The sequence below is a fragment of the Quercus lobata genome, chromosome 4 (genome assembly GCF_001633185.2).
Source record: "Quercus lobata isolate SW786 chromosome 4, ValleyOak3.0 Primary Assembly, whole genome shotgun sequence".
NCBI classification, from domain to species: domain Eukaryota; kingdom Viridiplantae; phylum Streptophyta; class Magnoliopsida; order Fagales; family Fagaceae; genus Quercus; species Quercus lobata.
Genome location: NC_044907.1, coordinates 69905991 through 69978079, shown reverse-complemented (window position 1 = coordinate 69978079; position 72089 = coordinate 69905991). Strand labels below are relative to the sequence as shown.

At 36.1% G+C, this 72089-nt stretch overlaps 2 protein-coding genes and 1 non-coding gene across 3 annotated transcripts; all 3 read left to right on the top strand.

Moving 5' to 3' along the window:
- The first annotated feature begins 11384 nt into the window (after nt 1–11384).
- Nucleotides 11385–12085, top strand: LOC115987513. The gene has a single exon (XM_031111082.1). It carries the CDS (start codon nt 11470–11472, stop codon nt 11971–11973), a length of 504 nt encoding a protein of 167 aa, XP_030966942.1. The 5' UTR covers nt 11385–11469; the 3' UTR covers nt 11974–12085.
- Nucleotides 12086–24279: 12194 nt separating this feature from the next.
- On the top strand, nt 24280–24351 carry TRNAW-CCA. Its single transcript has one exon. It is a non-coding gene; the product is annotated as a tRNA-Trp (tRNA).
- Nucleotides 24352–36168: 11817 nt separating this feature from the next.
- Nucleotides 36169–37269, top strand: LOC115985709 (disease resistance protein RPM1-like). The gene has a single exon (XM_031108622.1). It carries the CDS (start codon nt 36169–36171, stop codon nt 37267–37269), a length of 1101 nt encoding a protein of 366 aa, XP_030964482.1.
- Nucleotides 37270–72089: the final 34820 nt, after the last annotated feature.

The window sequence follows — 72089 nt, the reverse complement described above, 5'->3', positions numbered from 1 at the left end:
AAGTATCCAGTGCAGGAACATCCATCAGCACCGCAAAGTTTGCACCAGAGCTGACCACACTGAAGTTAATCATGTTCACCAATCTCTACCCACTGTCCAACACTACATTCATCAATCTTGGGAGAGCTCTATTCATTTGTGATCTTATTACAGGAGCCCCCATTGATATATGTGCTCACATCTACTACACCTTGAGGAAGACCGCGTGTAGAACTGCAGCTCGAGGAATTATTCCATTTTGCAGTCTCATCATAAAGCTCATTCTTCATGAAGGCATTATTCCTCCTGTAGATGGAAAAATGTTGACCTGTCAGCGTCCCATTTCCATGTTCACTCTTCAAGCTAGCAGAAGTCACTCCTCTAAATCACCAAGGAGTGTTCACATCTCTCCGGTTACTCCATCTGTCCCTGAATCAGAGACACCTGCACATACTACATCTACTTCGCGTGCTGTTCCTGAAGCTTCACCGGCTAGTATTTCGCAAGCACAGACTGCTCCTCATACTGATAGAGTCGACAGTGTACTTGAGCATATTCAGAAACGCATTGATGAGATTGTGGCACTTCTCTACTCCACAAAAAACCATGTCCAAATACGTCTTGAGACTATGGAGAATCAGCTAGATGCTATTCAACAAAAGTTGGACGAGAGCCTTTAGCTATTCGTGTCAAAAAGGGGGAGAGCATTCAGCAAGGGGGAGAAAGTTCAAAGGGAAGTGTGCATAGTGATAGAGGGAGTACTCACATACTTTTGTTTTAAGAGTACACATATACTTTTGTTTTAAGTCTTATCCTCTAAACTTATAGGTTTAGGTTTATGTTTGTTGAACTATTTAATGTTTTTATGGGTTTGATACACTGTGTTTTTGGTGTATAGTTTGTTTCTAACTCTTAACCTATAGACTCTTGGTCTAAACTTTAATATATTTTGATGATGTTATTCAGGAAGTTTTGTGTTTGTACCCATGTGTTTTTGTAAGCTTTTAGGGTTAATGTTTTATGCATAGTTTGTTGGCTTTATGGTTTGTACCTTACTTATTGCAGCCTTTATGCTATGTTGAAATCAGTACTTTAATCTAAATGTCTTGCATTTTGGTTTATGTACTGTCACTCTTGTGCCCTTGTAGGATTGTTCCTAGATACCTTGTGTATTATGCATTGGTTGAGTGTTGAACATACAAGTGTCTTGCCTTGTGCTTGTTAACTTGTATGTCCTTGTGTTCATTCCAAGTGTGAATGAGCACTGTGATCACTACCTTGTGGTGTTCACTTGGTTGATCAAGCCATGGTTTGTTTCTTAACTCCATCTTTGCTTGATCACATTTTGCCTGTTTCATATGCATTTTATGATTTTCTGCTTACAATGATCATGGTGTATTGTTGTGTTTCAGGAGTATTATGTTCATATGATTCAAGTGCTTCGCAGCTTCTAGAGTTAGGTGTGAGTGAGTTTTGTTCAACTGTTCCCAACACACATGTTAAGTCTAGAGTCTGTTTTAGGGTTTTGTCACAGAATAGCCAAAAGGGGAGATTGTAAGGTTGAATTTATTCAACCATCTAATTGGCTTTATTCCGTGCCAAATTTGCTTGTAATTCAACATTTAGTAACCCTGTATTTAGGTGGGTTTGATGTAAGGGTAGTGAGTGAGATAGAGTGAAGATTGCTCAAGAGTGTGCAAGAAAACAAAGACTCGCGGCTGGGACTCGCGGGTGACTCGCGGCTGCAAGCCGCCAGACGCAACACACGTGCCAAGCATGCTGGAAGATGAACAGTCATGCTAGCTGGAGCACTATAGGACAAAACAGGACAACTGGCCATACGGTTATCTCGCGACTGGATCTCGCAACTTGGTCAAGCCGCGAGGTCAAGCCGCAAGCCACCCCTATTTTGTAAAACCTGACGTTTCACATTCCTCTCCCACTCTAGTATAAATACCCCTTTTACCCACGATTGCGAGAGAGCTTCCAGAGAGAATTTTGAGAGAGAAACCCTAAAGAAAAATAAGATTGATTTACCCACAATCTATACCTTAGAGTCTCTTCAAATTCCTCAACTCTCTTCCTCTCCATTGTCAAATCCTTGAGAGACATTATACCAAACCTGGTTCTTACCATTATCACTATTGTGAGAGAGCTGTTTGGATTTCTGGGAAGCAGTTAGGAAGGAACCAATCTTCATTGATTGATGCTACGGTCTAGTAGCAGAATCCGGGAAGCTAGAAAAGAAAAAGGTTCGGCGCAACCTCGTTGGAGCAAGAAGCTTGGAGGGCTTAGGTGCACTGGGTAGATTAGGCTTGGAGGGTCTATTGCTGTCCATGTATCCCAACTGTATTTTCTAGTGGATTGTTTATCGCTTGGAGGGCGGCGGAGAGGTTTTACGCCGAGAGCTTCGGTTTCCTCTTCGATAACACATCGCGTGTTGTCTTTGTGTTTGCATATTCCTTCCTCTCTATCTTTATCTTTTTATTATCTGCTGTGGATTATGTTTTGTTTTGGCTTAGATAGTTTTTAACCAATTTCATATTATAGCATATGTTAAGTTTCCGCACACTAATTATTTGACATATTGCTTGAATTGATTAAGTTGTAATTTGGGGGTCTAAACGTTCAAAGATGTTTATACACGTTTTTGAACTTTCATATATAAAGGTCGACATATATAAGCCTCTTGAATAGGTGTTGAATATATGAGATAATTTATTGCCTATTTATATATAAGAGAAACATTCTATATATCCATCAATTAAAATAATTGTTTATTTAAGAATGTCCCTCATATTGTACAAATAAAAAAGAAGATTTAATGGATTAGTAGTATAGTGAAATTAAATGATTATTGAGTTATTTATTTATTTATTTATTTTATTGTTCTATATTTGTGAATATATGTGTCGTTGTAATATGTTGGTGATCTTACTTTGAAAGTAATAGAATCAGGAAAAAAAAATTTAAAGTAGAAGAAAACAAGATTTTAGTGGCTCGCTCAAGGGAGCTCACGACCTATTTGAGCGAGACCTTATTGTAACATGTGTAATGTTTAGGGAACCACTAAATAGCATGGTTTTTAAAACTGTATAGAACTGGTCGGTTGAACTAGTTCAATCGGGAATCAGATATGAAACCGGTCTAGTAAAAACAGTAAAACTGATGGTTCAATTGTGAAAATCACCAGTTCAACTAGTAAAAACCGAAACCGGACTAATTTTTAGTTCTTTGACCGTTTCGGATGTTAAAACCATGCTAAATAGAAAAAAGAATTGATTTATCGGCACTTAGTAGTGCTTAGTCAAGCGAGATCAAACAGATGACAGGCATGAACATGCAGGGACAAGAGAGCATGACTAAAGGCTCACTCGAAGACCGCTCAAGCAAGTTCATGAAGCTCACGCCGTCACGCGAGCAAGATAGTTACAAAATGTTATTTTTGCATTCCAAACAATGGATTCTGAGTCATTTGGGTTCTTAATAGCTAGCAACAACATTTTTGAGGGGTTGTATTAATCAAAGTGACCTTTTAAATGTGCCTTTTCATTTGCAACCCTTCATTAATTATAAATAGTAATCTGTACTCAATTAGTTATAGATTTTTGAGAGATTTTATTGCTTTTAAAAGCATAAAAAGTTTTGCCCCACCATAAGAGATAAATTTACAAGATTCTCCAAGATAGTTACGTGTAGAATCTAGACTTGGTTGTATCCCTGAGTTGATTTACTTGGAATCCATTAAACTCAATTGAGTAGGGGAAAATATCATCTTAAGAAAAACAATTGATTGTATCTTTAAGCCTACTTCAACTTTTTGGTTTTTCCATTAATTTCTCCTAAAATTCTCAACAAGCTTAAGAATATACTTATGAAGAATTGGAACTAATGATTTCAAGAGGCTTTCAATAAAATCTAAATCAAAATCCCACCTAAACACACCATGTGCACCAAAGCGTGCGTTGTGTGGTCATACATTTGGGTATCACATTATCAACCCCTCATTATTTAATTACTTGAGAGCCCACTTGTTTCCGGGTCTCATGTATGTTAGAGCATATCTTCTCAACACCCTACATAAACATGCGACACAGATGTTTATACTTTGTTTTTTTTTTTTTTTTTTTTTTCTTTATTTTTAAAGAGATGTTTATACTAATTGATATCATATATTCAATCAAGCCCCACTTTCATGATTCTCAGTATCATATTGTGTTCAAAAGACTTTTAACCAGCTCACTTTAAGAAACCTGCATTTAGTAAGATCTTTGATATATCTGATTTAATATTGTAAACTCAGATGGTCCAAAATTACTCTTCCTTTTTTAATCAGAGTTTTACTGATCTATGAGGACCGCACAAAAAGTGATAATTCTTTTCTATCCACTATACCCTATCCCTTGTAATGCTTTTTCACAAGATATCTTTCTTAATGTACATTGACAATGTATTATCACCACTCTTTCACATAAAAATCAAGGGTGTAGCCGTGTAGGTATTATGAATACATTATGAAAGTGACACGAATATTTCTAGTATAGGTATGATTTAATCCCAAGTCACTACAAAAATGTTGATTTTCTGAATTGGGTCGAAACCAATGAAAAACGTATGAAAAAAATCCACATAAAAGATTATTTTGAAATTCAATATGAACCTCAATGACCTTTGAAGCATACACCATCGAAAAAGAAATTTCTACGGTCTTCATGACCCTTAAAACAAATACTTTATCTTTATTGAGTATCTTTGAAGCTTGAAAAAGTTAAAAATTACCCTTAATAGATATCTCGAAAGGTCAAAAGATTTAAAAGTATAACCCTTGATAAATGATGTTATTTAAGGGTCTCCCAACCCTCAAAATAAGGGTTTTCTTTTATAAAAAAAAACAACAAACATACACAAATACTTTAAGGAACCACATATACTTCAGAGATCTCTTGCATATTGATCAAGGACTTTACAAGTTAAATCTTAATACCGTCTACCTTTTAAGTCCAAAAAAAAAAAAAAAAAACTTAATACCCACAGTTCTAATTTTTAAAAATCTAATGACGATAACTGAAATTAAATTAAGCCTTACCATATGAGAAATTATTTAGACAAAATATATTTTCAAGATAATTCATTTATTGATTCACACAAACCCCACAAATGATATGGGTTTTAATAAAAAAAATTCTTGCTTCTAAGATTCAAGGTTCAAATTATCATGAGTCATAGAGAATCTTTTATAATTCAATTAGTACCTCTCGGTATTTCTAATAGACACATTATGGGGGTCAAACCTCTCTCCCCATTATTGTAAGTATAAAAAAATAAAATAAAAACCTCATCATGAGAATGAGATTAATGAAGTTAGGCTATATTTACATAATAATAATAATAATAATAAAATCTCTTATTCAAATCTTATTAAAAAATTTAAGCAAAATTTAAGGGGGGGGAAAATCCTACATTTGCCAGGAGGGAATGGAATGAAAAGGAAATGAATGAAAATAATCTATATATGTATATATATATATATAAAACCGAAGCTTTTGAAACTTTCACAATTTTCCACGTAAGCACATTATTAAAAAAAAAAATAATAACAAATAATAAAACAAAAAAAAAAAAAAACCATAACCAAAGATAAAACAAAAAAAAAAATGAAAATGAAAACACCTGATTGCCTTCTCTTTCACTACCCGACTGCCTTCTCTTTCCCTTTCACGAATACTGGACCTTCCTCCCACCTTTCTACGAGCTCTTCTCTGCCTTTTCCTTAGCCCAATTCTCTGCCTCTTCCTTTCCACGGCAACACCCAACAGGCCGATTCTCTGCCATTTCTTTTCCACGGCAAGACCCTTCCTCCCACCGGACCTTCCTCCCACCTTTCTACGAGCTCTTCTCTGCCTTTTCCTTAGCCCGATTCTCTGCCTCTTCCTTTCCACGACAACACCCAACAGGCCGATTCTCTGCCATTTCTTTTCCATGGCAAGACCCAACGATCCGACCCAACAGACCGATCCTCTGCCTCTTCCTTTCCACGGCAAGACCCAACGATCCGACCCAATAGACCGATCCTCTGCCTCTCCCTTTCCACAGCAAGACCTAACAGCCCGATACCGATCCAACCCAACATACTGATCCTTTGCCTCTTCCTTTCCACGGCAAGCCCATGGCTACAAATGCCACCATACCTATATCCACTTCGCTCAGTTTCCACTCTTCCCCAGCCCATGGCCCAACGACTATGTCGGTCGGCAATGCAACCGACCCAGCCCGTCGAGACCGGCCCAAAGGTATTATCTTATAAACCTATAATATATATATATATATATATATATATTTCTGAATCCAAACTCTATATAGATTAGGACTCTATAACTATATATATATATAAACCTTTCACAATGCTTTTTTTTTTTTTTTTCACGGCTATTCAATTTCTAGGTATGCTTTTATTTTTTTCACGGCTACTCAATTTGTGTGGAAACTAAGCTATAGATTATTTTTTTACCCCAGCCTATTTTGTATTCTATAGTTGATTGAATTGTAGTTTTTGTGCACACACTTAGATAAACAATTTAACTTTTTTTTGAATTTTAGTTATATGTTTTTGTATGGAAACTGAGCTATTGGTCAACTTGAATTGTTTTTGTGTGGAAACTGAGTCACGGGTTTGAATTTGTTTAGTGGAAACTGAGCGAGGTGGAGTTATCTGCTTGCTTCCTGATAATCTTAGCGAAATTGTTGTGGAGTACGTTGAGGTTAGTTATTCATTACATTGTTCATACTGAATTTTTTTTTTTTTTTTTTTACATTGTGTTTAAATCTGCTTTTATGCTTGGAGTTTTAATATCATAGTATATTGTAGTGTTCTGTTCACAAATTTGGATTTTTTGAATCTATAATAGTCTCAAGTAGTACCAAATACCAATCCTTATATTTTTAATAAAAAAAAATCAAATAGTATCATTGTGTGTCAAGAGTTTTTTTTTTTTTTTTTTTTGTTGGGTGTATATATTTGTACATAATATTGATGTTTGTTGGCTGTACACATAGTACTTACATAGTAAATTAAAATGAGTATAATACAAATAAAATATATTCAAAATTGAACTAATTAAATCAATTTGCAAAAATGCAACATCACTTATACAACTGCAGAACCAACTTAGTCAGTGCATTAAGAGATTGGTACTCAAAATACTTAGAAAAGGGCCATAGTAAACTTGTGAGCACCTTTTCATAAGCTAAACAATAGTTCCCAAGTTGGGGCCAACATTCTCCTTTGTTAAATTATTTAGCTGCACAGAACATATTGTAATTGCAAACATTGAGATGAATGTTCAGTAAGTTTGCTATAACTATTAAAATTTATTTATAAGAAAGAATAAAAAGAACTAAAAAAACTATAAAAAAAACCATTCAGGAGACCCATGGGTTTCTCATGACAAGTGGAACCAACTCCTATTCTATACATTATTAGAAGCTACAGACTCATCATTTAAAATGGATTTAGAGGAACAAATGTGAGCAATCACATTGATAAGGTTTCTCATCCCATGACACATGGCCATTAGGATTTTCTACCATTATTTATGAAGGCTGCCATTTTCATTAGCATCCCTTTTCAGTTACAGACAGAACATAATGGAACAATTCAATGTCCATTGGAAATGCAAAAACACCTTCACCAAATGTAGTCAGTTCAACTTTAAGTGCTGACAACAGAAAGAAAATTAATGAAATGATTATACGAGAATGTTGTAACTACTTCTGGATGCGCTCCCTTTTAGTGGCTATTGGTCAATTTGAATTGTTTTTGTGTTTTTTGAATTTTAGTTATATGTTTTTGTGTGTGGAAACTGAGCTATTGGTCAATTTTGAATTGTTTTTGTGTGGAAACTGAAAGCGAAGCGTACAAAAAGCTGTGTGGTTTGAAATCATGTTAGCAAACGGGCAATTACTACTGGCAAGAAAGAATTCTTCATTATATATTTTTGAACTCAATGTAATCAAAGGATGGATTGTGTTTTGAGCATTCTGGCATGTGGGATTGCATATGTTGTTTTCTCCCTTTCTCTTCTCTCCTTTCTTCTTCTCTTTCTTGAGGTACTGTTTATGGATACTATTCATACAACCCCTAAACACTATAAATTCTCTCCTTTCCTTCTTCCATTCAACCCCAAATCAAGCACTTTCTTTATCTCTCAAAACCATAAAACCCACATACTTTCTTCTACAAAAAAAAAAACCATCAAATAACTCATCAAACCCCCTTTTAATTCTTAACACAATCTCATAATCCTTGCTTCAAAAATTCTAAACCCTAGATCAACAAATTCACCTAATCCTAAACCCACTACAAGCACACATGGACAAATTTAATTTGTCCTATGTCAACTAATCTGTTGGCTGTTTTTCCGATAAAATACCACGTATTCATTTCTTATAATGGCCTGAAGAAGCATGTCAATCAGATTTTCATTCCATTATTGCAAGGATTTCCACTTTCATCATGTTTATTTAGGGACAGAAAGTAAATTCCTCACAGAATCATTCTTTTAGGCACAATGAATTCAATTCTAAGTTTGAAATTGACCTATAGGAACTAGGCTGAAGGCTATTGCACATAGTAATGGAAGATACATAGGGAGAGACAAATATATACTTTAGGGATTGTGCTTCCCAGTTTTTTCCCCTCTTAAGTAAATGTTTGCTGGTACTTTAAGAGCACATTGATGATGCTAAATTTAAGCAAGTATCTTTTTTCATTTGTACTTTCCTTTCCAGCTTTTCCCCCTCTAAGTAAATGATTTTTGTTCCCGTTTATATGACAAATTTGAATTGGATTCGTTAAGAAATTGAGTCCTTTTACATTTGAATTGGATTCGTGTACTAATTATTGTCAATAGACCTGACCTCCTCATCTCTCTCTAGAAAAATTTTGCAATCAAACTAACTAGAAATAAATTTTCAATAGAACTAAAAAGCTCTTCGCATGTTATACGTCTTTTTTTTCTTTTTCTTTTTCTTTACATTGTGTTTAAATCTGCTTTTATGCTTGGAATTATTCATTCATGATACCTACCATGGATTGGCCAACTTGTAGGAAAATAAGCTTGCCTTGAGAGAAACTTTATTGAAATATGCACAAAACTTACACATTTATATATCTCTAGCATTCATTAATGCAATATTTCAATTAAGAGGGTGATTAAGGAAATTGTTTCAATAAGTTATCTGCTGAATCAGCAATAAACAAAAAAAAATTATTTCCCTGTGCACTTTTGTTTCAGCTTGAGCATAGTATATCTGCTGCATATTTTAGGAAGAATACTTAAAACAAACAAAATAGTTTATTTTTACTAAGATAAAAGAAAAAGAAAAATATATAGTACTTACACAGTAAATTAAGATCAGTATAATACAAATAAAATATATTCAAAATTGAACTAATTAAATCAATTTGCAAAAATGCAACATCACTTATACAACTGCAGAACCAACTTAGTCAGTGCATTAAGAGATTGGTACTCAAAATACTTAGAAAAGGGCCATAGTAAACTTGTGAGCACCTTTTCATAAGCTAATCAAATAGTATCATTGTGTGTCAAGAGTTTTTTTTTTTTTTTTTTGGCTGTATATATGTGTACATAATAATGATGTTTGTTGGCTGTACATATGTTTTTGTTATTGGCTTCTCACAAGAGTTTGATAGAATTCCTAAATAGTGTTCATATGGTTGTTGTTTTAAATCTGCTCTTATCATTGTGATGAAGAAGTTGCTGTATATATATTTGTCTTCTATTAATGAGTTTTATGGTTGCTGTTTATTATGGTCTTTATTTGTTTTTGTTTTGTTTTTATTATGGTTGCTGTTTATTTTTAACCCCAGCCTATTTTGTATTCTAGAGTTGATTGAATTGTAGTTTTTTGCAGACACTTAGATAATCAATTTGAATATACGTTTTTAAATAAAATGAATGCATTGAATATTTAGTGGAAGACATGAAATAAATGAAATTGAAAAATAAGAATGTGCTACCAGAGAATCGATGCTAAATTCCAATAGCTAATGTCACATCATTTGGAAAAAATTGGTAATTTTCCCGTGCATCGCACGAGTTAGCGACTAGTAATTTTATAATATTCTTCTCTTCCCTTGTTTGGGAGTTTAATGGAAAGAATGGAAAGTACATTATTTTATTTTGGAGTTTAAGTGGAAGGGAATGAAATAGGTAGGAATGAATATTCATTCTTCTTTATTTTGTTAAAACCTCAAATTTTCATTCCCCCCAAAATTGGAAGGAATTGGAGTGAATGAAATTAGATTTAATGATTTTTTTTTTTTTTACTAAAACTCTCAAAATACATTTATATATTCAACTCTTTATTTTAAAATAGATCAGGTGTAATAATAATATTATCATAAAATGATTTCATTTTTATTTTTTATTTTTATGTTACTCCCAAATAAGGTTACATATATTTCATTCATTTCCATTCCTTTATTTTAAAACATTCAAACAATATTATTTAATTCCATTTCATTCCTTTATTTTTTATTCTTTTTCCTTACTTAAATACATTCAATTTCATTCTATTCATTTTCATTCTTTTACGATTATTCATTTCCATTCCACTCCACTATTTTATAAACTCCCAAACGAAACCTCAAAAAGTGGAGGCAAATAGCACAGGCATTAATGAATATATGATGAACCTCCGTCTTTTATTCTGTCTTATATTAATGCATGGGAGATATTTAAGCTATGTATAAAATTGTTGCTATGTAAATACAACTATCATGTTGAATAATAGTATTTTCCCTTTATTAAGAACAATACCATATTCCCATTCTTGAAAAATAAAATAAAATTATGGGTTCTTTTTCTTCCTTGGATTCAACGGCTCAAAGTGATGTCCACTCTCTGGTATGATTAAGGTATCATAATTGGAATTGGGTCCTCACACGTGGCCATACTGGCAGCGACAAGTCACAAACTAACAATGGACTATCTCTTCTTGCTTTATTGATACTTTTTTTTTTAGCTAAACCCTTGCTTTATTGATGTTTCATTTGGTGGAGGATATATTGTCGGCACTCTTTGCCGTATCCTCTTTGGGTCAACAATCCCTTGCATTAATTCTGGATCTTGCTTACTTGTGAAGACGTAGTTGATAGCTAGAGTGGACAATTTGAGATTTTTATAATATTATTGCCAAGATGTCTTCAATCATGGAATTCCAAAATTGCTTGCGGTCCCATTATGTTTTTCTGTATCAAGTTGATATGATTTTATGCATATCATTCATATATTATTCCATTATTTGGTGCACATGTGTGCATAATTGGCTGGTCCATTTTGCCTATATAAAGGCCTACTTCCCTTGAGAAAAGTCATTGTGACTCATACATACACAAAGCTTTATACTTGCTATAAACTTTCATTTTCTTTAGCTTCTTTCTTCGCTCCAATTTTCTTCTTCCATATGGCTTCCCCAGTACCTGCTTGTGAATCCAACATAGTTGGTAGTGACATCCAAGAGATTCAAGTTTCAGAAGTTGATGGTGCAATCCTAATGTCCCTATTGGAAGAACCACAAGCCGAAGAGCGTGACGAGGATCGATTAAATAGCTTAATCAGGTCATTAGAAGCAGAGATCAAATCCAATGCAATGGACAGTCACGATTTTAGCATGGACCCTGATTTCCTTGCGGAAGATGGTCAAGTTTGCAGTGTAGGACAGGATGTCGGTCATGATTGCTTGGTCTCACACGATCAACACGGCTTTGGACGGATAGGTACGGTGCCAGAGACTTCATCACCCAGTGATGATATGAATTGGTACATGGACCTTTGTGAAAATGAGATGGAGGGTATTGCTGAAGTTGGACTCAGTGATTATTCTCATATGTATTATGGTGTTTCCTTAGAGGAACAAGGATACAGATCATTGTGGCAAGAAACATATGATACAGTTATGTTCAATTAGGCAGTGCTATGACATGTACATTTTGATTTTAAAGCTTTGGAAAGCACTTTCCTTTCTTTTTTTCCCAATCTATTCCAATTTAGCTATTGATGATGAAAATTTTCACACCCCATTTTCTCTTCTATTTTGATTTCTCTCTGCTTATGTGTTATAGAAGCAGAAAGGTCAAGTCAACAACTTAACTACAACTATGCTAAAACACCCATCTAATTCACATGAAAAACTCATCTGCTTGCTTTAATATAACCTTCTTTTATATAAGAATGGATCCCACTATGAGTCTTATGAGTCTCATATATGGAACCTACCATATACGAGAGAGACTACACCTAACAAACTAAATAATTTCTCATAATTCATCATTAGATTGCAACTTGTACAACTCACAAAATTCCAATGAACTAATGTTCATTGAACAAAGTGACAAGTTAACACATGGAGCTTGAGAACAACTAGGTAGCCATGGTCCGGGTTTGGGTCAAGTATATGCAAACCCGACCCGAAACTTTTATCTATGGATACCCTGATTCCATTACTTGTTAAGTACCGGTATCCGATTATCACCCAGATGTTTACCCATGAATAACCAGACCTAACCCAAACCCAATTTTTTTTTTTTTTATTCTTTAAGTTAAAAACATCATTTTCCATCCAAACCTTTTTAACTAAAATCCAATTTTTCTTAATATTTTTTTTAATGGATGTATGAAAATAAACATTTTTCACCATGGAATCAATGCTTAAAGCCATATCAAATGCATAATCCAGAATAAAAATAAAAATAATAATAATACTTACAACCTCTTCATTTTAAGTTGAAGACCCTATGACTATAATAGTTAGGGGGGGAAAAGCAAGTTCTAAAGACCATGTGGAATAGAAAAAATGAACAAATTTAAGATGCCTTATCCCAACTAATACATTATAACCACAGGTCTATATATAAAAATTGTTTAAAGGCAATAAATATACCTTATGCTCTGGTATGTAAATAATAATTGGTTACCAACTCAACTTTAACTTCACCGACACTAGTGGGAGAATAAAAGTCTTGACCAAAAGCCTGGAATTTGGAAATAGTCCTTTTTCACCTCATTTTTTTTTTCATTGTCTTGGTAATTAAAGTCTCAAATATATCTTTCTCAAACAGACTAATTAAAGTATCTACCAAACTGATTTAAACTTTCCATACAAGTGAAAGTCAAATTCATGTTATAATTGCAAACAAAAATTCAATTAAGCAAAAGACATTTATGTAATTAGTAGCTAGACATGGCAAACGGTTGGGTCGGGTCAAGTCAATCAGGTTGTGGATTGGGTCGGGTTAATCCGTATTTTTTACATAATTTTTTTTATAAAAAATAACATGTATTTGCCATTTGGAAAGTCATGCAATAAATTACTTGATGTAAAATGCATTACTTTGAATACATCACTTATATCAACAATGAACTCAGTTAAACTAATTAGTACTTATTCAATAGTTTTAAAATTATATAAATCCCAACATTGCTAACTAAAACAAAATAACACAAAGATAAGTAAAACAAATACACAAATTTTATTTCTACACAATATTAACATCCTAAAATATAAAACAAAATTACAAATGACTTATTGAATAACTCATTTGACAAAGATAAAATACATATAAGTAAAACAAATAATTAGTACTTATTCAATAGTTTTAAAATTATATAAATCCCAACATTGCTAACTAAAACAAAATAACACAAAGATAAGTAAAACAAATACACAAATTTTATTTCTACATAATATCAACATCCCAAAATATAAAACAAAATTACAAATGGCTTATTGAATAACTCATTTGACAAAGATAAAAACATATAAGTAAAACAAATAATTAGTACTTATTCAATAGTTTTAAAATTATACAAATCCCAACATTGCTAACTAAAACAAAATAACACAAAGATAAGTAAAACAAATACACAAATTTTATTTCTACACAATATCAACATCTCAAAATATAAAACAAAATTACAAATGACTCATTGAATAACTCATTTGACAAAGATAAAAAAAACATATAAGAAATTTACAATCTTAAAAATTAATTTTATAATTTATTATCAAATGTGGTTGGTACTCTATTTTAATTTGAGAATATACATTAAAGTTTGATTGTTTACTTATTTATACATGGTCTCTTTTATAAATATCATATCATTGTTAAGCAACACACACTGTAGGAAATATCATAATTTATTTTGAAAAGTCGTTTATTTTGAACATAAATTGTTAAAAAAATAGGTCTAAGCATTCATAATTTATGCTAATTTGATACTTTGACTTCATTATTTTCACACTTATGAATATTTTTCACACATGTCTACAATTTTAAATCTATGTTTTTAACTCTATTGTAACCAGATTATCTTGGCATGTACTTTGCCATTTGATATCTAAAAATCTTTATTCATTACAGAATGCTCAACTATTTATCTTTCAATTCATTTGCATGCAATTATGTAAATGTCTCAATTGTTTCCTTAAAACTCACAACAAACAATTAAACCAATATTGTCTTAATTTTATTATTTTTTTACTCAAAAAAAAAAGTCTTTAAAAATGGTTTGCGTCACGAGTCGGGTCGCGAGTCAGGTCACAAGTCAACCCATTTTTGCTTCGGGTCAAAAAAATCGGGTTCGGGTCGAGTATTTTTCGGGTTAGGTCAAGTCAGGTCAAAAAATTCTAATCCATTTTGCCATGTTTAGTAATTTTTTTTTTAGTAAACAGTAATATTTATTAGAATACACACGAAAATAGTAATACTAGTGTTTTAAACTAGGTTTATAATATATTACTTAATCATTATACAACTACAAAATGGCCTAACATTTGTAATTGTAGACTGGAGTTATAAATAGCGAATATTAGACATACACAACCAATGTGGGATAAATATGTCTAGTAAACAATAATACTTATTAAAACACTAATTTATGTCTTGCTATTAGTTAGACATAAATTTAAGGATTTTTTTGGTTAATTAATTTATTAGAAGGAGAAGAAGGTCCATTAAAATTTCCTATACCATTGACTCCATCTCTTTATACTGAATTATAGTTTTGGCAAGATAATAAATATTGACTTTATATATATATATATATATATATATATATATATATATATATATTCCCCTTTCAATCACTACATTTTTGTAGAAAATTTATGCATGTATAGAGGCTTAAAAAAAATATGTAATACAAATAATATTTAATGATGTTTTAAATGTTATTAATTTATTTATTTTCTTATTGATTTTTTTTAGGGTATTTTCTTATTGATTTGACTATCAAATCAAATGGATAGTAAATAGCCTATAACAATAACGTATAGTTTAATCATGGTAAAAAAAATTGTAATATAATTAGTAACCTATTAAAGGAATTTAAAAGTAATTGTTGATAACATTTTTTATGGAAATATTTTCTTTAATAAATATTTTGGTTTCGGTATAAGAGAGAGAAAAACAAGTTTTGGTTTTTATTTTTCAAAAAAAAAAAAAAAAAAAAACATAGGTCAAGTTGGGTAATACCCGTACTCGATCCAAAAAATTTGGGTAAATAAGGATGCCCGCACCCAATACTCGAATACCCTAATGGATTGGTTAATACCCATACTAAGTGGGTTGAGTCGGGTATCCATTCCTAAATGCACTACACCTTGAGTTCTAAGGATGTGGCAGGGCATGGAGAATGAACTTTAACCTATAAAAGGAATTGTAAAAACTAGAACTCATGGTTTCCATTTATAGAAAGAAAAAAAAAAAACTATCAAACCCTAAAATGTCAATACTCCCATTGACTTATCATCCATTTAACCATGGGAACATCATCAGCTGGTGCCAATTGTAAGAAGCAACAATTGTGGCTTCCCTTAAAGAAAAAAGTTATATGGTTTTGACCTAGTCCACAATTGGAAACTTTCATTGGAACAAAGGACCCCCTCAAGCACCAAGATGACTTACAAGAAACCTTTTACACTTTAAAAAGATTCCAAATGAAGTTGATCCCAAAAATGTGCTCTTTCAGAGTATTGTCAGGAACTTTTCTAAGATTAATGAGATCCTAGAGAGGAGTTAAAGCCAACATTAAAAAATCAAGGCCAACAGTGGCGACACCACGTTAGGCTCAGAGTGTTCCCAAGAACACCCTGGCCTAAAATATATATATATATATATATATATATAATAATTAAAATCTTTTTATTTGTTTACCCTTTAAAAAAAAAAAATTAGGAGCACCCTTCAATTAAAAAAAAAAAACCCAAAAAAAATTTTGAACTAAAATCTTTAAAAAAAAAAAAAAAATTGTAACAAACCAAGCGGCAAGCCCACGGATTCTCAAAAAAAAAAAAAGGACGACAAGCCCAACAGATTACAAAAGTAGCAAACTCATGGATTCTTAAAAAAAAAAAAAAAAAAAAAAAAAAGGAAAACCAAAACCCAATATACTAAAATCAGAAACCAACGAACAGCCAAACACTAATAGATGTTGAAGAAAGAAAGAAACCTAACCTAAAGAAAAAAAAAACCTAACCCAACGGATGGAGAAGGAGATCGCCAGATCGAGCCTCAAACTCGACTCGACTCAACGGAGAAGGAGATTGCCAGATCGAGTTACTCGAGCTCCAGAACAGGAACGACAGACGGCGCTGCCCCTCAGCCTCGACGTGCTACCCTCCCTCAACCTCAAGGTATTTCATTTTCATCTCTATCTCAGTGTCTTTGCTCTTTATCTGAAGAGTGAAGAATGAAAGTGAAACTTTTGCCTTTTGCTATGATTGTCTGTTTTTGCCTTTTGTTTTTGCTTAGCTTTATAAATTTTTATTAATATTTGCCCTATTTTAGGAGTTATCCATTGGTGTTGGTGTTGGTGTTGGTGAGATAAATTAATTGTCTTTTAGTGTTAGTGTTGGTGTTTGTTGGTGAGATACAATTAATTGGCTTTATCTAATTGGCTCTAGTCTTGTGATTGGGAGCCATGGGGCATTGGGGCTTGTCTGTTGAATTGGGGGGTGGATGGAGGCATGGGGCCGGGGTAAATGCACATGGGGATGAGGTGTGTGGCTCAATGGCTATGTGCTAGCATAGTACTGCAACACTAAAAGAAAATTATTTAATTAATAAACAATCATTTGTTAAATTATGTTACTATGTTAGGCTAAACAATAATTAATAATTTTAATTGGGGGAAGCAATTAATAAACAATAATTAATAATTTAATTAACAAATACATTATAAAAGACAAACAAATTAAATTATGTTAGGCTAAACAACAATTAATAATTTTATAATTAATGAAACAATAATATAACAAATTATAGTTTATAAAAGACAAACAAATTAATGAAACAACTAAACAACAATAATTAATAATTTTATTAATATTTCAAATGAATTTATAGTTTATTGTTTATTCTTTTGCTAGAATGATGAACAAATATTTGATAAGAAAACCACGTAGAAGGCAATTGTAAATTTTATGTATTTGCGTGTTTTTTTTTTATTGTTGTTGTTGTCAATATACAAAATTTTCTTTTTATTAGATTGTGTAATTTATACTTGTTGAGGAACACTCTTAAAAAAATTCTTGGAGTCGCCACTGAAGGCCAACCTCAATATGGAATCTCCTCGAATGACCAAAGAAGTTTAAAGTCTTACTGGACATGTTGCCAAACTGAATAAATTTTTCTCTCAAGCAACTAACAAGTGTATAACCATTTTTAAAGGTTTCTCATGACATTCTTAAGCAGAAAAATGAATGTGTAAAAGCATTTGAAGAACTCAAAATCCACCTCTCTTGTTTAATCAAACCTAGCCAAGTGAAGAACTACACCTCTACTTGGCTTAATTCCCATTTGCAATAAGCTTAGCCCTGATCCAAGAAGAGCAAGAGATACAAAATTTAGTGTACTTCACCAACAAAGCCTTCAGGTGAGTATAAGAGTGATATTGTGGCATTGAGAATCTCACCTTTCTGCTCATGAAAGAAAAGCAAAAGGTCCCAAAATACTTTTGTAAGGACACGATTCGTGGCGGACCGTAACAGTGTCGGGTTCGCACGTGAAAAGATCCTAACAATATCATTTGTAGAGCGTGGGTTTGGAAGGCTAGGCCTTGATCGACAGGCAGTGGGTTTTTTGTGGTGTTTATACAAGGTTAAGTTTTCCTTCACCCCTGGAGTCTTTCTCCTGGAGGTGGGCTGGGAGGCTTTGGTTTTTGGCCATTTTTCCCAGCCTCTCTGTTGGTGCACCTTCCTTTTTATTATATAGTCCATCTTGGCTGATCCTGACCCTCCACTTGTAGGTCAGGCAGGAGCTTATTTCTGTATCCATCCCATCAACCGTCCCGTCTAACTTTCTATTAGTTGCATGGATCGAAGTTTACACCGTCCAGACGTCTTTTCTCATTAATCAGCTCTGGGTTTTGGCAGGTGCATTTACTGAAGAGAGGACGCATTTTCCTTGGTCCAATTTCACACCCTGCTTCCCTATGGGCCCCATTCCGTTCACATCCCCTTGAGGGGGCTGTTTGGGGATTGCCTACACCATGGTGTTAGTCTTCCCATTGAAGCTCTGGAATGCCGAGGACAGGGTAAGTTCTCAGCCGTTCCCCTTGCTACCTCGACCACTGATCATTCGTCTTCGGCAAGATACCTCCTCGGCACGGGCCCTGGGCCCAGATAGAGTTTGGGCCGGATTGCAGACCTCTCAGACCCACAATAGCCCCTCAAAATCCTGCTATCCGTCCCCTCGGACGGATAGGAGGGTTTTGATGACATCAGGGATCTGCCAATGCCTATCAATCCTTGTCATCTATCGATTCCCGAGGTTTTTCACCTGCCCAAGGCACGTTCCTAGAGCCGTTGGAAGGCGAAACGTGGCCTCATTAAATATGGGCGGCTTGGTGCTTCCCACGTTCAACGGTGTGATGGAAATCGGACGGTGGTGATCTCCTGGCCTCTTTGGGCGGGAAAAAGGGCGTGCAGTTTACCCTAGAAAGTATAAAAGATTTTTTGGAGATAGATCCGTCTCTCCAGTTCTGTACTTAAGAGTTTTAGTGCGTGTATCCAGGGTTCATCTGAACTTCCGCCCAAATTCAAGTCTATCTCAAGCACATATAGTCCATCCGAAGCGTAATTCTCCTTTTATGTAAGTTCCCTACCTCCATTAACTCGCGTTTTTTCTTTTCTGAGTTTATTTCTCTTTGGCTCCCTTTCTTTTCCGTCGCGGGTTAGGTTTGTTTTAGTAAATGACAAAGGCGACTAAATTGAGATTGAGGAAGTTGGTCGATACTGAAGAGGCGATGAATAAGTTCATCGTTGATTATAGGATTCCCCCCAACGTGAGTCTGGAGCATTGTAAGATGGGGGAATGGCACATTAAGAGGGGAATGGGCGCGGTTGTAATTCCCGTCCTCGCCTTTGTAGAGGGAGGTATGAGAATCCCTATGGGACCAGTGACGAGGGGTTACCTCAGGCATTTCCGTTTAGCCCCTACCCAGTGCGCCGGCAACGTTCTTAGGATTTTGGGTTGCGTGGACGCTTTAAATGAGAAGATGGGTTTAAGACTGACCCACCATGATGTAAACTGGTGCTATAACCTCCAGAAATTGAAAGGAAAAACCTACTACATGAGGTCGAGGGACGATAGGGTTCGGTTGATCCAGTGCCTCCCTGATTCCAACAAAGGACTGAACAAGGATTTCCTTATCGTCTCTGGGGAGTGGCATGATGGCGATCCATGCCCCGTAGTAGAAGGAGAACCAGGTGGGGTATTAGGAATGGAAGAGGGATAACCTTTTAAACCATTCTAACCTAACATCTTTCGATAACTAACCATGCATATATGTTTGTTGTTTTTGTAGATGAACGCGCCTATATACGGCATTTTCATTTAGTCAATCGGGCAGACTTGGAGACCGTTTTACAAGCGGCGATTTTTGTGAATGACAATGATGGCCAAGTCTGTGCAGCTCACAAAATACTAGGATACCCTCCGGTTCAGAAGTCATTCGGGGACGCGAAGCACGTGATCAGTGCCCGCCGTCCTTGGCTTCCAAAAATTACCGTAGTAGAGAAGGGATTTTTAATCTCGCAGGAGCCAGCTGTCCCCAAGAACATCCCCCTGGTGGGCCCCTCTTCGTCTCATCAAGCAGCAGAGGACGAAGGTGAGCCAGATCATCTGGAGGAAGGGTTCGGGGTATTTGACTTAGTCTACTAATCCGAGGACCCTCCTGGTGACCTAGGTGACCCAGCCTTGTCCGAGGCGGAATTGTCGTTAATAGGCACCTCTTCTCAAGCCGAGATGGGAGTCAAGAGAATACCTTTAACCCCCCTTCTCCAACTCCTCGAGGACCAACCAGGGAAGGATACCCAGGAGGCACCTCTACCCAATGCTCCTCCTCCACCACCTCGGCCCCTTACAATCCAAACCAGGTCATCCACCACCAAGTCCCAGCCACAATCCACCCGCCCCGAACCTCCCACCTCCTCCCAACCAGCTTGGTCTCCTCGACACTGATTCCAAGAGAAAGAGGAGCCCCAAGGGCAAGGACATCGTGGACGAGGGAAAATCCCAACCTCCTAAGGAGAAGGATGAGACTTCGCGCACAAAACAACTGAAGATCGGACCCCAAGGCAAGGGCAAAGGACTCGCAGTTCAAACCTCTCAAGGCAAGGGAAAAGGAATTGATTCCCAATCCCTACCGAGCGCCTGACTTCCTGCCCCAATGCTTCACGGGGGTCCATTACTGGAAACGGCCTCTCTGAGGGACCTTGGAGACGGCGAGGGTGGATACATGGCGGATGCATTAGGGAGAACCATGTTACTCCCTAATGACATGGATGAGCTGAAGAGAATGAGGATGCAGGAGGTTTTTCTCAGTACTAAGAGATACTTGGGCATGGTAAGATTTCTTGAAACCTAACACTTTATTAACTCTTGTCACCGGTTTGTCACTCACTACACGTTCATCTTTCTTGACAGGCTCTCCAGGCAACCTATAGGATGGAGGAAGAAGTGCATGACAGGAGTAAGGCGGCCGAGAACGAACGCAAGAAGCGCATAACGGCCTCAAAGACTCTCGAAGCTTCTGAAAAGGAACTTGCCAAAGTCAAGGATGACTTAACAATGACTACCCGCGAGAGGGATAACGTCTCGGCGGGCCTTGCTAGTGCCCAAAAACAGGCCAAGGACCAAACCAAGCGCGCAATTGAAGCCGAGGACCAGCTGCGAATAGCCAGAGATCTGATCGAGGATTTAAATAAGCAGCTGGCCGCGGCTCTGCATGAGAAAGGAGTGGCAGAATATGCCCGTGATGAAGCCGTAAGGGCAAAGCAGGAGGCCGAGTTTGCCAGGAATGAGGCAGAGGCTGCCAAGAATACGGCCGAGGACGATGGTTACAACATGGGAGTAGCCGAAACCCAAGCCACCCTTAAGGCGCAGATTCCTGGAGTGTGCAGGTTTTATTGCTCCCAGGTCTGGGAAGAAGCATTGAAGCGAGCTGGGGTGGACGCTTCATCAGATTTGTGGAAGGCAGAGAGCGTATTCTACCCGGCGGCCATCCGCGAGACCACTTCCACCAGCTCTGCGACCACGGATGATCAACTCGAGGAAGAGGTCACCCCGTCGGAAAACTTACAAGCCAGTGGTTCCTCTAGCAAGGCGCCCAAAGAGGGAAAACTTCAGGATGTGATAGTGATATCGCAGCATGCGGATCCTGGGGCACCTACAGAGGTTACTGAGCCCAAGGTTGGCATTCAGGTGTCCAGTACAGAAGAACCAGCCACACTTGCACAGCCGCCACAGGCTATTCCCCTTGCTGTGGTCCCTCAGAGTACCAGTGCTGGCCCTGTTCAGCCTTCCCCAGAAGGAACCGTCATTCCGGGCATCGAAGCTGATCTTGTTCCCATCTCCCAAGATGTCACCGACAAAAAAGCAGAAAAGTAGAAGCCTTGGTTGGGCTTTTGTATTCGTTTCTATTTGAACGATTAACTTGTTTCTTTTCCTTTCACAAACTTCCTAATTTATTGATGGTTTACAAGCATTTGAACATGTATATATGAAATCTTGTTTTTCCTTTTTCCTTCTGATTACATCGTTAACCGCCCTCGTTGATGCGCACTATTTGCTTATGAACTCTGCGCTGATTCATTTTAACATGTACAAATAGCTATGCATGCAATACATTTATCATCATGTTCCCCAAACCCTAATTTACTTGCACCCACAGAGGCCTTAGATTCATTTCTAACCTTCGTCTTACGAAGATATAAGCACCATTTTCGACGTCACGCATAATAGCTAAATCTCGCTTAGTGCCTGTTTTTCTTCATCCAAGTAGTTGGTTTTCCCCATAGGCTTGAGTCCGTGGACCATGCAATGCCTTGGTTCTGTCCAAAACCTAGTTTTCCTCATCCAAGTAGTTGGTTTCCCCATAGGCTTGAGTCCGTGGACCATGCAATGCCCTGGTTCTGTCCAAAACCTAGTTTTCTTTGGCACTGGAACTTGGTTTTACGGGAGTTAGCTCCTCGGCCAAGCCCCTAGAATTATTCGCGCGATTAACGCTGACAAACGTAGCCCCTAATCAAGAAGCATAGCCCCTAACGGAACTTTACGCTGAAACTCTATAACCAATTGTTAGAAATAAAAAAGGAACTATTTCGACCTACCGCCTATGCCAACACACAAGCCTTTCCCACAGACGGCGCCAATTGTAAGGACACGATTCGTGGCGGGCCGTAACAGTGTCGGGTTCGCACGTGAAGAGACCCTAACAATATCATTTGTAGAGCGTGGGTTTGGAAGGCTAGGCCTTGATCGACAGGCGGTGGGTTTTTCGTGGTGTTCATACAAGGTTAAGTTTTCCTTCACCCCTGGAGTCTTTCTCCTGGAGGTGGGCTGGGAGGCTTTGGTTTTTGGCCATTTTTCCCAGCCTCTTTGTTGGTGCACCTTCCTTTTTATTATATAGTCCATCTTGGCTGATCCTGACCCTCCACTTGTAGGTCAGGCAGGAGCTTATTTCTGTATCCATCCCATCAACCGTCCCGTCTAACTTTCTATTAGTTGCATGGATCGAAGTTTACACCGTCCAGACGTCTTTTCTCATTAATCAGCTCTGGGTTTTGGCAGGTGCATTTACTGAAGAGGGGACGCATTTTCCTTGGTCCAATTTCACACCCGGCTTCCCTATGGGCCCCATTCCGTTCACATCCCCTTGAGGGGGCTGTTTGGGGATTGCCTACACCATGGTGTTGGTCTTCCCATTGAAGCTCTGGAATGCCGAGGACAGGGTAAGTTCTCAGCCGTTCCCCTTGTTACCTCGGCCACTGATCATTCGTCTTCGGCAAGATACCTCCTCGGCACGGGCCCTGGGCCCAGATAGAGTTTGGGCCGGATTGCAGACCTCTCAGACCCACAACTTTCAAGCCACTGATTGATCAACCAATCAAGATATCCCAATATAATCCAAACAAAGTTTGCCACCACAAGCAGTGGTCGATCGAGTTGAAAGAATTCGATCGATATTTAATATTGCCCTCGACCTACTCTCAACGGGAAAGCTTGGCCGATTTCGTGGCAAAGTTCATAGGTCATGTTGAAGCAAGACCGAGGAGGACAAAAGGCATCCCCGATAGGTATAAAATATCAATAGTGGGTAGTCAACATGGCCTAAGGACAAGCGAAGTATGTCCTCAAAATTGGGTTTATATATATATTTTTTTTCTCCATTGCCCTTTTGATTAGAAGGTGGAAAATCGAAGTAAATCATTCATGTTGATAGCATGTTGGTTATAATTGGGTACAAATACCCTTCTATGGGTAGTTTTACTACTTTCTTTCCTTTTTTTTTTTTTTTTTTTTTTTTTTTTTGTGTGTAACAAAATTGGGGTTCGCTAGGTTACGCTAGCTCTCGGGCAGGATGCTAAGGTTAAAGTCCTTAAGCCAACCCATGTGGATGCCCACCAACAGATTCCTATTGACAGTGAGACTCAAATCTAAGTGAGTTAGACGAAGTGTCTGAGTCTTACCAGCTAAGCCAAGCTCGTGTTGGCGTAGCTTTACTACTTAATTAGAGGTCACTAATTATTAAGAAAATAAAATGAGTTTCACTTACATTATTGAAAAGCAGCAAAAGTAATATAAGTTTATAAAAAGTTGGGAATTCTTTTATTGAAAGTGGCTCAATCAATTGCCTTAAAAAAAGGTGGTTTAATATCAGGCATCTAACATATGGTTAAATATAAAGCTAATAGGATATTAAATAAATGAATGGATCCGTGGCGCAATGGTAGCGCGTCTGACTCCAGATCAGAAGGTTGCGTGTTCGATTCACGTCGGGTTCAACTTTTTGGTTTTTTCCCACCTATTCGGAACAGATTTATAGTCCAAGTACTCTTGCGTCTAGACCCGACCCAAAACAAAACCAGGCCCAAATAGTTGCCAACCCAAAGGATTGATAGAAAGCTCTCACTGTCCCAAGCCCATTTAAACCAAAATTGGGCTAGTGTGTACGATGGGCAGGAAGTGACCAAGGACCCAAAAATCTTAGAACACTATTTGAGCTTCATAATCTCTCACACAAAACCCACTCACCCACTACAAGGCTTTGGCTATAAATTTTCAATGAGTTCATTCCAGGTCTCGCATACATGTTTATCTTTTGATAAACCTAAAGTATGTGAGAATTGGAGTCTCTCTTGCAGCCATAACGTGAGAATATCCATTTCTCACACTAAAATTCCTCTTATTAAAGTAACCGCTTCATTTTGATGTCTTATTAATTATATTTGCATGTCTAACTCCGTTGTCAAATAGTTAAAAAAAAAAAAAAAAAACACATTATTTAATCCACATGGATTTCTTTATTTGTATGTAATCCATGGGAATGATTTGTTTGGGGTTGCAATGTTGGTGTTTACACCGTTTGGCAAAATTTTAGACATTTTAATATATACTAGCCTCTGATCACACGCTCACGAGCGTGCTCAGAGGTTTTTTTATTTTATTTTATATGAAGGTTAATAATTTGAATCTATTATAATTTGAGATTACTACATTTTCTAATTACAAATAAAATGAGTTTCATTTTCTAATTACAAACAACCCATGTTCATCCAAAAACAAAACTAAATAGCAAAAAAAAAAAAAAAAAAAAAAACTAAACTAAATAGATATATGCACTTTTTTTTTATATAAGTAAATAGATATTTAACTCTTACTAAAACGTTGCCTACAAAATAGGATCACTCTCCTGAAGATTTTTAAATTGTTCTTCTATTATTATTATTATTTTTTTTTTTTTGGTAAAGGTTAATAATTTGCATCCATTATAATTTGAAATTACTAATTTTTTTAATCATAGAAATACCTAAGGTTGTGATGAGTGTTCTGCGTTTTGGATGAGGTTCAAATTGCTCTTCTGAAGTGCTTTTCTTTATTTTCATATTTCTTTATCATTATCTTTTTTTTCTTCTTCTTTTTATGCTATGTGTTTGTGGGTTAAAGCTTACTTATTACCTTCTATACTACTATTTAAAGGAGCTTCCTCTATTTGGAACGGAGTTTTTTGGTTCCAAAATGCCCTTACATCTCTAGGTTTAAGTAGAGACAAAATTAAAGGATAATCTGGTAAAAATACATGTCTAACTTGCACTAAAACATTGTCTACAAAATAGGAAAACTTTTCTACTAACTCACTTTTTCAAAGTAACTATACGTTTATTGGTTTTTTATTTAAATAGAAAAATAAATTAAACAACTCACGTTGCTATTGTTTTTTCCTTGAAAAAAACACCCCATGTTCATCCAAAAACAAAACTAAATAGCAAAAAAAAAAAAAAAAAAAAAAAAAAAAAAAAAAAACTAAACTAAATAGATATATGCATTTTTTTTCGGATAAGTAGATACATCTTTAACTCTCGCTAAAACGTTACCTACAAAATAGGACCACTCTCCTGATGATTTTCAAATTGCTCTTCTTTTTTTTTTTTTTTTTTTTTTTTTTTGGTAAAAGTTAATAATTTGCATCCATTATAATTTGAAATTACTACATTTTTTTAATCACAAAAATACCTAGGGGTGTGATGAGTGTTTTGCGTTTTGGATGAGGTTCAAATTGCTCTTCTAAAACGCTTTTCTTTATTTTCATATTTCTTTATCATTATCTTTTTTTCTTCTTCTTTTTATGATATGTGTTTGTGGGTTAAAGCTTACTCATTATCTTATAAAAATGGAATACTTATTGCTTTTCTTTGATTACAATATTACAGTACGTAGAACTTTGTTTTAAAAAAAATTCTTTGAATACAATATTACAGTACATAAAATTTTGTTTTTAAAAATAATAATAATAATAATTGTGCAATAATTCTCCAGGATGAAATTGAGAGAGGAAGAAAGGTAAAATACTGATTTGAATAAGATTATTATTATTTAACTCTTAAATATTATTAATTTTTTTCATATGGGAAAGACTCGGGATTGTGAATTTTTTTTTTAATTTATTTTATAAATTGGAACACTTTTATTGAGATTGCTGTCATTTTTATTTTATTTTATTAATGGACATCATCACACGCGCTTCACGTGCGATGAGGCTTTTTTTTAAGTGGTTGTAGCAAAAAAAAAAAAAAAATTGTGTTTTTTATTTTATATATATAATTTTTATTTTGAAAATCTAATTTATAAGTGGATAAATAAATTTGAAAATTAACCGAAGAGTGGTCTTATTTTGTAGACAACGTTTTAGTGGGATTTAAAAATGTATCTACTTATCAAAAAAAAAAAAAAAAGTGCATATATCTATTTAGTTTAGTTTTTTTTTTTTTTTTTGGCTATTTAGTTTTGTTTTTGGATGAACGTGGGGTGCTTTTTTTAAGAAAAAAACATGAGTTGTTAAACTTATTTTTCTATTTAAAAAAAACCAATAAACATATAGTTACTTTAAAGAAGTGAGTTAGTGGAAGAGTGTTCCTATTTTGTAGACAATGTTTTAGTGCAAGTTAGACATGTATTTTTACCAGATTATCCTTTAATTTTGTCTCTACTTAAACCTAGGGGTGTAGGGATATTTTGGAACCAAAAAAATCCGGTCCAAATAGAGGAAACCCCTTTAAATAGTAGTATAGAAGATAATGAGTAAGCTTTAACCCACAAACACATATCATAAAAAGAAGAAGAAAAACAGATAATGATAAAGAAATATGAAAATAAAGAAAAGCACTTCAGAAGAGCAATTTGAACCTCATCCAAAACGTAGAGCACTCATCACACCCCTAGATATTTTTGTGATTAAAAAATTTAGTAATTTCAAATTATAATGGATGCAAATTATTAACCTTTACACAAAAAAAAAAAAAAAAAAAAGCAATTTTAAAATCATCAGGAGAGTAGTCCTTTTTGTAGGTAACATTTTAGTGAGAGTTAAAGATGTATCTACTTATCAAAAAAAAAAAAAAAGTGCATATTTCTATTTAGTTTAGTTTTTTTTTCCTTTTTTTTTTGCTATTTAGTTTTGTTTTTGGATGAACATGGGGTTTTTTTTTAAAAAAAAAAAAAAAAAAAAAAAAAACCAACAGCGTGAGTTGTTTAACTTATTTTTCTATTTAAAAAAAAAAAAAACCAATAAACGTATACTTACTTTGAAGAAATGAGTTAGTGGAAAAGTATTCCTATTTTGTAGGCATTGTTTTAGTGCAAGTTAGACATGTATTTTTACTAGATTATCTTTTAGTTTTGTCCCTACTTAAACCTAGGGGTGTAGGGGTATTTTGGAACCAAAAAATCCGGTCCAAACAAAGGAAGCCTCTTTAAATAGTAATATAGAAGGTAATGAGTAAGCTTTAGCCCACAAACACATATCATAAAAAGAAGAAGAAAAAAAAGATAATGATAAAGAAATATGAAAATAAAGAAAAGCACTTCAAAAGAGCAATTTGAACCTCATCCAAAATGTAGAACACTCATCACAACCCTAGGTATTTCTATGATTAAAAATTTTAGTAATTTCAAATTATAATGGATGCAAATTATTAAACTTTACAAAAAAAAAAAAAAAAAATATATATATATATATATATATATATATATATATAGAAGAGCAATTTGAAAATCATCAAGAGAGTGATCCTATTTTATAGGCAACATTTTAGTGGGAGTTAAAGATGTATCTACTTATATAAAAAAAAAAGTGCATATATCTATTTAGTTTAGTTTAGTTTTTTTTTTTTTTTTTTTTTTTTTTTTTTTTTTTTTTTTGCTATTTAGTTTTGTTTTTGGATGAACATGGGGTGTTTTTTTTAAGGAAAACAACAGCAGCAACGTGAGTTGTTTAACTTATTTTTATATTTTTTAAAAAAACCAATAAATGTATAGTTATTTTGAAGAAGTGAGTTAGTGGAAGAGTGTTCCTATTTTGTAGGCAATGTTTTAGTGCAAGTTAGATATGTATTTTTACCAGATTATCCTTCAATTTTGTCTCTACTTAAACCTAGGCGTGTAGGGGCATTTTGGAACCAAAATAATCCGGTCCAAACAGAGGAAGCCCCTTTAAATAGTAGTATAGATTAACTAAATCATTTATATATTTTATTAATATACGGCTATATATGATTTATTTTGTTCTTTTCTTTTCTTTTTCTTCTATATACTGATTAAGTAAAACCTAATTTGATTACCATTTGAATTTTGAATTATTCATCTAATAGAATTTCTTTTATCATTAATTTATAAATTTTTTATTGACAGTTTATTGACATGGTCACATATAAATTTTTTTTCTTCTTATCAACTTTTCATTAACAGATTTTTTTAATAGTTAGTTAATGCATGACTATATATATGATATTTTCTTTAAAAGGAAAATTTGTAACATTGTCATATGATTATGGATTCAGATCTTTTAGAATTACAAGGATACTCTACCAAGTACCAAATAGATTTCTTTAAATCCTCACCTTTCATTTAAAATTAATAGTTTAAGATGTTGTCACCTCATCAATCCATTAACTTACTCTTTTAAAAACACAAAAAATATGGATTAAGCCTAAGTAAGCCGGAAACGTTAACGTTAGACAAACATTAGCATTTTTTAAATTAAAATGCTAATGTGGCATTTAAAAAATGCAAAATAAAATTTATTATTATTATTATATTAGCTATGTTAGCATTTATTGCGCAAACAGGGCACTCTGTTTGCCACATAGGGTTTTTTTGTTACGAGTCCAAATCTTCTGTCCCACTTTTCCTGCTGTACTCTATGCTCCATCAATAAAAGCTTGCCACATGTTCGCCTAACTAATTAAATACTACCATTATTGACTTATTAATACTACCATTATTAATTAATGGTAGTAATTAATTAATTAGGTTAACATGTGTTAAGTTTTTATTGGTGGAGTATAAGATGGAGAAGGAAAAGTGGGACGGAAGATTTGGACTCTTCTGTTAGTGGTTTGATGGCAAAGGCCAACACAGAAATGATTTTCTGTTTTTCAGGGACTGGGGTAGGCGCAAAACCAATTTTGGGACCAAAATAAGAATTGGCCCAAAATATAGGGACCAAAAGTATATTTTTGCCATTTTTTAATGGTAATTGAAAATCTTGGATATGTCATCTTTCGTTTGTTAAGAATATATAGGATGTCAATAGAATGAATTAATTGCTTTTTTGGTAGATGCTACACCCAATCTTACATCTGTGTAATTTCAAGCGGCAGCTGTAGTCTCATATCCTTTGCTTATGTTATATATGTGATTCCTTTACACACATTCTTTGTGGCATAAAATTGTTTTGACCATATAATATCAAATTGGATCTGATATAGAAATGAAAATATACTCTTAAAATTTGATTAAAATTTTGAAATATTTTTATAGTAAACTTAAGATTTAACTTCCACGATACATACATAAATGCCATATGTGGATACCTTAATTTATTTTCCCTTGTTTTGCATGCCAGACTCCAAAAATTTAAAAAATATAATTTTCTCATCTGAGGACCGTGGGAATATTTAGATCATTATGGTTCAACCTGTTCGGGCATCGAAGTACTTAAAGTGTCATTTCAAGTCAAATGACCAAAATGCCCATGAACAACCCAAGATTGACCGAATGTCAAAATTGGTCAAAACCATACAAAACAACATTTTTCATGATTCTACATCAAATCCAAGCTTATTGGAGCTTTTTATCAATTTTAACTAAGTTTGACCTAAAGTTAACCCCTAGAGGTAACCAAAAATCCAATTTTGATCCGATCGTCAAAACGGGATGAAACCAACGCCGTTGTGAAGAATATTAAATTCTCTTTCCAATGACTACTCATAGGTCAAAATTGGTGTTAAAACGTCTTATATAAAAAGTCACTAAATTATTCGTACATCGTACGGGCAACTTATTAGTTTATATAAAAGAAGGTGAGTAGAAGAATACTCAAAAGAAATGTATAGTTGTAAGCACCAAATTATCCAAGTCATGCTATATAATATCATAGGATAACATTTATCAATAAAATAAAATAACGAATTAAAACACAACCAAATTGCATCAGTCCAAAGTAAATTTCAACACAAAAATTTATCAGCTTTAAGTAGAGATGCAATAAAGAATTAAAAATCAAACAAAAGGAAAAAAAATAATATATATATATATATATATAGAGAGAGAGAGAGAGAGAGAGAGAGAGAGAGAGAGAGAGAGTATTCACCTTTTGTGTGGGAAAATATTTATAGTAAATAAAATTGGGAAAAGAAAAGTCAAAATAAAAAGAAGATGAAGAGATTGAAGAATTGTAACGCTAAGGTATAGTAATGGAGAGATAAAAAAGTAAAGTGAGGGGGAGATGTTGGAGGAAGTGTAATTATATGTAATAGAATAACATTATATAATTATATATATTATATAATGTCATAGGATAACATTTATCAATTAAAGAAAATAAAAGAAAAGAAAAAAAAACAAATCAAAACACAACCAAATTGCATCAGTCCAAAGTAAAGTTCAACACAAAAATTTATCAACTTTAAGTAGAGATGCGATAAAGAATTAAAAATCAAACAAAAGGAAAATATATATATATATATATATAGGGAGAGAGAGAGAGAGAGAGAGAGAGAGAGTATTCACCTTTTGTGTGGGAAAATTTTTATAGTAAATAAAATTGGGAGAAGAAAAGTCAGAATAAAAAGAAGATGAAGGGATTGAAGAGTTGTAACACTAAGGTATATAGTAATGGAGAGATAAAAAAGTAAAAGTGAGGGAGACATGTTGGAGGAAGTATAATTATACGATGTAAAATCAATAAAGAGAAAAATAGTTAAAGATGAGAAAAAGAGTGTCGGAAATAAATGGATGGTGTGGCTCAACAAAAAAGTAGCAACAATAAATGCTATATTTCATTTTTTAGATATATATATATATATATATATATAGAATAAAAAATAGATGTGTTACACAAAGCTAAAAATTAGTTTATTTCAAAAGAGCTAAAAGATAGTTTATTTATTATAAAAGAAAACTAGGATTAAAAAAACAAAAACCAAAAGTAAAATGTGTTGAAATAAAAAATGCAAGCTCGAAGAAGGTTCAGCAATGGCGGAAAGCATGCAGAGACGATGCAGAGAGAGAGAGAGAGAGAGAATGAACATTCTAGAGCTTTGAAAAAATGATTCCGTATATATAAATATCTGAATCTATTTCTTTATATATAACAGAAACAGAGTAACCAATTTGACCAACAATATTCAATCCCAAGTCAGCCAATACAAACATGACAAGTGGCATGTAGCTTCACACTCTATTTACAAACTACAATATAAAACTACTAAACTAAACTAATATCTACAAGATATTCTATGTTGTGACAGATAGCTACAAGACTCACAGATATCTACAAGACTCCACAAGACTCAAATATCTACAAGATATTTAATAAAATGATTTTTCAAAAATTCCCAAATCCACATTTATATAGAAACCTTTGATTTTTTTTTTTTTTTTTTTTTTTTTGATTGAGAATCAGAAACCTTTGAAATTGGTTTGGGATATTATAAGGCTTTAATTTATTCCTCTTATTCTATTAGTCAAGCATGTCAACAACATTATGCTCTATAGGAATTGCGCATTGGCTCATTCGAACAATTAACCACATCTAGGGTCGCTAGATGCGCAAGAAATGACTGGCAATTTCAATATTTCATTAAATAGTAATGAAAGTAGGAGAGATAAAAAAAAAAATGTTGGTGTGACTCCAATTTTTTTTTTTTTTTTTTTTGGGAAGTAGATAGTGGGGGAGGGGTAAGTGGTGTTTGAATTACAGACATGAAACTTCGTAAATGATGTTATTATCATTAAACTATCATTTAAATCCATTGGTCACTCTAAAATGTAAAAAAAATATTGTACACACCAAGTTTAATTTGTGGATCATTATTTGTTGCTTGCAAAAGAAATCATAGGTAACAAATTTTGTCAGCCTCTAGGAAAGCGATTGTGAAATATTACAAAATTTTCTTATTGTGAAAAATCAACAATGATTTAGAATTATGTTCATGCCTCATTTTTTTTTTTGGCAATGCAAATGTCTGAGAATGTAACTATTTATATGTTTTGTTTGATTTGGAATCTAATAAAGGAATTTTGAGAATATGACATGCCCATATTTGATTTATTTCTAAGAATCTTATCAGAATTATTTATTTTTTCTAAAATATCATTTGATATGTAAATACAATGCCAAGGGTGCTTTTTTAAATTATCCTCCAATTAAATTATGAGAAACAAAATACAAACTATAAATCATAGAAAATTCAATGAAACTATAATATAACATTTTTTAAATGACATGTAAAATACCAAAATAATTATTCAAATTGTTAATTTATAATTGGACAAATTTTAGCTACAAAATTAGTTATAACATTGGGCTACAACCTTACTTAATATCATTTTATTGGAGGTGAATTTTGACAAATCTACCATTGGATTACATCTTCTTCTTATATCCTCTATACTTGTAAAATTTCTAGAAAATCAATCAATCATCAATATATATATATATATATATATATATATATATATATAAAAGCAGAGACCTGATCATGCAGAAAAGTTTGAGGTTCTGCCATATGGCACACTCTATGAAAAGAATTGAAATACTCTTAGAGATAAGAACAAATTTAAAAATAGAGACTTTTTATTTTATTTGGTTCAATGTTTCAAGACTACTTTTTGTTATAGTTTTTATTCAATGTTTTAAGATTATTATTTGTTTCATTTGGTTCAAATTTTTAAGGATTTTCCTCTCTCTCACCTACAAAAAACTCTTTGCATTTTTATTCACCATTTTCACTTCTACTCCTTTATATACACATGTTCACAACCCTTCATGTCATCCCATCTCAAATACACTTAGACAAAAAACGATGTCATTTACCTTCAACCTTTCAATTACACCTATATAATTCCAACATTTTGGTATCATTTGATTCTAACCTGTATGAGTAGGCTATGACCAAGAAAGGGGGCTTGCATTTTTTATTTAGTGATGGTAGATTACGGTTTTGATATTGAAGTCGGACGCTGTAGATTTTGTAAAGGTTGTGATGCACTTTGAGTCTTTGGTTGTTTGAGATTTTGGTTTGGAAAAGTCATAAATGTATGAAGTTTGTTAATTTTTTTATTATTATTTTGTGTTAGAACTCATAATTTGTAGGTTTCTTTGTAGGTTTTTTACTACTATTTTGTGCGGTATGAGCCATAGTGATTAAAAAAAAAGTTGATGATAAATATAAAGTATTTTCCTCCTTTTCTTTTTAAAAGATATAGAAGCCTAACTAAAAACAATTAAATTTTGGTAAATGAATGTGTTTTTAGCCAATTTCTCTATGTTTAATTATGTTCTCTTTATGTTGGTACTTACAAATGATTTTCTTAATTTTATTGAGATAGTGAATTGGGTGTTTGCGATTGAGGTCTCCATATTTGGTTGTGAGAATAAAGTGGTTGAGGAAATGTTTAGGGGTTGCTTAAATTTATGAAATTTTAGAATATAAAATAATTTTATGCTTTAAATTCTTATTTATAGATTTCAAAATCATTTAAATAGTTTAACAAATAAAATCTACTTTTAACGGTAAATATAGTGTTATAGTTTTATAGTGTTATACAATTTTTTTTTTTAATAAAATGTGAATTAAGAAAATTAAGTTTCAAAGTATTCAACAATATTGTAGGCAAACATAAATATTATACAACAAAATAAGTATTATATGTAGGTCTCATTATACATAAAAATGATTTCAAATGAAATTGTAAAATAGTCCGCGTAACGCATAAGACATCATCTAGTTAAAAATTGTTTAAATTGCAAGTTTTTGTAGTTTAAAATTATGCATAAAATATAAGGTTATAGATCATATAGTAAATAATATCCAATTGACACAAAATTTGACTTGTATATTAAGAGCATAAAAAACATATAATTCAAAAGTTAGATTTTTAAAATATATAGTAATATTTATTTTATTAAGTAAGGTTATAGTTTAGGCTAACTACAACAAATTTTGTAGCTAAATTTTGTCATTTATAATTATAGTTTTTTTATAAAAAAAAAAAAAAAAATTATTTTTATTGGCTAATGGGTAGGAAGAGTGGGTAAAGTTATCAATTTATACAAAATGTAACTTTATCCATGCATGAGAATGTCGGTACTTACTTTTTTTAAAAGTAATCCACATTCTCACCCAAAAAAAAAAAAAAAGTATTGAGTGGCATATGATTCTGTGATTTGCAACCACGTGAGAATTTTTTAACGTTCGTAAGAAATTTTTTAAATCAATATCTTCTTTTCTTATATCAGACAGTCTAAGCATAGATGCTAATGCAACTTGCAATTTAAAACTTGCGAGAAGGTATTCTCTGTTCAAGTAATGCTTACAAGACCAAGTCCGAGACACGTAGCTCTTTGTTTGATTTGGAATTTTATTATAAGAAAATAATAATACCCGTCCTAGACAATTCCTACACGGCAAGATGACTTTGGCCCTGTGAATGTAACCTATAGCAAGAATCCTACAAGGCACATGTGTATTGCTGAAGACACATTACCATAGAATACAGACACTTGAGGAAAAACACAAATGGAGTAGTTGCCCTATGCATTAAACAATTCATGAACTAGTGGCAAATTACCAAACATACAGCTCGGTCAATATTCCATTTTGGAACTTGATCTGATCAACTGAACAGCTTCCAAACCTGCTCGTATTTTCAACCTTCCCCCCTCATTTTTGAGGTTGTATATTCAACCCATTCAAAAACATGAAAGTTTTCTTCCGTACTTTACACAAAAAAATACCACCCAGAACTTTTCAGCAGACCAGAAACAATCCCCCAATTCCAAGCCCAGCGTTTGCAGCTAGAAAAGATCTCAAGGTGCTGACAGTTGGTGTTGTTGAACTTCGAAGTACAAGATCTAAACTATAAGTCCGATCACAGTCAAAGATTCTTCAAAGAGAAAAACCAAACGGTTAAATTGTTAAAAAGAGACACGATATGGCAGAAACCGCGGTATTATTTCTCATAGACAAATTGATCCCATTACTGACCCAAGAAGCAACATTATTGCAAGGCATCCATGGAGAAGTAGCTGACATCAAAGATGAATTGGAGAGCATTCAGTCTTTCCTCAAGGATGCAGATGCAAGGGCAGCAGCTGAAGAAGAAATGAGCGAGGGTATCAAAACCTGGGTCAAACAAGTAAGAGAAGCAGCTTTTCACATAGAAGTTGCAATTGACCGATACTTGCTTCACATGGCACAACAATCTCATCAGCGTGGCTTCACTGGATTCCTCCATAAAATCATTCGCTTACCAACATCATTAAAACCCCGTCACAATATAGCCAGTGAAATTCATTGGTTCAAAGCATCAGTGCAGAAAATTAAGGAAAGAAGTGAAAAGTATAGCTTCAAATCAACTAGTCAAGGATCAAGCAGTGGTCAAGCAGTGGTGCACAGAACGTTAGGTGGAATGACCCTCGAAAGGATTCCCTTTATCTTGAGGATGCAGATGTTGTAGGCATTGAAGCTCCTAGAGATGAATTGATTAACTGGTTGGTAGAAGGACCGTCTGATCGTATTGTGGTTTCAGTGGTCGAAATGGGGGGACTAGGCAAGACTACTCTTGTAAAAAAAGTCTATGACCACCAAATAGTAAGAGGACACTTTGACTGCCATGCTTGGATCTTAGTCTCTCAATCTTACAACATAGAAGATCTACTAAAGAGCATAATAAAGCAATTTTGTGAGGCCAGAAGGGAGTTCCCATTGCCAGGAATTGACACAATGGACGAACAGTCATTGATCAATATATTAAGAGACTATTTACCGCAAAAGAGGTATGTGGTCGTATTTGATGATGTATGGAAAATAGACTTTTGGGATGATATAAAACATGCTTTACTTGATAATCATTTGGGTGGTAGAATTGCAATCACAACACGTAATTGGGAGGTTGCTAATTTTTGTAGAAAATCTTCACCTATTCATGTTTACGAGTTGCAACCATTGCCTCCCAATGAGGCATGGGAGCTTTTCTGCAAAAGGGGGTTCCAATTTGATTTTGGAGGACATTGTCCCCAAGTGTTGGAGAAATTGTCTCATGAGCTTGTGGAAAAGTGTGAAGGATTACCATTAGCAATTGTTGCAATAGGTGGTCTTTTGTCAACCAAAGACAAAACTATCTTGGAATGGCAAAACTTGCAAAATAGCCTTGGCATTGAGTTGCAAAGAAATCCACATCTTTCAGCTATCAACAAAATTCTATCCCTAAGTTTTGAAGACCTACCATACAACCTTAAGTCTTACTTCTTATATCTTGATATGTATCCAGAGGACTACTATATTAATTGCATAAAGTTGATTCGACAATGGATAGCTGAAGGCTTTGTGAAAGAAATTGAGGGTAAAACATTAGAAGAGGTTGGACGAGAATATTTGACTGAACTAATCCATAGAAGCTTGGTTCAAGTAACAAGGGTCGACTTTGATGGAAAAGTTAGACTATGCCGACTCCATGATCTCTTCCGTGAGATCGTCCTCCAAAAGATGAAGGGTTTGAGTTTTGTTCATGTTTTATCAAAACAAGAGTCCAAGTTTGAGGGACTAACTTGTCGTATGGCTGTAAATAGAGTTTCATATAGTGTATTGAAGCTATTTAAGGACACACACATTTTTTTCACTTTTATTATTCAATCTTGATGAATTGCCGAAGTCATTTATGCGTGATTTTTTTGCTAATTTCAAACTTTTGAAAGTAATGGATTTCGAAGATGCTCCATTGGATTTCATTCCAGAAGATGTGGGAAGCTTATTTCACTTAAGGTATTTAAGTTTGAGAAATACCAAAGTAAAATTGCTTCCAAAATCCATAGGAAAGTTGCAAAATCTAGAGACTCTAGATCTGAAGCAATCCCATGTTTATGAAATACCAGTTGAGATCAACAATCTTCGTAAGTTGCGACATTTCATAGCCTACAATCGTGACTTTAAAATAGATTTCAGTTTGACTCAAGAAAAAGGTGTAAAGTTACAAAAGGGTATTGGGTGCTTAACGGACTTGCAAAAATTGTATCATGTGGAGGCGAATCATGAAGGGGCAATTGATCTAATTACTGAGTTGGAAAGCTTGAGACAATTGAGGAAGCTAGGCAAGAAAAATCTTACAAGAGAAACCGGAAGGGCTTTGTGTGTCTCTATTGAAAAGATGAACCACCTTGAATCTCTAGATGTATCCTCAATAAGCAAAGACGAGATATTAGATTCGCAATCTATTTCATCTCCACCTCAATTTCTCCAACGCCTCTACATACAGGGGCGGTTGGACCAGTTACCTAACTGGATTCCAAAACTTCAACATCTAAGTAGATTACTAATTTGTTGGTCAAGGTTAAGTGATGATCCTACGAAAGCCTTCCAAAATCTGCCAAATTTATTTTAGCTCAGAATCTTTAATTAGTCATACAATGGAGAGCAATTGCAATTTGAGATAGGAGGGTTTCCAAAACTCAGATTATTATGGCTTAGGCACTTGGATAAGTTGAATTCATTATAAACAAAGGAGCATTGCCCATTCTTGAAAAGCTTTTGATTGGGCCCAGTCCGCAGTTGAAGGAAGTACCCTCTGGAATCAAACATGTAAGAAGCCTCAAAAGCATTGAATTTTGGGATATGCCCAAAGAATTTGAAGAAAGTTTGGATCCTGAGCAAGGATCATGTCATTGGATCATAGAGCATGTACCAATCGTTTATCTCTGTCACATGGTTGGCAAAGGATATTATGACTTTGACACTCGCATTCTCCATTCCAAGCACTTGGAGAGGTCAAGAGGGCTAACAATAAACCATATTGATAATCACAAAGACAATAATAGCAACATTATCAATGCTTCCGTTGAGCAAGGTTAGTGCAATTTTGCCAAAAATTTGCTTTAGAGTCGATAGCAGATTTTTTGTATTGGTATTTTCTTTTTGGGTGAACAGTGTGAAGGAATTGCGATGTTGATTTGTATTGTAAATGCAATTATTTTCCTTTTGTTATTATCATTTTTTTTTCTTGTCGTTAGTAGAAATATTTGATTCAAAACCGACCATTTTTATATTATTGTGGCATTCAAAAGAATCAAAACTTGCTTATTTTGTTAGAACCCATTTTCCTCTTACTTGTGTGTTTGTTTGTTTGTTTGTTTGTTTTTTTTTTTTTTTTTTTTTTTTTTTTTTTTTTTTTTTTTTTGGCTTATTTTGATATTTTTCTTAGATTGCAACCTGTGAAAATTACTTTGCTAGCATATTGGATGCGTGTTGGGAATAGTACTAGACAATAGTTGTACCATTTACAAAAGAAGTGAGAGATGCGAAGACAGTAAAAAAAAAGTAGCTCCAAAGATTGTACGAAGTTGCACTTTGACCCTTATTCAATGGAAATTAGGAGATCTGTTTGGACAAGATGTATATCACGAAACTCTGGGAGCCTGTGTATTAGTCACGCGATGAAGCTTGATTAGCCATTTGAAAATCTTGTCGAAACCGGGTCCAAATAGCGACAAGTCCATTACTAGCTGATGCGGAATATTTATATGATTAAGAGAGCCACAATTGAACTTGAAGACAGTTAACAAGTCAGAAGTACTTAAGTTAGGGACGTTGTGAGGGAAGAGCACTGTTTTCTTTTTCTAATTTGAGGAGCTTGGCAAGTGTGACATACAATTGGCTTCAATGCCTTGTGGCTTGCTTCCTTCTATAACGCCCTCTTTTGTGATTTTACTGCAATTTAAGCTTCTGGGTCTTCCAAATTTTGTTATTATGATGCTTGTAGTTGTATATGGTTTAGGATTGGGTTTATCTGTATAGTGAATATTGAATAGTGTATAGTGTATACTCATTGTAGGTTTCTTTTCGTTATAAATTCAAGTCCAGCTCAATCACTAGGCAAGTTAGGCAATCCCCTAAGTGGGGAGAGAGAGCTGTTGGTTCCACCCAGGGGCGGAGGGAAGGGGGGGCATATGCCCCCCCTGATGCTCCAAAAATTCTCAAGTAATATAGTACAATGTCTTATTTGCATACACAAAGACAATCAGCTTTTTTACATATATATTGTGCTTATACTATGTATTAGTTCATTGTAGGAAAACAATTTCACATTGGGGCACTGCAACTCTTTTTTAAAAAGTAATGGGTCTTCCCTTATAATAATATTATAATAAAATAGAACTACTTGTACAGCCTACTCCTCTACCACTATTTTGTTGAATAGAATTATGAAAATAATAAAATAAAATAAAATAAAAACCTACTTTCACTCACTAGTCATTATAGCACCTCAAAAAAGTTAAGGACCATAAAATTTTTCACAACTTTTTGTTACAATTTGCACGGTAGAGTGTGATTGTTGAAAAAAAAAATTGTGAGTTTATATGTTAGTATTTGTTAATTACTCATAGTCTGTCATATCAAAGTTTTGGCAAAAACATTGTGAAATAATTTATGGTCTAGAACTACTCATAGCACCTCTATTACGTATAACAATTTTTTCTTTCCACACCAACATTTTTCAGTCTCAAACCCAATTTTTTTTTTAGCAAACCCAAATTTTAATTGTATATGACAATTACATTTGCATATAGTTGTTAATTTATTTTATTATTAATGTCACTTAATACTTTTTCAAATTAATTTTACTTTCTTTTGATCTTCCCCCCAACCTAAAATCTTGGCTCCGCCACTGGTTCCACCTTCCATCCATAATGCACTCCTGCCCTCCCTGCTCTCTTCCTTCTTGCATTCTCTCTGTCTAGAAACAAACCAGACTAATTTTGGACTCGGTCTGTTAACAGAACCTTGAAAATGAAGGTGACATTGGAAAGCAGCTCCTCTGTTTTCCATGTGACAACCAAAATAAGCTCTTATAAACAAAATCCACTAGTGCGTACTGTCCCAGACATTTCTCATCAATAAACTAAAATCTTTTAGAGACTGGGGATGATTTGATATCGACGAGATGGTAGTGTTGAGAGGCAACAACTGAAGTTTGGTTCCTAGTTCTAGGTGACAGTGTTTTGCTGGTGATCACAATTACCAGCAAACAGTGAAGGCAAAATTTTGGTTACACTTGCTTTTTCTCAGATTGATTGGGTAGGTTTTGGAACACATTCCAAAGAAGGAAGTTCAATTAGATGGCTACGATTTTAACTTTTATTTTCATGTTGGTCAAATTTTAAACTATATTTTTCTTTGGTTAGTGCTGTTAAAAATTAAAATCTGCTTAGGGTCCTCATATCTGTTGAATGATTGCAGGACAATAATGCTCAGCTCAGATGCCACTGGAAGACTTGCACAGAAAAACCAATTGTTTTGTTGGTAAAATTAATCAGCAAAATGGGACATCTCAATTGGTTTTATGTTGTGCTAATTATGTCGTTGTTTCATAATCAATGGTAGCACTACTAGTCTAGATGGACAAGGTGCTGCTTTTATGTGTTTTACAATGTTTATAATTCACTAGAATTTGTTTCATATGCTGAATTATTCAAGAAAAATATTTGTGATCTGTATATCCAGTAACACGATAATGAAATGTTCAGGGTAAGTTGCTCAAATAAAATTTTGAATTTGTTTTATTTGATATTTCATTCATCACTATTCACCAATTGTGAAGAGGTAATTCAAATATTATTTTATGAAGTGATAAAAACGCACCAATCAGAACCATTGTCACAACACTTTGTAAGCTTTACTTAGTAAAACTTGTAATACCTTTAGTATTTTCTTTAAAAATAAAAAATAAAATTTGGCACATTATTCACATCAATTTAAAATAGAAATCTTTGACATTTGCTAATAAGTAGACTGTAAAGTACTCATTTTGAGATGAGCTTGGGATTTTATAAGGCTTTCATTTATTCACCTCCTTATCCTTCTATAAGTCAAAAGAGTCTAGAGCATTATGCTTGATAAGAATTGTGCTCTGGCTCATTCAAGCAATTCACCACATCTAGGGTATCTAGATGCGCCAAAAATGACTTTGGCAATTTCAATATATCATTAAACTGTCATGAAAATGAGAGGAAAAAAAAGTGTGGGTTTCACTTTAGGAGTGTTTTTTTTTTTTAGATGCCGATAGTGGAGTAGGGGAAGGAGAATGTTAAAACTACACATAGGAAACATCATAAAGGATGTCATTACCACTAGACTATCATTTGAATCTTGAGTTCACACCAAATTGAAAAAAATATCTCATACACCAAGTTTAATTTATGGACCATTATTTGTTGCAGTGAAATGTTACACCAATCGCAATGAAATGTTACAATTTTTTTTTTTTTTTTTTTAAATTTAGAAAAATCAACCATAATTTGGAAATATGTTCATGCCTCATTTTTCTCTGGGCCTCAAATGGCCCAAGTCTAAAGATCCAAATACGTAAACCAGCAAAGCTTTGATAAAATGGTCTAGGTCATGCACTCATTCTGCCAACAAGAAAAGCCTAATGTAGTAGAACCAAAGAAACGTCACGTGGGCCCATAATGGGTCCAACCCATAATGGGTCCAAACGTCACGTGGGCCCTAGAAAATGCAAATTTCATGGAAGGGAGAAGGTATTTGATATCAAATGATACCATATTAGCAATATCAAAATTCAATAAGTATAAAACACATTAGAAAAAAATAACTAACTCATTAATAAATTAAAGAAATGTGTTAGTAAGTAGTTGTATTTGCACATATATCTCTTGTTTATTGAATTTTGATATGGATAACGTGATATCATTTGATATAAAATACTTTTTCCATAGAAGGAGAGTAGTATCATTTGATATAAAATATTTTTTCCATGGAAGGAGAGTAACGTTTGAATAAGTGGATGTCACATTAGTGTAACCTGCTTTTTTATTATCTTATCAACCCTTTTCCCATCTCCTCCTACAGGAGAAATTATCTTGGCTTTGAATGCAATTTACCCATCAGGTTGAGTTTGAGAATGATTCCTTTATGCAAAATTCCAACTAAAGTTGTTTGTGGGCATTCTGAAAATTTCAAGTCCAAATGCTTGGTAATGGTTGATTTCGTTATAAAAAATTAAGGTATAATTCGTGCATATGTATGGTATAATTAAAAATAATCACAATTACAAATATAAAGGAGTTCAAATTATACTTAGGGTAAGAGTTATACATTTTTTAAGTCATAGATATATACATGAGTTTTACTAACTTTTTTTTTTTGGGATATACACTTGATTTTACTCTCTTTTTTTATTGGATTTTTTTTTTAAGATTATTTATATTGAACTTTTCGTCATTTGCACAACATTAACTCACCTAACTATATATATATATATATATATATATATAAAATGATTCATTTATGCAAAGTGATTTCATACTACCAACTCTTAGTAGTGGGACTAAGGCTTTTCAGTTTTCATGCCCTCATAAAAATGCAAATCATGGAGCTGGGTGTTTGATTTGTAGTGATTAGTAGGTATCAGCCAATGGCATGTCTTGATGCTTTGGTAACATTGCATCAACATACAAGAGCGGCTTTAATATACACACCTAATGAGTCTTAAACACATGAACTCATCCTTAGCCTAAAACTTATAAGAAAATGAGGTACTAGTTGAATTAGAGCACTCGTACAGTTTTTAAGTTCAATCATTTTCACTATACTATAATTCAAAATAAGGGATCCCATATTTTAAACTTAAGTAACTATTTAAAAAAAAAAAAAAAAAAATTCAACACTAAATTTTTATTGCCTCCATCCTTTCATTAATCTTTTTTTTTTTTTTTTTTTTTTTTTTTTTTTTTTTTTTGTCTATCTCGACTTTTTATAAATTCAAACTCTAGGTATTTGCTATAAACTCAAATATTAAATAATAAGATAAATAGAGAAAGAAAGTGTAATTCTAAATATTTTTTAAAAGCAATCAAATAAGTAAGGCAATATACTTTTTTTAGATAATTGTTATGCTTGTAATACTTTTACATTAATTTTCTTTATCGATTTATTTTGAGTAATCAACTTACACGGTTGAATTCAATTTAGTTAGATTAATCTCAATTGGTCATTATTAGTTTTTAATTAAGTATTTTTATTTTGTTATTTATATGTATTGAGTCCGAATCAAATTTTAGGTATAAAAATTAAATTATATTGGCGAATACATTATTATATTATTGTTTATTTATCTTTGTTATTTTCGATTAATATTTTTGAGATTTTTTTTTTTTTTAAATCTTGTCTTTTAATTTTACCCTTTTAAACTGAAATCGTAGCTTTGCACACTAAAATAGAGCATTGGCTAAATGATTCCATCGTCATTGCTACAATGACATGGATACATTCAAATGGTCTTGAGCTTGCCAGTATCTGCATATTCTTGAACTACGTTGAATGCTAAAATGAAGCCAATCATAGCAAATTGAAGCCAATCAAACCTCCTCTGATTCTGCACATCAGAACAAAAATAAGAGAGAATAATCAAGGTTTATGAACACATTGGTCCCCAATGCAGTGTTGACAACATGAACATGGATGATATAGCTAGATACTTTTCATACCATGTATGGCTTCCTTGTAGACTCCAAGGGGTGAGCCATGGACAGATAAAAGCATCTCACCAGGGTTAGGCGGCTTCAATGTTTTCGGAGTCATGAGTTATCAGTCATCCCAGAGACCTGTTGTGTTGACACTTTTGAGCCGAAAGGCCAAGAACCTCTCTTTTATTATTTGCAAGTCCAACAACACAACCAAATTTCAACCTGTCATTTAGGATTTCCAAAGCCATTGCGTTACACCTCAAACAAAAGCCCAAACTTCCTCAACAAAATTTAACTACAAAATTGGTTATAATCTAAGATTACAATCTTACTCAATATCTTTTTATTAGAGGTAAATTTTAACAAATCCACAATTAGATTACATCTTTTTTTTATATCCTTCATACTTGCAAAATTTCAAGAAAATTAAAAATCAACAACTATGTCATTGTTGATGCTCATTTTGGAAAAGCACAATGGCAGGAAGAAGCCCAACAATATGGGTAGAAAAGAGTTAGTAAATTGAGAGAAAAACTATTAAACCCGAATTACAGGAATGATGGATCAAGGGCCCCATGAAATGATAAACGGGTCTCAAAGGAAGCAAGTGGGCCTAAAGGAGCCCAGAGAAAAAAGTAGTAAACCCATGAGTAGTATGAAAGTAAGAATGTGTCGAGGCAAACCCCAGGTGATGAAGTAAATGAGTAAAGAGTTGATAGAAAGCCCATGAACTCCAAAGGTAAAGGATATGGTAATTGGACCAGAGAAGCCTAAAAGAGTTAGCAAAAGCTCATGGAAATGCAGAGTTGGAATGGGCTAAGGATGCCCAAGGAAAGAAAATGGGCCGAGGATGCCCAAGGAGGAAGTAAAGGGCCAAGGAAGCCCGTAAGTAAGGGAATGGATCAAGGAAGCCCAAGTAGCATGAATGCAGACCCAATGACACTGCTGGGTCACTGTAATCAAGTGAAAGAAGAGCATACAGCAGGCCCAAAAGAGGCCCAGCAAACACGGATCAAATAACATCATAACAGGAATAGCAAGATAGCATGGCAGGAATACTAGCAAGCCAACGGACGGAACAAAGAGTGGGCTAAAGAGAGGAAAGCCCACAATCAAGCAAGGTCAAGCCCTTGAAGGAAGCAAACCATAAAGAGGATCAAGAAGCCAATTCACACCACAAGAAGTCAAGAATGAGCAGCAAAACACATAGATGAGCCTCCAAGCCAAGGCAAACGCATGAGCAGCAGACAAGCTTTGGACACACACAGAAGGGGAGTACACACAAGGCTCAGGCACCACCAACCTGTACCCAACCAATACAGGAGTGGTGGGTCATGGGTCAGAGGTAAGAGATGCTATGGGCCAGCAGTAGGGAAAAGGAGGGAGCCTATTCTGGAGTTCCCGCTCAAACTCTTTTGGGGAAAATGTCCTGCTGGGATGACGTACCATCCAAAAGAGGGAAGGATGAGTTGAAACCACTAGGTGCATGCCACAAGAGATAGTAAGAGAGAATACCCATACTGTTGCGGATAGGAATGCCATGGCAAACAGGCAAACAAAATAGCTTTCTTTGTTTGGTAATGGGGAGTGGCACGGCCAGTACAGGTAAGTAGTAGCGGCTAGGCAACTGACAAATTAGTGGGTGATCTAGAAGGAAACTCACACCCAGACAAAAGTGGTTAAGGGGTAAAATGGTAAAAATTAGTCGTAGCAAGCAGTATATAAGGAACCTCCACCGTGCACAGTAGGGGGATCAAGACAACAACAATAATAACGAGAGATTCACAACAACAACAACAATCACCACTATAACACAAGAGTAAAAACTAGAAAGAAAAGAGGGGGAAAAGCAAAATAACAAAACGGAGAAGAAAGAAAGAGAAAGTGAGAAAAAAAAAACAGATAGAGAATAGAATGGCAGCTATGCACCAATAGACTAACCCCTCCCTCTAAAAGCCTATCATCTGTTAAGGATTAAAAATTTTCTGGGCATAAGCCATTTAGGCCCATTCTCTCAAAGTGGGTAATTTCTACAGCAAGATCTTCCTGAGAGGTTATTCACATTAAGGAAGTGGTTCCTTCCTTGGTCTTAGTTCTGTGATGCAACTGAGTACGACATACTAGCCATTCCTTCCTTGCTTTTATTGATTAAGTACCAATATTATTTCTCTTTTGCCTTTGCCATTTCATTTATAATGTATTTCTTGGTGTTGTTCCGTTTTCTTTCTTTATTTTGATTGAGAATCCTTTACTTATTCTATCTAATAGCAAGTATATTTCTTTATTGTTGTCATATTGCATTTGTCTGCCATAACTCTTTTGTAACAGCCTCATCTACCATGGGCATGTGACCAAAGTTTCAACAAAAGGGATTTAGTTTGTGTACAAGCCTATCTGAGGTGAGTTATAATTAGATCGGTCCTAACTTTCTTACCCAGAACCTTTGGACCCTAGTGTGGCAAGAGGCAGCCTAGCCCACAATCTCAGAAAGGCCCACCACAGTCATCAATAAATTGTTTAAATTGCAAGTTTTTATAATTTAAAATTATGCATAAAATATAATCTTATAGATCATATAGTAAATAATATCTGATTGTTACAAAATTTAACATATGTATTAAAAACGTAAAGAACATTCAATCCAATAGTTAGATTTTCAAATATATAGTAGTGTTAATGATATTGAGTAATACCACTACGTTGGGCCACACGTGCAAGCCAGTGCTGGCCTTGGTTAAAAAATGAGTTTTTTCTTTTCTTTTTTTAGAATATGAGTGATTAAGTTTAAATTTAGAGTTTATTTTTAACACAAATTAAATATTAATCATTTAATTATTGAAGTATTTAGAAATTTTAACTTCAAAAGACATATCAATAGCAAACATTTTACATTAGAAACTGATGTTCACATGTATGTATGTGCATTGAAAAGCAGTCTAAACTAATCCTTGCCTCGCCCTACCCCGTGGTACGAAGCTAAAATTTCACCTCATCCTCACCCCACGACCTTTGCAGGGCCAGGCAAGATTGCCATTGCGACTTACAAAGCCCTTACAAAGCCCATTCACTACCACCACGAGGGTGGCTTCACAACCTTTTAGCCTCCCACTAAATCTTCGGCCTAAACTTGACCAAAAACACCCTCCATTCGTCTGATCTTTCTCTCTCTCAAAACCCAAACCCACTCTTCGATCTACCACCTAGGAGGGTTCTATATAGCATGTGAAGGCTGGATTGATGCTATGGAGCCAAGGCGTTCACGAATCTACCAAGGACCATGGCCGCGGTGGTGCATAATATGACACGTGGTGGCGCATGGACTTGTAAGGGAGCACGTGAACAAACACCAGACAGTGGTTAAGGTGCTAGTTTTATGTGTGCTTGGTGTTTGGTTATGCATATAACAGAGAGTGCATATACAAAAATATGAAATATAAGTTTTCAGATTTTTTACCATTCTTTTTGAGATATTGTCTCTATCTCCACTGCTTGTTGCTTTTATGATTCCTTTGTGATATATCCTGCATCCTTTTTGTGGTTGCTCCAGTTGATGCTTATCAGCAAAGAAAATATAGCAAACAAGTTAGGATGCATGTTAACACAAAAAAGTAAACAAAAATAGACAAAGGAATAGCACCTCATGTCATGGTTTTGTGATTTGGTTCTCTGTAGATGCCATGGTAGCTCTGTGCTTACTATTTCTCCTTTCTCTCTTTTCTTTTGTCTCTATTGGAGTTTATTTTCTAGGATTTTGGGTCTATTTGAAATATTTGAAGAGGGTCTTTGGGGTGCTTTTTTGGTTTGGTGATGGAGGAGAAGGGAAGAAATGAGAAAGGAGTAGAGAGGATTTTCTCTCTGCCTGTAGGAATGAAAGATGGGAGGTTCTGAGAAAATGAGGTATGTCCTCTATATGAGGTAAGGAATGTGTATACATAGTACTGAAGGTGAAAGGGTGGGAGTGAGGCTAGGGGTGTGTGTTGGCAGATGATGACAAAATCTGTTATTGGGGAATTCTCTAGAATATTGTTACAAGTGGGTTCCATCAGATGCAATCATGCAACTACAACCATTTTTCATCAATCCAATTCCATCCCTTTTGGACACTCACCCAATTCTAGACCTTAAATTAAAATTAGACACACTTAAATAAAAATGCTAGAACAATTAGACAAATTCTTTAAGAGATAAACATCATGGACCATAAATGTTGAACTTTTGTGCCCAATCAAAAATAGTGACAAGCATATCCTGACAGATCTAAATAATTTCCTTAATCGAACTGTGGTTTTCAGCATGCACAAGATAAATTTTGGGTTCGTCAAAGCAATCCTAAAAACTCTTGTAACTCATCAGAAATGACCTCTAATGACCTTTAAGGGAAAACAATGGTTAGTTTAAGAAATAAAAGACATTTTTTTTATGGTAAACTCTAATCGGTGAATTTCATATTTCCATTAATTCAAAAAATTCAAACCTAGTTTTTGTCCTTAAATGTTCAAAATAAAGGGAATTTTACAACCATTAATGCAAGACTAAAATAAGTCTGTGAGAACATTAATTTAAAACTTGGGTTTCCAACAATATTTAAGGCTAGACAAAATACGGTATCAACACTTACATCTTCAGGAACTCATCTCTTTGGATCTAGTACCCCTCTTGGTAACTCTAACCCTAACTCTACCTCTCGTGGCACGCCTTTTCGAAGGGGATGAACTTGGGTGAGAAGAGATTTTCAATCTTGAGTCTTTATGTTCTTGTTTTTATATAATGGTTTTACGTCGTTTGTCATTATTTGATTTGTTCTTTGTTGACAAATTGTTTTTTTCTTTTTGTTAAATCTTTCAAACCCAAGAGAAATCATGTTCTTTGAACTTGATATATGTTTACAATCTTGTTCAGATTAGTTTCTCTTTGTTTCTCTCTTGACTATTTGCACTACTATGCTCTATCTTGATCTCTATGTATTTATTGTAATTTGTGTGTAGACACTTCTATGGCTACATGTTGTGGAAAAAAGATAATGTTCATGATGTTTATACTTTGCATGTGACATGTTTAGTTTTAACTTTGTCTACTAAGTAAAGTCTCTCATATGTGTATACACTACATTTCGTACCCCATAGGACTTTAGTCTCTGTTTTCCAATGATGTTAGAACTCAAAAGCTCAAGGTTGGTTTAGGGCTTGATCAAATAAAAATTTACTTGAGGAAAGTATTTATGGAAAATATAACTTATTTTTGGAAGCATAAAACTGTTTTTGGAAAAGAAGGGCCACGAAAACCCTATATTGTACACATGCATACATGCGTATGCATATGCATACCCAAGCTATGCGTATGCATGCTCAATGCATGTGCACGCATACACGCTCGACCAGAAACTATATAAGGAAAGCATTTTCTACATTAAACTTAGTTTGGAATGAATTCCACGTTGTTTGGGAGATGAAAAGGGTGGGAAAACATACAAGATTTGCTAGAAAATAGTGAATCAAAGAAGGAGTTTTTTACAAAACATCCTCAAGTCAAGTTTCATTTGATTGGGACCTTTTCTGGTCTTGATCTTCAAGTCCTAAAATTTATTAACTCATTTTGAACTTGTTGTGAAGAGATTAACTAAGGGAAATAGTCAAAATTGAAGCTTTAAAGAGTTCTAGTGTTGAGGTTGTAGACATTCGATTTTGCACCCATAAGTTAATCTTGGATGGCTAGAGTGACCATTCATATACCCAAAATTTGGAGTTACTTTACATGCATTAATTCATTTATTGCATAACATAAAAATGATCTTGAGAATCTAAAGGTCGCAACAGTATGCCAAATTCTCAAATCGGACTATCATATTGAAAGATATCATATGATCAAGTTTTCATGGTTTGCATGCATTTTGTTTGGGTGGAACTGATCACGCATGATTAATTTAAATTAATTCTGATTGGTTAAATAATTAAAATTAATTAAATAATTTTGTGATTGGTTGTTGGTTAGTGTTAAAAATAAGCCTGCTTGCATGGGAATAAAGTGTGATGACCAAATAACAAAGAAGTTATGGATAATCAAGTCTTTTTGGAATATTTATCTATAAGATAATTATCACTTTAAAGACTTGAATATCAGGAAAAAGAGATTCATTTTCAGAATATGAATCAAAAACGTGTCTAGGTTCAATTTTTGGCTCGAAAATCCTAAAAAAAAAAAGAGTTCAAATCGAACCAAAACTCAAACGTGGGCCTAGCACCGAAGAGGGCCTGTCAGCACTCTTGGATTGCCAATTGGCCCAAATGCTTAGCTCGGACCGGAAACATCTTGATTGAGATAAAGCCTATCTTTTTCAACTTTTTAGAGACAAGGACGCATTACAATTCATATCTGATCTCATTTAGCTCATTTTTTAAGCATCCCTACCTCTATAAATAGAGGAAAAAGATCAGAATTAAGGGCTCTTGTTTTCTAACTTCTTTGCTCTCCTTACATTAAAGATGTTCAGGAGGCTTTTGCTTCAAGAACTTATTTTTTGTAAGTAAAGTATTTTAGACCTCAAAGAAGTGAAAACTTCTTTGATTTCTAAAATATTCTTCTACTGAAGAGCACGCTCAGGTAAGAGGTATCTAGTTTCATTCTTCTATCTGTTTTTCTTTCCCATTAATTAATATGTTGTGATTGTTCATTGCATGAATTTGGTTAATATGTTTGATCTTTATTGTGCCTTGTTCTTAATTCATGTTTGCCATGCTTAGGTACTTAGTTGGAATTTTCTTTGACATGTTCTTTAGTTGATTGTATATTTTTTTTTTTCTTTGATTTCAAAATCTGCTAATGATCATTAAAACCTTTAAAAAAAAAAGGTCTGTATTTTCATTAAATACAAATCTGTATTTTTTTCTGGTCACAAAACTGATCTGTATTTTCATTAAATACAGATTTATATTATTTTCGGTGATAAAATTGGTTTGTATTTTCATTAAAATATAGATCTGTATTTTTTTGGTCACAAAATTGATCTGTATTTTTTTGGCCATAAAACTAGTCTGTATTTTCATTAAATACAAATATGTATTTTTTTTGTCACAAAACTTATCTGTATTTTCATTAAATACATATCTGAAAATTTTTCTGAAATTTTTTTTTTTTCTTTATAAAATTGTAGTTTTTGAAATTTCAAAGAAGGAATTAAGAGTTAGGTTAAAGTCTTTCTTTTCAATATATGATGCATGTATAATAAGTTTCTCTCATGAATATGAATCCTCCTTTAAGAAAATCTCATTTTTAATATTTTCAAAACAAATCTGATATTTTACAAACCAATTTTTTTTTTTTTTTTTAACTTTTCAAAATAGATCTGATTTTTCTTAACAAAATCTTTCTTTTTACCCTTTACAAAATAGATCTGATTTTTTTTAACAAGATCTTTCTTTTTACCCTCTACAAAAAACAGATATGATTTTCACAAATCAAATCTCATTTTTTAAACTTTTCGAAATAGATCTTATTTTTCTTTACAAAATCTCTCTCTCTCTTTTTTTTTGTTTTTTTTTGTTTCCTCTTATCCTTTGCAAAAACGGATCTGACTTTTACAAATCAAATCTCGTTTTTTTTTTTTAAACAGATTGATTTTTCTTTAGAAAGAGGACATATTCATAAACACAAATTTGTTTAAATTAATTTTGTCAAGTGTTTGTTACATGTGTGTCATAAAATATCATTCAACATCATACAATTGGGAATATAATGGTCATTAGAGTTTAGAAGACCAAACTCTGTTTGGGTTAAATGGATGCCTAACACCTTCTCATTCTGTAACCTAGCCCCCGAATTTCGGATTTTGGTTAGTAGATTAGTGTTTTGTCTTTATTTTGGTAGATTGTAACTAGGATCAAAGTTTTGTATTTTTTGCATAGATTGTAATTAGGACCAAAGCCTTGTAAGGTTATGCTACCAAAATTGTATTCTTCTTCTTCTTCTTCTTCTTCTTTTTATTTTTTATTTTTTATTTTTTTTATTTTTTTATCAATGTCATTTGAGGTATTTTGGACAGGTGATTGTATTTATCTTTTATCCTTTTTTTTTTTTGTATAAAAAAATAAGTGGTGACTGCACATAATTACCCAAAAGAGAGGTGCTTTAAAGTGCCCATATCTCTTTTCTGAGGGCACCCCCTTTCGTTGTCTCTCATAGAGGTAAAGGTTCTTTCTTTGACTCTTCACTTTCCTTCATTTTTATTGTTTATATATATATATATATGTTTCAATGCTTTGTAATTTTTGTTTAGTTTAGTTTTATTTAGTTTCTGTTTCTAAAGCATATTAGGTTGTTAGATTTATTGTTTTCTGAATTTTTATGTTCTGAGTTTCTGGGTTAGGGTTTCAAGTATGTATGCATACACATACTCGAAGTATGCATACACATACAATTGGGATACGCACGTATGCCTTATGTATACGCACGCATACTCTTGTCCAAAAACTCTAATTCAATCATATTTGTTTTTTCTTTGTTTTATTTACATGTTTTAGCCTCTATTTAAACTGGTTTTCATATCCCCAAGTCTTTGTTTTTCTGTTCTTGCTTTGTTTTGTTTGTTTTGATTTCTTTAGTGCTTATTAGGATTTTAGATTGCTTGAATATCATGAACATGCATTTAAATATGATCGTGCATTGATGCATAGGTGCTATGATGCAACAAGATAAGTCATGCATAATTCTATAAGCATGCATTTGATTTGGTTGATGGATATGATGTGGTTGTTGAACATGATATGCTTGGTTGAATCCCATGATCTTGAGGTTTAGATGTTATAACATGCTTTGCTTGGATCTATTTTGTGATGTTTCTACCTTTGATGGTATATGTTTAATATCATGAAAGATGAATGCTAGGATTAGGGATGATTATACCATGTTGTTTGCTTTAGATGCATGATAGAATGTTTGTAAGTTAGAAATACATGTTAAACATGCCTTTGACGAGATTAAAACTTAGAACACAATGAGTGGAAGTTGACCCAAAAGTCGAGTGGGGTTAGGTACCTAACACCTTCCCATCCCCATACCTAGACTCCGAACATTTGCTCTAGTAAAGATCAGTTCTTCCACGAAGGACAGTATATTTATAGTTCCTAGACCTAAACTAGGTGGCAACTCTATTTACACCCTCCGTCATGATCCACCCTAGGCCAGGGTTTAGTCTCCCAAAAATTTACCAAAAATTTATCAAAACCCATTAGATGCACTGCCGACGCCACTAGATTTGGTATTTTTCCTTCTCTCTCTCAATCTCTCTCTTTCATATATGTTCTCTAAGGAGTTTAGAGACTCTCAGTCTCTTTTATTCTCTTTTTAGAGAGTGAAGTTTAAGTAAATAGACTAGACAGGGTTAAGTCACTTTGTAGAGTAAATAAGGTAACTATAGTAGAAACTAGAATATTTAAATAAAGTTAATTAGTTACTAGATTGCTAATAGTAGGCTGAGCATTAGATTTTGATTGCCTTAATCTAATGGTTGCTGACTTGCTGAATATAATAATAAAGTTAACTGAGCATTTGTATTTAATTTAGCATCTTTATATTAAAGACAAGGTTAAGGCTGACTTTGCATTTTTTATTATCTTGTATTCTTTTTTACCTAACAACTATAATTAATCTAAGCAACAATAAATGTATTCTTTTCTTTTCTTTTTTTTCTTTTTGTTCATTTATAGATTGTTAATAATAAATGGATGTTATTTTGGATTTTCATGAATTTATTTTATTCACACACTTAGGTCCTGCCTCAATCAAAATCCTGACTTCGTCCTTGGTTGAGATCCTCTATTTATAGAGTGATTTACAACCCCAAAAAATAAAAATAAAAATAAAAAATCTTATATCATCTAATTAACTACCAACTAACTCATATATAACAACTCGCAACCCTCATTATGCATGTGACAGTTGCAGAAAGCTAAAGCTTTTAAACAAATAACTCAATTGCCTTGAAACGAAAGGTGATAGATCAGTTCCCAAACGTTATATCGTTTTATATCACTATGGAGGGGATTCTCCTCCTTGTCTTCCTGTTGCTAAGAAAATGGGGATTTTCCTCCTTGTCTTTAACAGTAGAAGTTGTTTGTCCCTTCTACACGAAGGAGTGTTTTGTTTTGGGATTGTCCTTTTGTCTCTCTAGGGATATCAAGAGTATCCATGGAGCTAGTGGGGTGTTTTTGTTGTGGGGTCGGGGAAACACTTTTCTTTTTGTGAGGAGCCTACTACTCATTCGCCGTCGACTAATATGGACGAAATCACTGATACCTGGGTATTATGAGCGAAATCAGTATTGCCCAACAGGGAGGAAGACGGCGGAGACTGAGAACGTAGGGAGGAGCATAGTAAGATCGATGGAGGAAGGTCGTGCTGACGTGGTGCACATGAACGTTACTTCAGTTACAACTCCTGAAGTAACGCCCTCATTAATGCTGCCCTCAGCCACACAGCTGGATTGGGCTTCAATGCCTGCAATAATTGAGGATTTAGTGCTGCCAAAAGTCCATGCCAATTAGCAATAAGTCCAATTTAATTAATTCACCTTCTATTTCGGAGGAGGTATTACAGTAGGATACGTTTTTGGCAAATATAAATAATAATGAAGAGTTATTATTGGCAAGGATTGTTACACTCGATTTGGAGTCTACCAGCCAGCTAGCACGTACAATTGGTGTTAATCCAATTAATGCCTTGAAAATATATTCCAAGGGAAATCAATTTCAAGTGGCGGAATTAGTGGTAATTTGGGATAATAATGGAGTTGTGCTGGCTTCTTGTTCAGAAAAAATTCATCAAGCTTACAAGCCTGACGAGGTTGAGGCACTGGCTGCTCTGAAGGCAGTGACATTTGCGTGTGAATTGGGTTTTCGAAGAGCTACTCTTGAAGGAGATTCTCTCGATCAAATTAAAGCTTTGAAGTCAATAGAGTGTAGCCTATCTCCAACAGGTTTGCTGGTAGACAACGTAAAAAGGGTTGCTAATAGTTTTGAATGATTGTTGTATTCTCATGTTAAGAGAAATGGCAAAAGGGTTGTTCATAATCGGGCGAAAAATGCATTACGCATAACAGATTTTCATGTATGGATGAAGATGTCCCATCGCATATTGTTTTGATTTTAGATTTGGATGTAATTCTTTCAAGTTAATAAAATAAGTTAGCTTCTTTCTCAAAAAAAGAAAAAAAAAAAAAAATGAACCTTGTCCAGTAGGACACCACACAATGGTTGGATCTGTTATTAGGAGGTCTAAGTTGCAAGAAGAGGAATGCAAATATTTTGTCCCAGTATTTTTTTTTTTTTTTCTGCTTTTTACTCTATTAATCACAACTTCTCATGTATTCTTTGACTTTTGTTAAAAAAATAATTAAATGGTATATCATGATCAATGGAACACAAAAACTACAACAAAGGATTTGTGTAAGGACCAAATTTGAACTCTTGGCCTGAAAGGTATATGGACTTAGGCCCAAAAAGTCCAAAACAATAAATATGTAGAGAATGGGTTGGAAAACTGGGTTTTAATGAATTAAGCAGCAAGTAAACAGATCCTGATGACAAAGAAAGGAAGATAACAAATTTACACTAAGGAAAAATATCATCGGTAATGTCCAAGGAGACTGGTTTCTATAAATTGCTTTTGAAGCTCTATTACAAGCTTGATTCCTAATTGCTACAATGTTTCTCTTCTTTTTTCTGATCCCTTTTCCATTGAGGGTCTCTTACATTATATAGTCTCCTTTTGAAGATCTTGACCCTACACTTGTTGATCATCTAAGCCACTACTTGAGTACTTGTCCCATCGGACACCCTCTCTAGCCCTCTGTGAGTTAGGATGGCCAAGGCAGCACTATTCAGGAGTCTTCTCCACATCATGGTTTTCAGATTTGGACTGTACATTGAACCGTAAAAGAAAGAAGTTCAAGGTTTTTGAGGTCGAACAGGGGTCGAACTGTGATGACGTCATAATTAATTTAATAATTATTTTAAATATATATAAAAACATTAAATTAATAAAAGAATATAAAAATTAACTAAAATAGTCTAATTTACTTTCAAGATAGCCAACAGTTATCCACAAATGCATTCACAGGCTGAGAAAAAGGCAAGGCTTAATAAATTACTAGTTTGAAGTATCTATATATAATATATTCATCTTCATAGCCCTAGCTAGATCTCAAGAGAGTGGGCTTGCAATGAAATCTTCATCCAAGTACTTTCATGCACATGCATTATAGATATATCCAGATTCCAACTCAGACATGCACGAGCTACAAAGTACTATTACAGCTTCTATTACAAAAGCACAAAAAGACCTTACTCTTACTAATTAACTATACTAACACAAAGGTAAAACATGCATAACTAATAATTAATTAAGCAACCATAGATGGAGTACTGGTACTAGTACTGCTTCTATTACCAAAATTCACACCCCAATGTAGTACAAACTAGCCAATGTAGTCCATAAAACTTAAAAGTACAAAGTAAAAATGCATAAACAATCCTCCAAGTTGTAGTACACAACTACTCATTGTTTCTTACAAAAATACATAAAACTTATTTCTAAAAAATAGTAATAAAACTTCAAACTCCAAGTTACACACTGTGTCTTACAAAAAGACATAGAAATTATCTCTAAAATACAAAATAGAACTTCAAAGTTCAAACAAAATTATTATGATCATAAATCATCAATGTCATGAAAGTTATCATGCTTGTCATCATTCCCTGGAAATCCAGGAGGAAGGCCAATAGGTTGTCCAAATGTTCCTAAATCAATTCCTTCAACCTTACTGCTATCATCTATAGATTCTACACACATGTTTGAACAAAATAAAAAGAAAAATTATTATAATGTTTATACAAGTTTGAAAAAAATAAAAGAAAAATCACTATAGGTTATCAAATTGTTTACATATTAACTAACCTTTGTTGAGGTCCAAAAAAGGGTTACAATAAAATAAGCCCAAAAGAAATGGAAGAGCAAGTCAAGCCCAAAAGAAATGGAAGAGCAAGTCAAGCCCAAAAGAAATGGAAGAGCAAGTCAAAGCCCAAAAGAAAAAAAAACCAGGCTAAGCCCAAAAGTAACAGGAACGGATGACCCATGGGGAGATAAAAGGAAAGCCAGAGGATCCTGAAGCCCAGAAAAGGAAACAGCATCCCAAAAGAGACCACGGCAAAAATATAAAGAAGCAAGGATCCCCAAAACCCTTCAAGCACAAATAAAAAGGAAGACTGAGACAGATCGGTAGAAAGAAGACAGGAAAAGAAGAAAAAAAACAAGAAGCGCAAAACGACCTCTCATGACACAGACAGCAAAAGGGCCTCGGGGAACCAGGACAGGGAAGAAAGAATAGCAACGAAGGACTTTCAAAAATGGCAGAACAAGATTCCACCCAAAACGGAAAAGAGGAATACGCTAGAAATGAGGATACCGAGAAGGGCATACCTCAGCACGTCCCAAAGAGGATGGCCGACCAGAAGCTTTCGAAGGAATCAGAACCAAGAGAAGGAAAGAATGAGAGAAAACGGCAAAGGGACTTACCAAGGCAACAGGGACAGAACATGCTCTGTTTGCAAAAGAGCAAAACAGAGGAACCCGGGATACCCAGAAAAACTCCATTATAAAAGGAGGGGACGGGTTATGAAGAAGGCAGCGAGAAAAATAGAAAAGAAGCACAAAAAAAAGAAGAAATTCTCTAGGAAGAACCATTAGAAAAATCCACCCAGAAAGAAAATACTAAGGGAAGAACAAAAATACTGTTTTCCCGATATCCTGTAAAAGCCACTACTGCACATACTCGGATTCAACAGGAATCAAACTTTGCAAGTTTTGAAGGCTGAAATAGCCATTCAAGACTGCAACTTTTGAGCTTGATTGGACCTTGTATCACGTCCTAGTGAGCTTTCTGTAATCAAACAGATACTTTGTTAATGAAATACTGCTACATAATTCCCAGGATCCCCATAGCACTATTTCTCTGTTTTATCATTTTGCTAATCCTGCTTTGTTTCCTTCTGAACTTACGTTGTTAATTTTGGTACTCCTCGATATCCTTGTTTGTTGTCTTTCTGTATATTGTCAGGAGTATTCTCTGCATTCACTTGATTCTTAAACAGCTCGTTAGCTGCGGTGAATCAAGGCCCGGTCAATCAAATCCTTCCTTTTCATTCAGGCCCAGGATCCTTGGGCTTGAGTATCCTGAAAAAGGCACTCTCACATTTTGGCGACTCCGCTGGGGACTGGGCAAAGAAGAAGGAAGAAGCAACCCTTCACAGAGAATGCCTCCAAGACAAAGAAGCAGCAGGGGAACTAATGTGCCACCTACGGCCTCTGAGCCTGTAGGAGAAAACGAGGAAGTTTCCAGGCAGGGAGGTGGGATACCCTTGGTAGAACAGGAAGTGGTGTCAGAACAAAGACACGCAAGACAGGAACCAGACCTAACGGCCAGAATGACAGCAATGTTAAAGGATCTGGAGCAAGAAGTTCGTCTTCTCAAAGAAGGCAGGACACAAGAAGTCAGAGACAACATTCCCCCTACTGGTAACCAAGAAGGGACGCAGCCAGAAGGAGGGTCAGCAGTGGGAGCAAGGGCCAACCCTCAGTACTTGACACTAGCAGACGTCAATGCCCTCCTGGAGCAAGAAAGGGAAAAACTCTCAGGGATCCCCAAGCAATTCTCTCGGGATCCCCCGTTCCCTCCAGAACTTCTTTGCAAACCATACCCTAAGGGGTACGAACCCCCAAAGTTCCATCCTTTCGATGGAAGGAATGGAAGTGCAGTAGAACATGTGAGTAGGTTTGTCCACACTATGGGCCCCTATGCAGGAGACAAAGAATTATGCCTAAGGGAATTCGCCAAATCCTTAGTGGATAGGGCATACACTTGGTACACCACACTGAGACCCGGGTCCATCAAGACCTGGGATGAGATGATGGAAAAATTCTGCGCCAAATATTACCCAGGTGAAGACAAAATCACTTTCCAGAACCTGCAAATGGTGAGGCAGAGACCCGGAGAAGACCCTGTTCAGTTCATTAAAAGATTCGAAGACGTGTCCCTAGACTGCTATGGAGACCATGAAGAAAAGGAGCTCGTGGAGACCTGTATAGCCAACATGCTTTTTGATTACAGACTCAACCTTGAAAATTTATGTATCACACAATTTGCTGACCTGCTACAGAGAACTAGAAGGACGGCGCAGACCATGAGAACAAAAAGGCTGCCCGCATCCCAAGCTATGACAGCATTAGCAGGAGAGAAAAGGAAGAGACCAGATGGGAAGTTGTTTGAGGAACCACCAGTGATCCCATGTACGGCTGAGGAGTTAAGCCATGTCCTAGACAAGTGGATTGGAGACGGAGTGGTCAGGCCATTCACTGTGTCCAGGCCACCAACAGAAGAAGAAAGGAAGAACCCTTTATTTTGCAGAATCCATAATTATGTCAAGCACTCCACCAAGGATTGCTGGACCCTTCGCAGACTCTTCCACAAAAAGTTGAGAGAAGGAACCCTGGAGCTCACCCAGAAGGAGCCTGAAGTGCAGAGAAACCCCTTGCCTAACCACAAAGGAAAAGGGGTGGTAGCAGTAGTAATACACGGGAACCCGGCAGAAGCAGGAGAATCTGAAGGATCCTTCCACCCGAGCACAGTCAGGACCCTCCAGAAGAATCCCAAGTTCAGGTCATTGTTCAATCAATTAGGATTCGGACCAGAAGCAAGGAGGGTGGCCACAGAGTCTCTCATGAGCATAGCAGCAGATTCAGGGATGGAATGCTTTACAGCTGAGTCACATGCTAGTCGAGCTTTCCTGGAAACGACCAATGCAATAACCTTCACTGATGAAGATATGGAGATTGAGCACCTAGACCACCGTAGACCCCTTTATCTAATGGCCACCATAAACGGCGTTCAAGTCAGGAGAGCACTGGTGGATACAGGGGCATCACTCAACCTCATAGCCTTAAGTACCCTGGAAGCTGTTGGGTTAGTTGACAGAAGGATCCTGGGGACTCCCATGGAGATAACAGGATTTGGAGGATCAGTAGAGTCAACAGAAGGATACGTGCAGCTAGCCTTAAGGGTGGGGCCGATAGTAGCTCTGACAAGGTTTCATGTAATTAATGCAGAAGTTTCTTATCACGTGTTGTTGGGACGCCCGTGGCTTCATAAACATCGCCTTATTCCATCCACGTTCCATCAATGCATTAAAGGGAGACTGAATGGGAGGCCCATAAGGATCCCTGCCAATCGTAATCCTTTCAGCCAGGGAGAAGTGAACTTTGCAGAAACAATGTTTTATGATGAGTTGGAGCCAGATGACGAGAACCCCGCCCCAGGGACCCCGGGGGCACCTGTCTTAGAAGAAGAAGAAGGAGGAAGGGGCACCCGTGACCTGAGAAACCTTCTAGAGAGAAAAAGACAAAAGAGGGAGCCCAGCTCTTCAGGATCCCGAGAATGTGTGGTGGTGCGGGAACCTGGGGGAAGGCTAATTTATCGTTTGTGAAGGTGCGCGGGACCCGAATGCATTGTGCAGGAAGGTCCCGGACCACCAAGCTGCATGATGGCCCAAGAAGAAATCCCTGAAGAACCAGTTAAGGAGGCCCAGATTCAGCCTGAGGAAGAATTAAAAGAAGTAGACCTGGGAACAGAACCAGGATCCTGAAAACCTGTTTTCATTAGCAGTCAATTGGTGGCTCAAGAAAAAGAACAATTGATAACCTTGCTTCAAAAATACAGAGATGTGTTTGCATGGACCTATGATGAGATGCCAGGTCTAGACCCGGAGTTGGTAGTCCATTCTCTTAATGTGGACCCAGGGATGAGGCCAGTAGTCCAACCAGCTAGGGTCTTCCACACTGAGGTAGAAGCTCAAATAGTCCAAGAGGTCAAGAAATTACTAACAGCTGGTTTTATCAAACCCATCCAGCACCCAAAATGGCTTTCCAACATTGTACCTGTGAAGAAGAAAAATGGTCAAATCCGTTGCTGTGTAGACTTTCGCAACCTGAACAAGGCATGTCCTAAAGATGAGTTCCCCTTGCCCAATATCGACCTCCTTGTAGATTCAGCTGCAGGAAATTCAATGTTCTCGTTCATGGATGGGTACAGTGGATATAATCAAATCCGCATGGCGGCCAAAGATGCAGAGAAGACGGCATTCAGAACTCCGATTGGGAATTTTTACTACACTGTAATGCCCTTTGGCCTCAAAAATGCGGGGGCTACGTATCAACGCACCATGACAGCCATTTTCCATGACATGATGCATGAGGAGATGGAAGATTATGTAGACGATATTGTGGTCAAGTCCAAAACCAGAACAGGACATTTCCAAGTACTTGAGCAAGTCTTTGAAAGATGCAGAAAATACAAGTTACGTATGAACCCCATGAAGTGCGCCTTTGGAGTGTCTGCTGGAAAGTTTCTTGGGTTCCTGGTACATCACAAAGGCATAAACGTGGACCCAGCCAAGGCCACAGCTATCGCCACGATGAGAAGACCAACTACTGTCAGGGAACTCAAAAGCTTCCTAGGAAGGGTCTCCTATATCAGGAGGTTTGTGCCTGGTTTAGCCTCAGCCACAGCGGGCCTATCCAAACTATTGAAAAAAGGAAATGAATTTACCTGGGGAGCAGAGCAGCAGGAAGCTTTTCAAAGAATTCAGGGCATTATGAATCATCTGCCCACCCTCCAGGCACCAGTACGTGGGCGACCTCTGTTGTTATACTTAGCATCAAACTCTCAGGCAATAGGAGCTTTGCTGGCACAAGAAGATGACCAAGGAAATGAGCAGCCCATATATTATGTAAGCAGAACACTCAAGGATACCGAGACCAGGTACCCCAGAATAGAGAAAGCCTGCCTAGTGATCATTTATGCATCCCAGAGGTTGAAGAGGTACTTCTCAGCTCACCAAATCCTCCTAGTAACCAAGTCCCACCCCATAAAGGCACTCCTTCACCAGCCCCTTCTCACAGGAAGGATAGCACAATGGCTAGTGTTGCTCTCACAATATGATATAGGTATAAGAACTCCCAAAGCTGTTAAGAGCCAGGCCATAGCAGATTTGCTAGCTCAATTCCCAGGAAAGGAAGAAGGCCCGCTGAGTGAAGAAATCCCTGGTGAGGTAGCAGTAATGGAGATCCCAGGGAAGAAATGGACCATGAGGTTTGACGGATCAGCTACAGCAACTTCAAATGGGGTAGGAATTGTACTAAGCTGCGAAAATGGGGATATCATGCCCCTGTCCTTCAAGCTTGGTTTCTCATGCTCTAATAACGCAGCTGAATATGAGGCATACTTAACTGGGTTAACTGTAGCACTCAGCATAGGAGTGAAACATATGAGGGTGCTGGGAGATTCTAATCTTGTAGTCTCCCAAGTGAAAGGTGACTTTGCACTACGAGAACAAAGCCTAGCAGCCTACAGGACTTGGGCACAAAGGCTGGAGATGGAATTTCAAACCTTCAGCGTAGAATACACTCAAAGAAGTGAGAACAAGTTTGCAGATGCTCTCGCCACCCTGGGATCCCAAATACCATTTAATGGGAGGGATACGCTGATAAAAATAGGAAGGCAGGAACATTCTATCGTGAGGATCCTTCAAGGGATGTACCCCGGGGAATCCAAACAGTGGGACTGGAGGGACGAAATCAAAGAAAGGATGAAAGAGGCAAGCCCCAGAGGGAACATCAAAGAACTAATGGATTACACTCAAATAGAAGGAGAATTGTATAAGAGACTGCCAGGAGGAATACTGTCCAGATGTATTACCGAGAAGGAAGGAAAAGCGAAACTAGAAGAATTACACGCCCAGGCATATGGAGTTGCAGAAAAAGTCAGCCTGTACAGAAGAATGCAACGCATGGGATATTACTGGCCAGATATGGACAAGCAAGCAGCAATCATACAAGGGAAATGCCAGGAATGTCGCTTGGCAATTGATAAAGAAGAAAGCTACGCTATATTTATTGCAGAAGATTGGCGGGTTCCTTTCATAGGATACCTGGCTCAGGGGATCCTGCCAACCGACAGGGAACTAGCCCACAAGCTCAAAAAGCTAGCATGCAGGTATTTCTTGCAGAACCACATTTTATTCAAAAAGGGATACCATGGGGATCCCCTCAGGTGCCTGGGACCAAAGGAAGCTAGAGAAGTAGTCAGAGAGGTGCATTCTGGAGATTGTGGAAGTCACCCAGGAAAGAGAAGACTGTATAAGCAGTTATTGTTGTTGGGATATTACTGGCCAACGATGAAAAGAGACTCTGAGGAGCTGGTCAAAACATGTCATGCTTGCCAAGTCCTAGGAGATGCAATTCACACTCACCCAAATGTCCTACAGGATATGACAACGCCATGGCCCTTTCATACTTGGGGGCTCGATCTCATAGGGCCCATAAATCCTCCATCCAATGGTTATATATGGATCCTGGCAGCTACGGAGTACTTTACAAAATGGGTAGAGACCATCCCTTTGAAAAAAGCTACTGGAGCAGCTGTGGCAAATTTCATTCGAGACCACATCATTACAAGGTTCGGGATCCCCAGAAGATTGATCAGCGACAATGGAACCCCATTCATAAACAAAGATATGAAGGGATTAACTGAAGCATACCACATCAAGCATGGAAGATCTACCCCATACTACCCGCAAGGAAACGGCCAAGCTGAAGCCACTAATAGGGTAATATTAAAGATCCTGAAAAAAATGAAGCATGAGTATGGAGGAAAATGGAGTGACCATCTGGCAGATGTGCTTTGGGCATGCAGAAGCTCTGTAAAGACAGCCACAGGATTCTCCCCATTCTCCCTGGTTTATGGAACAGAAGCCATCAGCCCCGTGGAGTTAATCATTCCTACACCAAGGGTAGTTCTGGAGGAAAACCAGGGAGAAAGTGAGGACGCAAGCAATGAAAAAAGGCTAGCAGATCTAGAAGGAGTAGAAGAAGAAAGGGAACTGGCTAAGAAAAGGAGCCAGAGATACCAACAAAGAATGACCAGAGCATATGCACAAGCAGTACGCCCAAGAGTGTTCAGTAAAGGGCAATTAGTGCTAAGGATGGCGGAGCACGTGAGGAGGAACCTGCCAGGGCCTTCCAAGTTCACCCCAAAATGGGAAGGACCCTACATCATCAATGCAGCTCATGAAAGTGGGTATTATTACCTTGCCAAAGAAGATGGAACAGTCCTGACAGAGCCCATAAACGGGAAATGGCTGAAGCAATATTATGCATAAGGACAAGGGGATCCCGGTACCTCAGGGTCCTTTCACCAGCTCCACTATCTGCTAAGTTCTTTTTATTTTGTCTTTTTTTAGCCTTTATCATGAATTCTGGTCTAAGATAATTTTGTTCAGGAACATGTGATAGATTGACACTTTGTGGTCAATACTGCACCAAAAGACTTTTCTTTGTTCCTTGAAAATGACTATGTTTTAATGAAATTCCTGTTTCTTTAACATTTAAGTTTTTCATACTGCAAAAAAAAAAAAACAACCAAGTTTGGATAAATTTGAGGAAGGATACCTGAGTCCAAAAAAAAAGGGAGAGTATGTAATACCCTTTTACATATGGCCCAGGATTCACCCCACAAATGATTTCAGATATCCCACAAACAATTCCAAGTGCATAGGTCTAGGATCACAGGATAAAAGCAAAATATCTAGGATACCTGGCCTAGCACTTGGCAAAAGGGGAACCTGTCAAAGTTCATGAACTGGGACCGTATCAAAAAAAAAAATATATATGAGAAGGATACCAGTGTACCCAGTTCAGTACTTGCACAATAGATTACCGGGTACCTGGACCAGAATTTACAGTGAAACCTGTGAAGACCATGGTCCAGGACTCAGGAAAGAAAAGAACCATAGGAAAGAAAAGGCAATATACCAAAGAAAAAAGGCAGATTCACATACTGAAAAAAAAAAAAGCAGTCTTGAAACACAAAAGAGAAAGCAAAGAGCAGGACAATGTTCAAAAAGAAAAACTTATACAATCCCAAATTGTTTATGTAAATCTAAAAAAGAGGCTAAGGAATGAGCCCGGCCAACAGGGAGGCATCCGGAGGAATAACAGGCACAGCCAAAGTAGAAAGGATCCTCTGCCGCTTGACCTTCAAGTCTTGTAAAACCTTGTGAGCACGAGCCAAAGCTTCCTCAGCAGCAGCTATCTCAGTGTCTATACTCTTGAAAGATTGCCTCTGAAAAAACATATGAGCCAGCAGACGCAAGTGATCCAGCAGAAAAGACAAATTAAACTTGGCCTCTAGAAGGTCTTGCACCACCCCTCTCCACTCCAGAAGCTTTTCTTCAGACAAGGAATCTACAGAGGAATTCCTTAGGGAAATCAGCACAGCACACAGCAACTCCATTAAAATATTGCCTAGAAAGACGCCTCCCCTGAAGCCGCTGGTGAAATCCCCGTGACTCTTAAGCAGACTCTCTAGCAGCGGCAGGCCTTCCACAGGAACAGAGAAACGCAGGAAGCTGCCATAAGAAGACCCAAAGACATGGAAGTGGCTAGCAGGAAGACTGTTGAATTCCAAGAGATCAAAGCGAGCCAGAAAAGAAGAAAGCTTTGAATCAAGATCTGAGGCAGTCATCTTCGAGGCATCCCCCATCACTGTGTCACCACTTGCAGAAACAGGGGGACTTGCAGCCTTTTGCTCTGGACGAAGGTCAGCAACTTGAACAGGTCTCACAATTCCTTCCGGAATAACAGGCTCAGAACCTGCAAAGCCTGCATCAATATTCAAAAAAGAATAGAAGAAAAGAAAAGAAAAAGAAGAACAGATTTAGTCTTAAAAAAAAAAGGGGGAGAAAAAGAAGAACAAACCGGTTCCAGCTTCTTGGGGCAGAGCCTCTTCTTCCTGATCTCCTGACTTCCCCGAAGATTCTGGGAAGGAACATAAGGCAAGTTGAAGAAAAGGTGAAGGACCAGTGGCAAAGTGGCTAAAAGAAGGGATAGATGCAGGGGGCTTCGCCATAAAAAAAAAAAGAAAGGAAGAAAAGGGAAACACGATGGGAGTAGCTTGCACTCACCTTCTGAGCTTTCTGATTCTAAAGAAGAGGCAACACTGGGACCAGATTTCTCACTGGTTTGACCTAAAAGGAAAAGGAGGAACTCAAGAAAAAAAAATTTGGAAAAGAAAGAAGAATATAACGCCATTCCAAGGAAACAAGGATTACCTGTTTGTTTGGATAAAGGAGTGTCTCCCAAAGCACCTTTATCTGACAAGGACTGAGGAAACACAGTCCTAATAGGACTAGGAGTACGCTCAGGACGGGGACTTTGAGATAACAGAATCCCAGAAGCTTTGGGATCCTGAGAATCCTGGGAACCTTGCACTGGTTGCCCGGTTTCCTCAGCTGGGTCATCAGTAGGGGGCTCCTCCCCCATGACAGGAAAAACAACGGAAAGAGTTGTAATAACTTCCTCCCCCAGAGCCTTGTCAGTCATAGGAGGGGATACCTCCACCTAAAGGAAGAAGAAGAGGAGAAGGCAGTGTCAAAAGAAAGACAGCAGGAAATGCAGACAATACAATGACAGAACAAAAGGGAAAGAACAAAAAAAAGGGAACACATACCACGTCGTCTCCAGAAGATTGGCTCTTACCCGTCTTGGGATCAGACTTGCGCTTGGACTGCAAGGGAAATCACCACTCGTCAGCAAAATAGAAACAAGTGCAACAAAAAAAAAAAAAGAGAAGAAGGAAAGAAGTCTTGCCCTTCTCTCTCTCTCTACAGATTCTCTGGAAGTCTTTTGCTTACTGCGAGTACGCCCAGAGGGTCCTAAAGGAGGCTGGGATACCAAACCAGAGGATCCTAAAGAACCATGGACTGAGGCAGTCACAGGAACCTGGGGAAAAGAAGGCTCTACCTTAGTCTTCTTCCGGGTCCTTGAAACCAAAGGTTCCCTGACATCCTTGCCTTCCTGAGGTGCCAAGTGTGCTTGAGATTTCCCCGATTTCCTTTTTTTCGCCTCAGAGCCTATCTCCACACCTCCTGTACTTTCACCAACATCAGCAGCTTTCATTTTCTTCGACTTGACATCCTTACCTTTACTCGGAGCAGTGGCAGCACTTATTGTCTCTGTTGCACCCCTTTTGATGGGCACCCCAGAGGAAGCACCAATGATGAAGCTATCACCTAGCCAGGTCTCAGGAAAATCCTGTCCATAAACCACCCAACCTCCCCTGGAGGCATGCCACTCTGCAAATCCAGTCTTGCTGCTTGCAGCAGCAGAAACAATCCCAGCAGTAGGAAGGGATAAACGCCTATTGGATGACGGAGCAGAAATAATGCTAGGATTCGGGACATCCCGAACTGTGCCAGTGCCAACATAATCAACAAAGGACTTTTGCACTCTCCTCCAATAACTCGTATAGCCACTAGAAGCAAAGACTCCTCTTTGGGAGTTAGGCACTGCAAATTGGGGGCTCCTCCGCGACCAATAAGAAAAGGCTTGCAGCCTCAAGAAAGGATCCAATGAAGGAAGGGATGGCACCACATCCTTAAAAACTGGAGGAATGTCCTGATCAAAACCAAATTGTCGGAGCACCCGGTGTGCTGAATAATGAGTATATTTTGGGCCACTTGAAGAAGGCACAGGAAGCCAGGAAGGGCTAATGCAGGCAAGATAAGCCAGACTGCCCTCATCACCACGGCGCAAGTCAAAGGTATTACCTGTAGAAGATAAAAAAGAAGACAACACAGAATCACACGCAAAGCCAGGACCAAACTCACGAGGGGATCTCCAATATAAGCTCCCTGCTTGGTCAAACAACTCCACAAGATTGAGGCCACCACCCTTTAAGCTAATCCAACGAAAAATAATGGGAAAGGCATCAGTAGAATTGCCACAAAGACCCTTCACTATGTCGGGGGATCCTTGGAACTTGTCTTTCACAAACTTCAAATTCCTGCACTTAGCCAAAGTAGCTGCAGAACGGTCCCACATGAAAATCTGAAGAATAGCGCAGTGAAGAGACGAAGTGATCACATAACAGGAGTCACCCTCAGCCTCATCCCCATGAAGCTGGTCCAATTGAGAGTAAACGTGACCCAAAAACAGAGGGGCCAAAGGATACTGGGTACCTCGAGCCAACTTGATTGCCAACGGAAAAAACGAAGACTTAACTCCGTACCCAGGGAACTCACTAAACAAAAATTTACTAAGCCAAAAGGCCAGGAAACCAGCCCACCTCACTTCCTTATCTTTTTCACGAGAGAGGGTCATTACCCATCTCCCCATCCTAGCCGGTTTACCACCAGAAGAAGCGGCGCGACCACCAAAGTGACCAAATAATTTTTCTTCTACCACGAGATCCTCATCAGAAAGGTTAATATCAAAGGGATTCTCTTCACCAAACACTGGGAGGAGGAAGTTATTAACCACATCCTCTAAGGTGATTGTCAATTCACCAGTAGAAAAGAAAAAAGTATGAAGGGAAGGGCACCAACGACGTACCAGATGCCTGAGCCCTTTAGCGTCTCTGAAGCCCTCGAGGTTTCTGGAAATAGCCACTGCCTTCAGGATACCGGCGCGCTCCAAACGACCCACAAAATCAGCATCAGACAGTTCCTTATCTACCCATATAGGCCAGCCCTGAATCTTTCTTGGAACAAAATCGAAGAAAATAGGAACCGCTTCTCGGATTCCTTGTCTGATCTGGAGATCAAAAATCTCTCTAGGGTCAGGAACTTGGGCGGAACCAGCGAAACCCGCTTGACCAGAAAACATCCAAACGTGAGGGGATGGAGGTGCCTCACCATGAGATATATGAGGAAAAAACAAACTGAGAGAATACCAAGGATCCCGTAAAGGGAAGGCTAGACACTCAGTAACCTCGTGAGAATCACTCGGAGCAGAACCAGAAGAACCTTCGCCCTCAGAAGGACTGGGAGTACGCTCTCTCCTCTTTCGAGAAGAAGAAGAAGCCATCGCAACAACACACACTATAAAAAAAAAAAAGATTGAAAGTGCGAAAGGGAGAAAGACCAAAGTAACAGAGAAGAAGAAAAAGAAAGAGAAAGAGAAACACAAAGAGTGAAAAACCCAGAGAAGCAAAGTGATAAGGTGAAACGGCTACAATAAAGGCGCAAATAGCAGTTGGGGAAAACAGTTTATGGAAAGACGCGCCAGTTGCCAAGAAATTTAATTTGAAGTGATCAGCAGTTATTAATGAGGAATAACGGGAAACGAGAAAAGTGGGGAGAAGAGTTTTACCTCAAATACCCAACTGCCACGTCCCGTATAAAGAGGAAGCTGCGAAAGGTAGTAATTATAAAGGAATGCAACACGCAAAAAGGGAGGTGATTAAAAAACAGCAGAAAAGGGCCGGGATCCCAAGTAAAAAAGAAAGGGAACCCAGTAGAAAAAGGGGATACTACGAAGATCCTGGGAAACCTAAATCACTCACGCGTGGGTTTCAGGCAACCCACGAGCTCGGGGGGCTAAATGTTGAGGTCCAAAAAAGGGTTACAATAAAATAAGCCCAAAAGAAATGGAAGAGCAAGTCAAGCCCAAAAGAAATGGAAGAGCAAGTCAAGCCCAAAAGAAATGGAAGAGCAAGTCAAAGCCCAAAAGAAAAAAAAACCAGGCTAAGCCCAAAAGTAACAGGAACGGATGACCCATGGGGAGATAAAAGGAAAGCCAGAGGATCCTGAAGCCCAGAAAAGGAAACAGCATCCCAAAAGAGACCACGGCAAAAATATAAAGAAGCAAGGATCCCCAAAACCCTTCAAGCACAAATAAAAAGGAAGACTGAGACAGATCGGTAGAAAGAAGACAGGAAAAGAAGAAAAAAACAAGAAGCGCAAAACGACCTCTCATGACACAGACAGCAAAAGGGCCTCGGGGAACCAGGACAGGGAAGAAAGAATAGCAACGAAGGACTTTCAAAAATGGCAGAACAAGATTCCACCCAAAACGGAAAAGAGGAATACGCCAGAAATGAGGATACCGAGAAGGGCATACCTCAGCACGTCCCAAAGAGGATGGCCGACCAGAAGCTTTCGAAGGAATCAGAACCAAGAGAAGGAAAGAATGAGAGAAAACGGCAAAGGGACTTACCAAGGTAACAGGGACAGAACATGCTCTGTTTGCAAAAGAGCAAAACAGAGGAACCCGGGATACCCAGAAAAACTCCATTATAAAAGGAGGGGACGGGTTATGAAGAAGGCAGCGAGAAAAATAGAAAAGAAGCACAAAAAAAAGAAGAAATTCTCTAGGAAGAACCATTAGAAAAATCCACCCAGAAAGAAAATACTAAGGGAAGAACAAAAATACTGTTTTCCCGATATCCTGTAAAAGCCATTACTGCACATACTCGGATTCAACAAGAATCAAACTTTGCAAGTTTTGAAGGCTGAAATAGCCATTCAAGACTGCAACTTTTGAGCTTGATTGGACCTTGTATCACGTCCTAGTGAGCTTTCTGTAATCAAACAGATACTTTGTTAATGAAATACTGCTACATAATTCCCAGGATCCCCATAGCACTATTTCTCTGTTTTATCATTTTGCTAATCCTGCTTTGTTTCCTTCTGAACTTACGTTGTTAATTTTGGTACTCCTCGATATCCTTGTTTGTTGTCTTTCTGTATATTGTCAGGAGTATTCTCTGCATTCACTTGATTCTTAAACAGCTCGTTAGCTGCGGTGAATCAAGGCCCGGTCAACCAAATCCTTCCTTTTCATTCAGGCCCAAGATCCTTGGGCTTGAGTATCCTGAAAAAGGCACTCTCACAACCTTCAATATTAGAAGAAGCCTCAACACTTGCTGGATATGCACCCTCCTCATAAATTACATTCTCCAACTCTTCATAATTAAGATATGGGTCTTCCTCTTCCACAAATACCCAAAAATCAGTTTTGTCGATACTTGCATAATCAATGGGGTCAAAATTAAACTTTTTATTGTAAAGCCTGCATAAAATGTCATGCTCATTATTGGAATTTGAACATAATTAGTAACTAACAATTACATTATATAAACGATTTCTTAAAAATTAATATAATCACAAGATATAGCATTTAGTTACCTATGTCTCAATCGCAAGTTATGATTAACAAACACAAGATCATTGAGCCTTTGATGCTCCAACCTATTTCTCCTCTTAGAATGCATTTGGTCAAATAAACTCCAACAACGCTCACATCTAGAAGAGGCGGAAGTTTGGCTAAGGATTCTAATTGCCAATTTTTGCAAGTTTGGAGCATCAGCACCCCACAACTTCCACCATTTATCTAATTTTCATAACACAACGTAATCTAATATTAATCAACATAAATAAACAAACTTTCAATTAAATAATCACTTCAGTTATTCTAACTATAGTGACAAAACTAACTTTCAACATGAACAAAAAAACTAAGATTTGTTTATAGTATTAAAGTAAACTAATTACTTCTCACCTGGATTAGTGGTCTTGCTTGTTGACAATGGTCTCGAAAATATTGAGTTTCTTTAATTACCTTTTCTTGATCACCATCATATTTTGTCCCAATGTAGTCCAAAATAGCCATATTTACTGCTAGTTTCCGACAAAAATTCTTCTCATCATATTGAAAAGCAGGATTTAACCAATATGCAGTAGCATGAAGATCTTTACGCAAATGTTTGTCCCAACGATTTTTTATAATTGAGGTGTATGGCTTGTACAAGTGCTTCTTCATTCGGAAGATCTTCTTGATTCCCAACCGTGCTCTATGCATGCCCTCATACACATATTCTATTGCAAGCCTTTGATCAGAATCAACAATCCGTAACAAATGACTGAGTGGCGATGAAATCTTGACAAGAACATTAATATCATCCCAAAAAGAATTATCCAAAATGATAGAAACTACTTCTTTTGTCTTTGAGTCTCTTGCCAATCTATTGTCCACAAAGAACTTGCTAGTCACTAAGGGTTGCAAGTCATGCTTATACACATGAAGGCTTCCAAATGAAAGGAA

Coding starts and splice junctions, on each gene's coding strand:
- LOC115987513 (XM_031111082.1), top strand. CDS start 11,470: ATGGCTTCCCCAGTACCTGCTTGTGAATCCAACATAGTTGGTAGTGAC.
- LOC115985709 (XM_031108622.1), top strand. CDS start 36,169: ATGGGGGGACTAGGCAAGACTACTCTTGTAAAAAAAGTCTATGACCAC.